The sequence below is a fragment of the Punica granatum genome, chromosome 1, assembly GCF_007655135.1.
Source record: "Punica granatum isolate Tunisia-2019 chromosome 1, ASM765513v2, whole genome shotgun sequence".
Lineage (NCBI taxonomy): Eukaryota > Viridiplantae > Streptophyta > Magnoliopsida > Myrtales > Lythraceae > Punica > Punica granatum.
The window spans coordinates 33332658-33404746 of NC_045127.1; the positions used below are offsets into that span (position 1 = coordinate 33332658).

The window sequence follows — 72089 nt, forward strand, 5'->3', positions numbered from 1 at the left end:
CTATTAGAGCCATTTAATCGCATAATGTCTATTCGATGGAATTATGCAGGAAACAAATAATGTTTTGGGGGCAAACTTTGCAAATCTTAGGAGGTATCTTCGACTTTAAGGGGCATTTCGAGATTGCCGGCCTCAACTTAGGGGTTTGGAAGAACGTGGGGACCTTGGCTGGTTTGGATAATTGAAGTCAAGACCAAGAGACTATGCCATAATTGTGTACGTAAGAGTGACATATAAAGGGGCTATCTGTGGTTGTCTTCTATGACGAGACAATAAGTCAAGGCACGAGTTCGCTGAAAAAAAAAGTAAGTCAAGACACGAGGAATCCCATAATGTGGGTAATCTGTTAACAACTTAACAATCATTTAGTGTGAGAGAAACATCATAAGTAACTTTTTCCTATTTCGTCAGCATCCTATATTTGGAAGTTCAACGGACCTTGACTAATACAATTCAAATTGGATCAACCCATTAACTGGATAAAACTAATCTAACATTAATTTGATTTATTCATAAGACTCAAACTTGAAACCATATTTATCTATATAAAATACTAACACCCGGATCAAAGTGTCGGGAAATGTCATGTAGGACGAATGAGGTTTCTCCTTCCGTAATCATTCGTCTAATCATCAATAGTCATTTCACAAGTGGCACAATATTATATGATATCAAAACGCAGGCTCAACGCGTTCATTAACCATATTAACTAATTGCACACGATAAATCTTCAACAATTTTTTTACTCGAACGTTTTTTTACTAACATACTCTGCATAGCTAAAAATATTAATTCTTTGAAACAAACCGTTGTGGTCATTTCAATTTTTTCACAGATCAAACCATATATGTTGCGCCTTCATCTTATCTTATATCTTATACTTATTATCAATTAAAGAAAAGTCTCATTTTGTAACCGCTTTTATTTTTCTATAGTTTGATTTTATTGTAAAACCCCACCTCTATTCTAGGCTGGTTCAAGTGATCCGACACTTATTTTCCTTAAATAATATCTCGAGTTCAAATATTGTAAATGAAAAAAATTTATGTTGGGAAAGTTTTACTCCTTAGATGATTAACTTGCTCAAATTGGATTAGTCGGGGCCAATTAAGTTTCCAAATACTAGGGTTCACAACGAACAAAACTCCGCTCCTACTTATTCTTCTATTTTCACGAAATAATATCCCACTCTACATGTTCTCCTATTTTTTATGAAAAAAATAATTCCTACTTATTATCCTATTTTTACAAAAATAAACCCACTCTAAACAAATATCCACAAAAATAAATGATAATTCATATAAATCTAACAAATTTTTCATAAAATTCTAAATTGAGATTAAATAATGAAATAAAAGCAATCGCACATTGTGTGCATGGGAGCTAGTATTTTGTATGTTTGTTTTGTTTATATAAATTTATGTTTGTGCAAAGATGATAAAAGCAAAACCATGTTGTTGTTGTTGTCACATGCCGCGTAAGTAGCCCAATAGATAGTATTCTCTTACATGATTTTTGGGGAATTTGAACTGGAGAGACTTTCTCAAGAATGTCATGCTTTTTAACCATCAACCAATTTAATTGAGTTATCACGAGCTAATTCTGTTCTAGCATATGTGAGATCTTATAATAATTCTTGGAAATTTCAGCTCGTTCTATAAATGATTTGATCCTTTTACAACTTAAAAGTTTATATTATTAGGTGTGAAATTCACTTTCCTTATATTCATAGGATTTTTCTTTTTATGCTTTTCCAATATTGGATAATCAATTCTCAACATGATTTTTTTTCTTTTGGATAATATGATGGGCGGCAGTGATGGCAATTTTGTTGCCCCGCGCTACGCAATGTTCGGTTCTTGGGTTCAACTGCGAACATATCAAACGAATTGAATAATCAACACAAGCACTGGCCCAATTAGCGTAGCACCAACATAGGCTTCGTGAAGTTCACAGAAGCTGTTGTCCCCTAAGCATACTTCTAACAAATGTTTTGACACAAATATATAATAGGGATTCGAACTCGAGACCTTGTGGTTACCAAATTACATCTGAATAAAATTTGAACCACTAGATCATCAAGTTCAGCGATATTCTCAACATGATTCATGACATTAAAAATCGAAGAGTACATCAAAGAGGGTGTAGCATAGTGTCGTGCACTTTCGCCCGCCGTGCGAACTCGAATTTCATCTTGTCGGGGACCGCATGTGTGCGGCCGATCGATCAGCTTGGGAGTGTCCACCTTCCCGAGGAACGCGTGACGGACACGCATGAGAATGAGTTGCCACTACCTGCTTACGACCTGAGTGTCGAGGGCCAGTGAGTTGCTGGGGTCTAGAGGTAAGGGATACACCTAGTTTGCTATGACATATGGTCTTGTGGAACCTGAAGTCTCAAATTCGGGGGTTCTGTTATGTACGGGCCTATATCTCACACGCCCTATTAATACTCTAGTCTGTCTAGGGTTTTCCATTTTTTATTCATTTACCTTTTGGTTTAAGTTGCCCATTTTGACACCATAAATTCGTAGGAGCGATCGGGTCGGTTTAAGAAGCCGAAAAAAAAGCGGATCCTTGGGTCAGGGGATCAGTCCACTGTCCTCTCATCTCGACTAACCAGACCGTGATGGCCGGTTCACCGTGTGGACCAGTTCCATGACTCGTGTGGTCCCGCTCGTCTCAAGGACCCGTGAACCGACTTGACCGGTTCTGACTCTCAAACTCCACGCTTGACGTTGGAATCGTTACACAAGTAAAATGTTCAAATAAATACCTCACAATGTACTTTCGAATAAATAAATACCAATTACAGCAAAAGGATCCTAGTTAACTCACGTTCGATCAATATTTCGCTCACGCTCTCCATGTGGTTTGAACGACCGAAACCGAAATTAAAGGACAGAGTGGTCTTCAAGATAGACGTGGGACCGGTCGAGTTCCCAGTTGATTGTCTAAACTCGTTTCACGCGTCCTAACCCGAGTCATCCTCTGCATGGATACAAAACAAGTCAAGACAGTGAGTCAAGGTGGGACCCCATATCGCACACGGGTCGCGCACGCTCGGTGTGTTAGGGCGTTGGACCCCGTGATCGACAGGAAGGGGGCGTTGGATCCCATGTGCATAGTATCCTATGGGTACGGGCTCGAACCGCATGAAAACATACAAAACAGATAAAAAGTAAGTCAAGACAGACAAATTATGTGTTATTGTCGGATTTACATGATTAACAAATTATGAACCGGTGTTGCTTGGCAGACAAGTTCCTACTCTAAACAAACAAACGGGATGATGTATTCAATGTGAATCGGCCATGGACCGCTCTGGGAGGGTATGTAGCATTCGGCAATATTTGAAGGGATCTGACAGACATGACGTCTGCAGTCAAATCTCGAATGTCTGGGTCGCTTTTAAATTGCTCTGTATTGTGACAATGCAGCTGAAACTTGGAACCTAAAGTTCTGCTTAACCTCTTCCTGATGTTTAATTAAGTCGGGTGCAGTGTTAGTCAGGTATTGTGTTTTATGACAGAAATGCCCGATCTAAATACTCGAAACTATGCTAGAATGGTAGAAACACCTAGATCGGGTAAAGAAGGCCATGCAGATGAAATCTGTGCCCACGTGGGCAGCCCTATCTTTACCCTTAACTCAAATTGTTTCAGCTCGCGCGAGTTATCGAGACGGCAATCGGTGGACCGCCAAATAAGAGCTCTAATTCCTAACCATCATGAGATTAAGACCGATTTTTAAGCCGACTTTACGTGATTAATCCGAGTTCGTGTGAGGTTTTAGTTAAAATGATAAGGAACACTTCAAACACACGAATCGTGAATATACAAAACCGGATCAATGTTTAAATTACCGATTTAAGCTCGAGCGATCGATTAAGTTGGTTTAATGTATTTCGTCGATTTTAATCCTTAGGGCCGAATAATCATGAAGTTCAATTCACGTGGGTTGATTCAAACAACTAATTTTTAAGCCGATCCTTTAAAAGTCAATGTTCGTGTTTGAGTTGGTTTAAATTATATGTCCCGATTTTAAAAATCTGAGTTAAATGATTACATCGATTCGTGCTATTTCGATCGAGGCATAATTTTACAAATTCATCACAATCATCGAATCAACCAATAAAGTAGGCCATAAATATGGCACTAAGTTCAGGGAATTATACCTTTCTCGAGCTATTGTCGAGAGGAACACGTGGGGCTTCGAGTTGTCCAAGAACCACGGCTGTAACTGGTAGTTCAAGCCCTCCACAATAGCAAGGAGAGGAGCTGCAGCAGCTTAAAAGCTCAAAGGAGCCTACAGGGGTCTCGAACAGCAACAGCGCCACAATGGCGATCGAGGGGCTAAAGAAAAGGCCCGGACGGTGCAGCAACAACAGGGTGATGGCTGCAACGGATTTGGGCTTGTAAAGTAGACTTGAACAGCAACTGCAGTAACTTGAGGGGAACCCGAGGAAGCTGAAGAACAGCGACAAAGAGCAACAACGACTGTAGTGGCTCAAGGGGGACCCAAGGAAACTGAAAAGTGACGACAGAGAGCAACCATAGCTCAGGGAGGAGCCAGGCAGGAGTTGCACCTCGGCAAGGTGTTCGTGGGGTTTCAAGAGCAAGCACTAGCAGTAGCAACAATCGACAATGATCTGGCTCACGCTGGGCGCAACTCATGGGGCTTAGAGGTTGCAATAGCTTGGGGAGCTTAATGGGGATCCGAATAGTAGCAAAATGACTCTAGCTCAAGGAGGAGTGTCAGTGGGGGTAGCAAGCTGCAAAGAGGAGCAAGGACAGCAAGTCAGTAACTCATTCAGGGGTCGAGAAAGTGGCTACAACAGTTTGACGACTTCGGGAGCAAGGGGAACGTCCAAGAAGCTGAGCCCCACAACAACCACCTCCTCTCCATACTATTCTAATAGTTGGGAGGACAAGGATGGAGAAAGGTGGCATGTAAGACATGGCTGAGTGAGAGAGTGAAGGAAGAATGATCTATAACTGGAGGAAATAGAGGCTGAATCATGATGTGTGTGTGTATGCATGTGAGTAGAGAAGGGGCCAAGAGGGTGAAGAAGCCAAGGAGACGATAGAGTTGCTGGCGAGAGGGAGACACAGGAAGAGACTTAAAGAGCGTGGGCAGTAGCCAAGAGCCGAAAAAATTTCCAGAAGATGGAAGGGTAGCCGATTGAAGTTCAGCTGCTATTCGAGGAAAAGAGAAGGGAAGGAAAGCTAGTCAACATATGAAGCATCGAGGGGGGTTGAAGCTATTGACACAGAGAAGAAGATGGTGATGTTTGACGAAGTTGGTGATAGGGGTTGCTATAGATGAAGAAGAAAAAAAGAGGAAAAAAAAACTGATGACAGTCCACTGATGAGAAGGTGATAGAGGGGAGGTGAAAGCGTAAGGAGTTGCAGGGAGTAGGAGTAGCAGAGATATGCATGGCAGTTGAAGAAGGTGGAGGCAGAAAATAGGTCTCCCTGATGAACTTGCAAGTTGCCAAAAGTAAAATGGAAATAAATGAGGAAAAGAATCGGGAAAGGGAAGCAGAAAACGGTGAAAGGGTAGGCCTCAAGTTGGCCACTTGCAGCCAACTCTCCTGACACGTTTCTTTTCTTTTTTCTTTTTTTTTTTTAATTTCTTTTATATATTTATTTATTTATTTGTAGGGAGTCATTCGGACAAAATTCAATTTCTCGTGATCCGTCAACATTCTCGAAATAAAAAACTTGAAATTGAGAAATTCAAAAAATAATCGGCTTCATGAGAATTCCATTTTGCATCGACGGAGATCGAATCTTGATAAAAAAAAATCAATATCGAACCTTTGACGCGCGTCGATCATAATATAAACAGTTATTGTCGAAATTCAATCTTTAAAATCAGATATCTAAAAAAATGTTTTAGAACTACCCTTGTGTTCGGAAAAATTCGAGGATCGACAAGAAAAATATTTTCCAATCTCGGGTATCGTCCCAAATTTTGAAAAAAAATCGAAGTTAATACACTTAAGACCTAAAATTCTTATCTTTTCAATCGGATACCTGAAAAATGATCCGGGACCACCGTTGTGTTCAAAAAAATTCAGGGATCAATATTATGCATAAAATATTTTTCAATCTCGAGTTTTGTTCCAGATTTTGAAATTAGAATTTGACGTGCGTAGGCCTAAAAACGTCACGTAGAGTATTTTTCTAAAAATATAAAATTAGAGTTATATTAATGAAATGCCCCTGAGTTCAAAAGCAATGAATGTGTTGACAGTCCTCGAGTATCGGTGGACCAAAACGGGGTGCTGACAGCTTGCCCCTCTTTGGCTGGGTGCTCGGGTAGATGATATAACCAAAGACTTTGAGAAGGACCCCGGTTTGGTCCTGGCGATTAACATGGCACTTCCACTGGCCGTTCCTTCTCCTCGTCTTCGGATATGTGGGAAGACGATCATGCAGGTGCACAGACCTATTGTTGTAGACGGGCAGTAACGGTAAAGGAATTGTAGCAGGAGAACAAGGGAAGGTGCAAAAAGCAAAAATTGAAACCCAAAAGTAGCAAAATGGGCATCAAAATTCGAAAACAGTAAATGAGTGTCGAAAATCAAAAGCAGTATACAATGGGTATGAAACCCTAAAAACAGTAAAATGGGTGTGGAATCCTGAAAACGGTAATGCAAGTGTGAAACCCTGAAAGCGGTAAAATGGATGTGAAACCCTGAAAGTGGTAAAGAGGGTGTGAAACCCTGAAACCGATAAAGCGGGTGTGAAACCCTGAAAGCGGTAAAACGGGTGTGAAACCCTAAAAGCAGTAAAGTAGGTGGGAAACCCTAGGTGTGAAACCCAAAAAGCGGTCCAGCGGGTGTGAAACCCTGAATGCAGTAAAGCGGGTGTGAAACCCTAGGTGTGAAACTCTGAAAGCGGTAAAGCGAGTCTGAAACCATGAAAGCGGTAAAGCGAGTGTGAAACCCTGAAAGCGGTAAAGCGAGTGTGAAACCCTGAAAGTAGTAAAGCGGGTGTGAAACCCTGAAAGCAATAAAGCGAGTAGGAAACCCTTTGTGTAGTAAAACAGATGTAAAACTCTGAAAGCAGTAAAACGGGTATGAAACCTTGAAAGCAGTAAAGCGGGTGTGAAACCTTGAAAGCGATCGAGTGTGTGTGTGAAACCAAGAAAGTAGTAAAGTTGGAGTGGAAGCGGGTGTGAAACCCTAAAAGCAGTAAAGCGGGTGTGAAACCCTGAAAGTAGTAAAATGGGTGTGAAACCTTAAAAGCAATATAGTAGGGGTGGATTCAACAGGAAAGTAAAGTCGGGGTCGATCGGACAGAAAAATAAAGTCCAGTCAGGGTGGATCCGACGAGAATGCAAGGTCGGGGTCGATTCGACAGAAAAGTAAAGCCCAGTCGGAGTGGATCCGACAAGAATGCAAGGTCGGGGTCGATCCGATAGAAAAGTAAAGCCCATGTCAGGATGGATCCGACGGGAATGCAAGGTTGGGGCCGATCCGATAGAAAAGTAAAGCCCAGCCGGGGTCGATCCGACAGAAAAGTAAATCCTAGTCGGGGTGGATTTGACGAGAATGCCGGGTCAATTTGATAGAAAAGTAAAGGGAATTCCAAATCGATCCAATAGGATAGGCAAAAGTGTTTCTACATAATGAATGTGCGGGAAACGCGGGCGTGTTAGGGAGCCATGCAAGGCGCGAAAAGTACTAAGAATCCACGCGAGGTGGAGGAGGAGGTGAGTTTAGCTTGATTTGGAATCGGCTTTTCCTGGAAGTGGCTGCTGGGGCCGTTGTTGGGTCTATTGGAGATTAACCATTGTTACGCTTGGCGGGGATGCCCTGGTTATTTTGGATGTGGCCGCAGGGCGGTAGTGTTGTGTGTTAAACCAGATCTCAAGACCGTGACTCGTCTTATCTCGGCGGAGAGTGAGAATCACGGATGGTTCACCCGCAAAGGTGGCTACGACTCACCGTTAGTCGCATGGATGGCAGTTGTGCTGAGCATGCATGGGGAGCAGGTCGTCCTAAGGATGCTGATTTGCCGGAGCTCGGCTTCACCATTAGGATGGTCATGCGACTTGTCGAAAGCTGATCTCGCCATTGGGTGGTTGTGTGTTTGGTCTGTTGGAGACCGGCCTCTTTGCTGGGGCAGTAGTGTAATTCCGGAGGCCGACGTCTTGTAATGAGGGACTGGAGCTCTGGGAAGGAGCGCTCACGTACCCCGTGGGACCGGAAATCATATTTCGTTGTAGTTCTTGCTGTTTGGTACTTGTGATCCTGGCATCATTAGTAAGTCATGGGGTTACTAACAATGTGTAAGCACATGAAGGTTGTAAAAATGACGTCGTTGCGACGCGCGATTTTCAGTGTCGGGTCGCCTGAGTGACCCGTGAAAAATTGTTTCGACAGTGTGAATGGGGTCCCATTTTCGAAGGCTTCGACGCGAGGCCTCTTAGGGCTCCTATTGACCATGCATGGGCATCTTGAGACAGCCTCAACGATGCCCTAGCAGCTCTATCGGTTGTTTAACGCGCCCGTCAAATTTGGACCCTTCTCATCATGGTGCCATTGGGCGGCCACATTTATAAACCGCAGCGAGATTTCTGCCTAGATTTCATCAGACCTCGGTCTAGTCATTTCCGGAGTGTTATAACTAGACTTCCAAAGATAAATGTCTGGGATTTTGGCTATATAGTAGCCGATTAAAGGGTGGTTGTAACTCATTTAGAGTTACGAAATGGACCGAGAGAAAAGAGAAAGGTTAGGGAACACGCTGCCCCAGGTTAAAATGATATACGGGTTCACGTCTGCAGCAAGATGCACCCTCCTTTCCAGTCCATTGTGTCATGTAGATTATCCCCGAACTGCTCCAGATGGCGTGTTCTATTATCCACTGTGCGCGAGGAAAGCCGATCGGGGATTGTGTTAGAGTAGACAACCTCGTGACTTCCCATGGGGATCCCCAATCTGCACGATGTGTGAGGCTTAGAATGACAGTTTGGTTATTTTCATTCTCTCATTTTGCTCTCATTTTGCTCTCATTTTGCTCTCCTTTTGCTACAGTTGCCCACCTCGAAATTCGGTCGCAGCTCTCAACCTAAAGGAGATAAGCTCTCCTTTTATCACGACCACCCACCTCGAAATTTTCGGTTGTGCCTCTCTTTTGTCCTAACTTTTGCCTAGATCGCCCCATAGAGATTTTTGACCTAGCGGGCTTGATTATTTTGTCTCTCGAGTTTGCAAGGGCAAAGGGCTTGGAGAATTTGACTTCCGTGCTGGCGTTGTTTTCCATTCTATCTCCATCGAGGAGCCGCGTTTGTCGCCCTCCCTTTTTTTTACTGGGTTTCTTGATTTTTTTTTTGTTTGGGTTAGCGCTATCAGGGTGTTTGGTGAACCTTGGTGCTACCTTGTTTTTGTTTTTGTTTTTGTTTTTTTTTATTGGCGGGATTGCCTCGCTATCCTTCTTTCTGGAGGAAGGGGGTCTATTTGTGACCCTTGCATTGGCTTGAATTTCCTCGGCTTTTGTTATCATGGTTGTTTTGATGCGCTTTGCCTCGTGGAGACTTGATGTGTTCTTGCCTCGGCCTTGTTGGTGAAACCTAGTTTTTGGAGCTTGTCTTGCATTCGAAAGTCGAATCAAGTGTTTCTTCTCCCTTGCAAACTTCACAAATAATTTTTCCCTTTTATCTACGAAAGAGAAAAAATACAAAATTGTGCCCTAGGGATTGGGTGACCGAGGTTGCCCCAGCATGAACGTTGGATAAGGATGCCTTGAGGTATGCGGATGTTGCCGATGGCGAGTGTCCTGCACAATCTTCGTCCCCGACTGTGTCTTGTCGCTCCTGTAGCGGATGCCTCTTGGAGGGTATGCGCTTTTGAAGCCAATGGGCGTATCTTGCCTCAAGGTTCAACGTCGCTTGATGATCGTTGACGGGCCTTTGCGGTGGTTAAAGCCTAATTTGCACTGGGGCGTTGTTTGATTTCAAGGGAGATGGTTGCGTCGATTCTTTGTTTGATCATCTCTATCTTCCGCTTCATAGGGGGCACCTCATCATCGAACACCCCCCTCATTGAAATATAAGGGAATGGCCCAAGAAGAGTCCTCGGGGGGACGAGAACCCTTGCATCATTTTTCGCTTGTGGCTAGCGTGTCCCTGTAAAGGATAACAAAGAAGATAATGCATTAGGCGATTATGCGGTGAGATATGCGGTAAGAAATGTAGGGTGGACCCATAAGGAAAATCTCTTTCGTCCAGCGCGCGATCTATGGGGCGTCGTGTGTGGGGGACATCCATTTTCGGGAATCTGGTCATCACCACCTTGGAGTGGTTAGCCCGCAGCTGGGGGCCACATAACTGTACTTTCCCAAATGCGGGTAGGCAGACGCAGTCGTCCTAAGGAAAACTCGAGGAGTTGGGTCCCATGAAGATAGGCGGACCGAATAAGAACCTATAGAACTAATGGGGCATCTTTGGGACCGTCCTAATGCCCTTTTGAAGGGTGTGTTCTGTCCTGGAGCCCTTTTGGGAATGCATTGAAATAAAATAAGATAAATGGAGAGTTTAGGAAAGAGTTTGTTCGTGTTGCCTCGGCGGCTAATTAGTGGCCACAACGGAGGGCAGGCTGGGCCAGTTCTTCGGTCGAAGGTGCGACCATGCCAGAAAGCTCTCGTGGTGGGTGGGCTGGGCTATTCTCTATCTATCGGAGTTGTTGCTTGTGATCTTTTATGGAGGGAAGGTTGGCCCTCGATGTTGAAATTCCAAGGAGCTAGATAAGCGGTGTTTGTTATTCCAGTTTTGGTCGCTCGAGATTCAGACTATCTTCTTATTGGGTATTTCCTGCAATGGGAAAAGGAACAACAATGAAGTAACAAGAATTGTCTGTAATTTTAATGCAATGGCGTAGGGAAGCAAACTGGCCTGGTAGGCGTCATGCGAGCACGCCGAAGAATGTGCGATGGGTGCGCTGAGGTTGCGTGCACGGGCACTATGGGATGTGCTCGCACGACACGAAGAGACGCGCTCGGTGGCGCTTTTAGGCGTGTACGGGACATACCAAGGAACGTGCTGGGACATATAGAGGGTGCGATTGGTCACGCGGGAATTAGTGTGGGTCAACTTCGCCATGGAAGGTAGGTCGCCCCTTGGGCCACGGCTTGCCTTGCTTTGAAGGAAAAATGAAGACCGCGGGTAGTCTACCTGGGAAAGGTAGCACGACCCCCTGTCATAAGGGGTGAGTGGCCTGGATGAACAGCCTCTGGTCACGGCGTGCCTTGCCGTGGAGAGGGGAAGACTGCAGGGTAGTCTACCCGCGAAGGTGCATAGACAGAAAAATAATACAGAAGAAAATGCACACGGCTTAAAGAATTGTTACATGTATATCTCTCTCAAAATAGAAAAAGACTCAAGAACCGGTAGGCCAACTCAATGGACTGTCGATGAAGCTGATTGGAGGCTAGCGTGGAGGCATAGCACGATGCATGGTTTGGTGCTACAAAGACCGTGCTACCTAAGAATGGGGGTCCCCGATTCAAGACTGTGAATTCTTTGAAACCGGGTAAGGATCTTTGGGGTTTGTATCGTCGACCCAGTCGAGCATTATACCTTTACTCGGAACCCCTATCTAACTTATGCTCTTAGTACCGGTTGTGGGATGCAACCCATAGGTACGTAAAACTAGTATGACATACAATGCAGGTGCTGAAAATAAACGCACGAGAAATAAATGAATAAAAATTAAATGAAAGCGGTAAATAAATAAACAAGCAAACAGGCAAACAAAATCGAGCATGAAACCTCTAAGTGTCCATAGTGGAGTCGCCAAGCTGTGCGAAACCGAATTTCACCTCGTCGGGGCCCGCATGTGTGCGGTTGATCGCACGATTTAGGAGTGTCCACCTTCCCAGGAAATGCGTGACGAACACGCGTGAGAAGGAGTCGCTACTACCGATTTACGACCCGAGGGTCGAGGGCCGATGAGTTGTTTGGGTCTAGGGCTACGGTATACAGCTAGTTTGCTAAGGTATATGGTCTTGCGGAACCCAAAGTCTTGAATCGGGATTCTGTTACGTGCGGACCTATATCTCGCACGCCCTACCGGTACTCTACTCATTCTAGGATTTGTCGTTTTTTATTCATTTACTGCTTGATTTAAGTTTCGCTCATCTTACCCGCTTTGACACCGTAAATTCGTAGGAGCGATCGGTTCGGTTTAAGAGGCCGAAAGAAAAGCGGATCCTTGGGTTAGGGGATCGGTCCACCATCCTCACATCTCAGGTAACCGAACCGTGATGGCCGGTTCACCGTGTGGACCAGTTCCGTGACTCATGTGGTCCCGCTCGTCTCGAGGACCATTGAACCAATTCGACCGGTTCCAACTCTCAGACTCCACGCTTGCCGGTTGGGATCGTTACATAAATAAAATGTACATATAAATACCTCACAATATACTCTCGAATAAATAAATACAAATTACAACAAAAGGATCCCGGTTAAATCACGTTCGGTCAATATTCCGCTCACGCTCAACATGTGGTTTGAACAACCAAAACTAAAATTAAAGCGACGCAGGCTCGTGAGAGTCGTAGATCGAGTTCGACCGAACCGACGAATTTCTAAGAGAACAGAGTGGTCCTCAAGAGAGTCATGGGATCGACCGAGTTCCCGAGTGATTATCTAACCTCGTTTCACATGTCCTGACCCGAGTCATCCTCCGCATGAATACTAAAAGGGTCAAGATAGTGACTCAAGGCGAGACCCCATATCACACTCAAGGGCGTTGAACCCCCTGATCGACAGTAAATGAGCGATGGACCCCATGTGCATCATATCCTATGGGTACGAACTCGAACTGTATGAAAACATATAAAATAGATAAAAAAATAGATCAAGACAGAAGAAAATAGGCAAATTGTGTGCTATCGCCGGATTTACATGATTAACAAATTATGAACCGGGGTTTCTTGGCAGACAAGTTCCTATCCTAAACAGATAAACGAGATGATGTATTCGATGTGAATCGGTCATGGACTGCCCTGGGAGGGTATGTAGTACTCGGTAATATTTGAATGAATCTAACAGACATGACGTCTGTAGTCAAATCTCGAATGTCTGGGTCGCTTTTACATTGCTCTGTATTGTGACAATGTAGCTCTTACAGATTATGACAGATGTGTGTTTTGGCCTAAAACCTGGAACTTAACGTTTTGCCTAACATCTTTCTAATGTTTAATTAAGTCGGGTGCAGTGTTGGTCAGGTATTGTATTTTATGACAAACATGCCCGATCTAAATACCCGAAACTGTGCTAGAATGATAGAAACACCCGGATCGAGTAAATAGGGCCATGCAGATGAAACATGCGCCCGCGTGGGCTGCCCTATCTTTACCCTTAACTCAAAGCGTTTCGACTACTCTAACCCAGGGACTATCGGTAAGTCATGACCAGATAACTTAGCCCTTGAGATATGAAAATTTGTTTTGTGAAAAGTGAAATCGCTCGATGTGGGCCTCTTTGGTCTGTAGCTGGTGTTGACCAATTCTCTGAATCCTTCAAGGTTATATGGGAACTCTGAGGGAGCTAGAAGATCGGTCGATCTGCTCGAAAGTGATAAGAAAAACTTCCATGTCCGACCTGAGTCCCTGATGTCAGGCAAAGCCCCAAGTGAGGACATGCGAGTCCTTCTTAGACATCTATGATACATCGGACCGCGCGTCTCAGGGGTTTGTTAAAGTACGAGTTTTGAAAAGGGCACAATTACTAGTTCATGACCTATCGACTTGGTTACCGGTTATTAACCAATTTATGCAAGTTATTAAAAAACCTAGTGAGTTAATTAGCTAAATGGAACGTCTTGATTGCCCCGTTTGCGGAATTATTAAACTAATTAGAATTTGCCGAATGCTTTGGTTTGCGGGTCTCGAGCCATCGAGACGGCCATCGGTGGACCACCCAATAAGAGCTCTAATTCCCAACCATCCTGAGATTAAGACTGATTTTTAAGCCGACTTTACGTGATTAATCCGAGTTTGTGTGAGGTGTTAATTAAAATGACAAGGAACACTTCAAACACACGAATCTTGAATATACAAAACCGGATCGATGTTTTAATTACCGATTTAAGCTCAAGTGATCGATTAAGTCAATTTAATGTATTTAGTCGATTTTAATATTTAGGGCCGAATAATCATGAAATTCAATTAATGTGGGTTGATTCTTTTATTCAAACAACAAATTTTAAAGCTGAACCTTTGAAAGTCAATGTTCCTGTTTGAGTCGGTTTAAACTATCTGTCCCGATTTTAAAAATCTGAATTCAATGATTACATCGATTCTTGCTATTTTCGATCGAGGCATAATTTTACAAATTTCATCACTCATCAAATCAACCAATAAAGTAGGCCCTAAACATGGCACTAAATTCAGGGAATTATACCTCTCTCGAGCTATTGTCGGGAAGAACACGTGGGGCTTCAAGTTGTCCATGAACCACGGCTGTAACTGGTAGTTCAAGCCCTCCACAGCAGCAAGGAAAGGGGTTGTAGCAGCTTAGAAGCTTAGAGAAGCTCGTAGGGGTCTTGAACAGCAACGGCGGCATAATGGCGACCGAGGGGCTGGAGAAAAGGCCTGGACAGTTCAGCAACAACCTAATGATGGCTGCAATGGATTTGGGCTTGTAAAGTAGACTTGAACAGTAGCTATTGTAACTCAAAGGGAACCCGAGGAAGCTGAGGAACAGGGACAAAGAGCAGCAACGGCGCCAGTCCGAAAAGTTCAGGTTACGGAGCCAATCCAAAAAGTTAGGCCCAATGAGCCTATTATCATTCAGTATGCACGAGAGAGGATTCATAGATTTCATACTTATCATGACTGCAGAAAATAACAAGATTAAATTAATGAATTTATGTATATATAACCATAATGACCATGGACTTTCAATCAAAATGGTCTCCCACTATCTTTTCGAATCCTACACTTCCAAAATAGGCAACGGGAATCCTAATCGGGAAAAATTCCTAGCGGGTGATTGAATTCTCATAGAATACTAATTCCCTCAGGTACCTGCCACCATTGAAAACAAGCATTCTACAAGTAAACAACTCCTTGTTCAGTACATCTCTATGTACGGCTCAATCAATTCGGCTCCTAGTACTCTGGACCTCAGGTGGCTACCGTTATTAGTCCATCATACATAGTTAAGTCTAACCCACCAAACCCTAGATATCAGCTACCTCAGGTGCCTGCCGTTATTGGCAACTGACAATCTAAAACATCACATGTTTTAACATTCATGCAAAAAGATCTCTTATTCTGTCTCGTGCCCCCGTGTGTCCACGACCAACAACGAAACAAATTAAAACTCTCTGGAGAATGCTTTGGTGGAGAGCCATGACTGAGGTTCGCAACCTCATGCCATTCTCGACTTAATATTTTAATTTGGAAGATTTTCTTTAAGGTGACCTAATTACTATTCGGTTTCACTTTGCATATTATCCGTATTCACACATCACATGCATAAATATGTACTCGGAATCGATAAAAACATGATCATGGACTTACTATTAGCCTAATCCTAGAGCCACAAGAATTAAGCAAAATTTTCTAAAGTCCATAATCACACACCATGCTCGAAATTTATATAAGGAAACTAATAGCATAAAAGGAAATAAATTTCATGTCAATTTTGTAACTCTTTACAAAATATCCAAATATCACATATTAGGAAATTTCCAATTTTGAAAAATATACAATATATCATATATCTAGTGTATTTTCAAAATTCCTTTTTGATATCAAATATCAAATTTCTAATCTCATTAGAATAGGATATCAAATATCCAATTTCCATAAAATCAAATTTTACGAAAACAATTTTGGTAATTAATTGTTCCGGAAATCTAATTTCCAAAATATCGAAAATTGCTCGTTATACTATTGTTACGGACTCGGAACGAACCGCCACACCTCAGCCCTTACAGCCATGACTAGCATGCAGCCCGGCCACAAACTGCCACGGACAGCCTAGTCCGTGACTAGGCAGTCCAGCGGCAACCTGGGGCAGCATTCAGCGGCTAGCAGCGGCTGAAAAACAGCCCAGTCCAATAGCGAACAGCGGCTAGTCTGTTCTGTCCAGCGGCCACTGATCCGTCCATATCATTCCAATTCTATCTGAAGACTTTCTTCATTCCCAAAAACAATTAGAAGTGGACAGCAGCATCCTCCATGCAATTTTTTTTTTACCATCCAGTGGCCCCCGTGCATCGAACAATTTGCCGAAAAATAGCCAACACCAAATTTCTATAAATTCTGCTTGAGGATTGTCCTTAACTACTGAGCAGTGGCTGTGCTTAGCCGAGACAATCAATCCAATTGTATTGTCTAGGCCAATCACGAGAAATAATTTCTCGTGCCCAATTCGATATCGATTTATCAAACACTTCAATAAATCACAATCTATCACCAAAACTTGGCACAAAACATGTATCTAATCGTATAGAAGGGAGGCTCTGATACCACTGTTGGAAAACCGAGCACGTGCGCAGCGGAAAGTTTAATTACGGTAAAAATCAAATTTTTATCACGTGCTCGTTTAATCAAAAACTTCAAGATCACATCTTGACATAAGAATCACCTTCTAAACGAATAGATAACATCACACAATGAATCCATAAGAAAAGTTACGAACTTTTCACTAACCTTATTGATTCGAGTCGATCAAATTAGCCGTCCAAGTGTCCGGCCTCTAGCTCGTCCACACGAGCACGTCTCCACTGAGATTAGACTCCTCTCGACCCGTACACTCCGATCTAGGTCACCGATCTCGAACGGAATCGTCACGGAATGAAAGGATCTCTTCAAGGACGCCAAGAACAACACCGAAACGCCGAATCGGATCCGAGAAGAACTCCGATCAGCCTTGGGAGTTCACGGCAACAACTGTTCAGCCGTCTCTCCTCTTTCCTCTCTTTCTAATATTAGGGTTTTCGATTAATAAACATCTTGGGTTAACCGTAAGAACATATCTATATATATTCTTACCCTGGGGACTAAAATGCAATTATTAATTAATCCGAATTAATTAATAAATCACAAATGAGTCCTCACAATTTAAATCATCCAATGACTTACCCTTATAGTTAGAAAGAAAGATTAAATAAGTCCTTGACACGAGTTTCCATCAATAGACGATCTATTTTCAGAAACTCTTCAAATAAGGAAACTATCGTATTTCCTTAATTAGATTTATCCTTGATATTGAACTCGGTTTCAGGATGTGCTAGCACCCTTGCAACCACATTGCAAACCTCGTTCGATAATTAATTTCTAATTAACTTCCTTAATTAGAATTAATTCTTTTCTCGGTTTAGACACGCTCAATGTGTGTGACTAACTAGGTTCATCATCAAATGGCAATGGGATTATAGTATCAACTCATTTGATACTACCAGAAACTCTTTCTGTAACCAAAAGCATAATTCCCAAAATGCCATTGGTTCCCAAAGTTCACGAGTGACACCTAGCAGCATATCGTGACAATCCAAATGATGACGAATGTATAATTGGAACATTCTGATGAACCTCTGATCGTATATACCATGCACTGAATCCTTTCACTACAAGATCCCGATCTAGCTAGAGTTACGGTAAATGCCAAACTCTATAGCCGATCATATGGACTCTCTAATTTCATTCTTAGATCCGTAGCACTTGAACAAAAACTCCTTTCTATTCAAGTCTATCTACCCCGGCCGAGGATTTCTCAATCCAGAATAAAACTCATATCCATAGGACATTTTCCTTGTTTACTCAGATTAGTGAATCCCGTCTTGATCAGACACCTAACTCCAAGTATAACTAACTAGGACCACTATCTGCCGAATACTCACGCTAAGTACAAATACATTAGCAGTATCAAATCCTAATTACCTATACTTGAGATAGCGTTCCATCTCAGGTCTAAGGACTATATGCACTAATACGATCCAGACAACATTCATTGACATTAGTAAATTACCGTATGAATGTTATCTGCACGTCACATTCGACTACTTATCATATAAGTATCCACATGTCAGTCATGATAACAGTTATCAAATAGTATGAGACTCACTACTCCATCTTCATTAGTATCTGTATACTAATCATGGAAACAGATAGAGGTGACGATCTATCTGGAGAAATAATGTCCAGTTAAGTCTCCTACGATCGTGAACAGTTTAAAGATATTCTTACCGAATTACTTCGTCACTCATATTCGTAACTCTTAAGAATGAAGCATTCAAAATATCTTAAGGACTTTATTCTAATAAACTTAGACAATATATGAATAATAGAATAAACTTTATTGCCATAAAAGGAATTATTCAAATACATAAATCAAGCTCTAGGGCATATCACTAACAATCTCCCACTTGCACTAGAGCCACTCAGTACAGTATCTAAGACCCATCTTCTCAAGATGTTTCTCTAGTTGCTGCTGCGTCATGGCCTTCGTGAGTGGATCAGCGACATTATCTGCTGAAGCTACTTTCTGCACAGCTACATCGCCTCTCCCGATAACCTCCCTGATAATATGATATCTCCTCTCAATGTGTTTGGACTTCTGATGTGACCTCGGTTCCTTTGCCTGAGCAATTGCTCCAGTATTATCACAGTACAGCTCTACTGGTGACGATATGGAGTGAACAATACCGAGTTCAGTCACAAACTTCCGAATCCAAACTGCCTTCTTCGCTGCATCAGATGCAGCAATATACTCAGCCTCTGTAGTGGAATCTGCAGTCGTCTCTTGCTTAGAACTCTTCCAGCTAACTGCACCTCCATTACAGGTGAATATATAACCAGAGATAGACTTTCTATCATCCACATCTGATTGAAAATCAGAATCTGTAAACCCGTCTAGTCTCAACTCACCTCCTCCATATACCAGAACCATATCCTTAGTTCTTCTCAAGTACTTAAGGATGTTCGTGACAGCAGTCCAATGATCAAGTCCTGGGTTGGATTGATACCTGCTAGTCATACTAACAGCATACGCAATATCCGGCCTTGTACACAGTATAGCATACATCAGGCTACCTATAGCCGAAGCATAAGGCACCTGTGCCATCTTCTCTCTCTCCTCAGGAGTCTTGGGAGACATCGCTTTAGAGAGATGGATACCGTGTCTCACAGGGAGCAATCCACTTCTGGAATCTTGCATGTTGAACCTCTTCAACACCTTACCAGATATAGAGCTTGGGATAGACCTATCAATCTTTTCGGTCTATCTCTATAGATCCGAATACCTAGAATATAGGTTGCTTCTCCCAAATCCTTCATGGAGAAAGTATTAGACAACCAGACCTTTACAGAAGTGAGCATACCAATATCATTACCTATCAGCAGAATGTCATCCACGTATAATACAAGAAAGGCAATCATGCTCCCACTAGCCTTCTTATACACACATGGTTCATCTTCGTTTTTGATGAAGCCAAAGGACTTTACGGCCTCATCAAAACGTCGATTCCAGCTCCTCGAAGCCTGCTTAAGACCATAAATGGATCTCTTAAGCTTGCACACCTTGGACTTATCCTTGGATTCAAAACCCTTGGGTTGGTCCATGAATATGTCTTCCTCAATGTATCCGTTGAGGAAGGCGGTCTTGACATCCATTTGCCAAACCTCATAATCATAGTGCGCAGCAACTGCTAGCATTATTCTGATAGACTTCAGCATGGCTACAGGCGAGAAAGTCTCCTCATAGTCGACTCCCTGCTTCTGGCGATAACCCTTCGCCACTAGCCTAGCTTTATAGGTCTCTACCTTTCCATCAGCACCAATCTTCCTCTTGAAAATCCATTTGTTCCCTATAGGTACTATACCTTCAGGAGGGTCAACAAGATCCCAGACTTGGTTTTTTGCTCATGGAGTCCATCTCGGACTTCATGGCCTCTAGCCATTTAGAAGAATCTATATCTGATATAGCTTCCTCATAAGTGGTAGGATCATCCCTATGATCATTATCTCCATGAACGAACAACTCTTGTACGTTCTCATGGAGATTAAGGTATCTCGCGGGAGTATGAGTTACCCTACCAGACCTTCGAGGTTCTGTGATATTCTAAATCTGAATAGGTGTCTCAACTGGTTTATCAATGTCCATCGAAATGGGCATCTGATCGGTTTGTGGTACTGATGACGCCACTATCTGCCTTCCCATGCCACCTTCCTGGACAAACTGTTTCTCCAAAAATATCGCATCTCTACTAATAACAACCCTTTACTCAGTAAGGAAATAAAAATAGTATCCAAGGCTGTCACTTGGATAACCAACAAACCTGCCTTTCTCGGATCGGGTTTCCAACTTATCGGTCTTCTGCTTCTTAATGAATGCAGGACAACCCCAAATCTTAACGTGCTTAAGACTAGGTGTCCTACCATTCCATATCTCATATGGAGTGGTAGAGACCGACTTGTTTGGAATTCTATTAAGCAAGTAACACGCGGTTTGCAACGCATATCCCCACATCGAAATGGGGAGATCTGTATAGGTCATCATCGACCGAACCATGTCCAACAAGGTACGGTTCCTCCTTTCAGAAACTCCATTCAATTGTGGTGTTCCTGGTGGAGTGAATTGAGAAACAATACCGTGTTCCTTCAGGAAATCACCAAACTCAGTACTCATGTACTCTCCTCCTCGATCTGATCGAAGAGTCTTGATGCTCTTCCCTTTCTGTTTTTCTACTTCAGCTTTGAATTCCTTGAACTTTTCAAAGGATTCGTGTTTATACTTCATAAGATAAACATACCCAAAACGAGAATAATCATCGGTAAAGGTGATGAAGTAGGAATATCCACCCCTAGCCACTTCGCTAAATGGACCACACACATCACTATGTATGAGTTCCAAAACTTCCTTAGCCCTCTCCATTTGTCCCACAAATGGAGTCCTAGTCATCTTGCCTTTAAGACAAGACTCGCAAGTTGAATTGGGTTCAGAACCCAATGGAACTATAAGTCCCATCTTCTCCAACTTACTTATCCTATCATCTGCAACATGCCCTAGTCTAAGGTGCCAAAGTTGCTTTAGACTTGGAATAGATTCGGATACGGTGTTGATCTCAATCGTGTTCGGAATCGTTTCATTTCTAGCTCTAAGATAATAAAGGCCATCGTGTAAATAACCAACGCCAATAACTTTATTACCATAATAAATGTTGCAAACATCATGTCTGAAATCAAACAAGTATCCACTCCTAGTCAAACTAGAAACAGAAATAATGTTCCGATAGGCGTTTGGTAAAACTAAAACACGATCTATAAATAAAACATGTCCATCCAGATGTAATGAAGTCGACCCCATAGCTTTGGCCGCAACACTTGCTCCATTGCCGATCTTTAAGCAGACTTCATTCCTTCCAAGGACCCTACTGCTTGCTAGCCCCTGCATAGAGGTACAAACGTGTGAGCTTGCACCAGTATCAAGAACCCAAGCTGTAGATGAGCTATATGAACCATTGGAACTAACATAACAAGAGATAGACATACCTTCTAAAGGTTTCTTTCCCTTATTTGCCTTCAATGAGGCGAGGTACTGCTGACAGTTCCTCTTCCAATGTCCATCCTTGCCGCAGTGGAAACAAGTTCCCTTATCCGCAACAACCTTTGCCTTGCCCTTATTCTTGGACACCCCTGCTGACTGCTGAGGAACAGAGCCTTTCTTGGACTTCTTATTCTTCTTCCCAGTCTTACTGGAAGAAGTACCAGCCACAAGAATGATTTCCTTATCCTTCCTTTTGTTGTTCATAGCATTCTGTGCAGTGACCAACATGTTCAGCAGCTCAGACAACGAACATGATAACTTGTTCATGTGAAAGTTCACAATGAACCCTGAGAAAGAATCTGGGAGAGAGTGAAGAACTAAATCCACATGGAGTTCTTTGTCCATCTGAAACTCAAGCTTCTCAAGCTGTTGAATCAGCCTGATCATCTTCTGCACATGAGCTGCGACTTCAGTTCCCTCCTGCATTCTCGCACGGAACAATTCCTTCGATATCTCATATCGTGCGGTCCTGCTATTCTCCCCATATAGCTCCCTGAGATTCTTCAAGATCTCACGAGAACTCTTCATGTTCTCATGCTGCTTCTGCAACTCATTGCTCATGGAAGCAAGCATATAGCAGCGGACCTTCGTGTCATCAACAGACCACTGATCATATGCGTCCTGCTGATCACTCGTAGCATTCCCGCCAGGGAGTTCAATCTCTTGAGTCTCCAGGATATATCCCAGAGCCTCCATGTTTAGGACAATGTTCAGGTTACGGAGCCAGTCCGAAAAGTTAGGCCCAGTGAGCCTATTATCATTCAGTATGCACGAGAGAGGATTCATAGATTTCATACTTATCATGACTGCAGAAAATAACAAGATTAAATTAATGAATTTATGTATATATAACCATAATGACCATGGACTTTCAATCAAAATGGTCTCCCACTATCTTTTCGAATCCTACACTTCCAAAATTGGCAACGGGAATCCTAATCGGGAAAAATTCCTAGCGGGTGATTGAATTCTCATAGAATACTAATTCCCTCAGGTACCTGCCATTATGAAAACAAGCATTCTACAAGTGAACAACTCCTTGTTCAGTGCATCTCTCTGTACGGCTCAATCAATTCGGCTCCTAGTACTCTGGACCTCAGGTGGCTACCGTTATTAGTCCATCATACATAGTTAAGTCTAACCCACCAAACCCTAGATATCAGCTACCTCAGGTGCCTGCCGTTATTGGCAACTGACAATCTAAAACATCACATGTTTTAACATTCATGCAAAAAGATCTCTTATTCTGTCTCGTGCCCCCGTGTGTCCACGACCAACAACGAAACAAATTAAAACTCTCTGGAGAATGCTTTGGTGGAGAGCCATGACTGAGGTTCGCAATCTCATGCCATTCTCGACTTAATATTTTAATTTGGAAGATTTTCTTTAAGGTGACCTAATTACTATTCGGTTTCACTTTGCATATTATCCGTATTCACACATCACATGCATAAATATGTACTCGGAATCGATAAAAACATGATCATGGACTTACTATTAGCCTAATCCTAGAGCCACAAGAATTAAGCAAAATTTTTTAAAGTCCATAATCACACACCATGCTCGAAATTTATAAAAGGAAACTAATAGCATAAAAGGAAATAAATTTCATGCCAATTTTATAACTCTTTACAAAATATCCAAATATCACATATTAGGAAATTTCCAATTTTGAAAAATATACAATATATCATATATCTAGTGTATTTTCAAAATTCCTTTTTGATATCAAATATCAAATTTCTAATCTCATTAGAATAGGATATCAAATATCCAATTTCCATAAAATCAAATTTTACGAAAACAATTTTGGTAATTAATTGTTCCGGAAATCTAATTTCCAAAATATCGAAAATTGCTCGTTATACTATTGTTACGGACTCGGAACGAACCGCCACACCTCAGCCCTTACAGCCATGACTAGCATGCAGCCCGGCCACAAACTGCCACGGACAGCCTAGTCCGTGACTAGGCAGTCCAGCGGCAACCTGGGGCAGCATTCAGCGGCTAGCAGCGGCTGAAAAACAGCCTAGTCCAATAGCGAACAGCGGCTAGTCTGTTCTGTCCAGCGGCCACTGATCCGTCCATATCATTCCAATTCTATCTGAAGACTTTCTTCATTCCCAAAAACAATTAGAAGTGGACAGCAGCATCCTCCATGCAATTTTTTTTTTACCATCCAGTGGCCCCCGTGCATCGAACAATTTGCCGAAAAATAGCCAACACCAAATTTCTATAAATTCTGCTTGAGGACTGTCCTTAACTACTGAGCAGTGGCTGTGCTTAGCCGAGACAATCAATCCAATTGTATTGTCTAGGGCCAATCACGAGAAATAATTTCTCGTGCCCAATTCGATATCGATTTATCAAACACTTCAATAAATCACAATCTATCACCAAAACTATGCACAAAACATGTATCTAATCGTATAGAAGGGAGGCTCTGATACCACTGTTGGAAAACTGAGCACGTGCGCAGCGGAAAGTTTAATTACGGTAAAAATCAAATTTTTATCACGTGCTCGTTTAATCAAAAACTTCAAGATCACATCTTGACATAAGAATCACCTTCTAAACGAATAGATAACATCACACAATGAATCCATAAGAAAAGTTACGAACTTTTCACTAACCTTATTGATTCGAGTCGATCAAATTAGCCGTCCAAGTGTCCGGCCTCTAGCTCGTCCACACGAGCACGTCTCCACCGAGATTAGACTCCTCTCGACCCGTACACTCCGATCTAGGTCACCGATCTCGAACGGAATCGTCACGGAATGAAAGGATCTCTTCAAGGACGCCAAGGACAACACCGCAACGCCGAATCGGATCCGAGAAGAACTCCAATCAGCCTTGGGAGTTCACGGCAACAACTGTTCAGCCGTTTCTCCTCTTTCCTCTCTTTCTAATATTAGGGTTTTCGATTAATAAACATCTTGGGTTAACCGTAAGAACATATCTATATATATTCTTACCCTGGGGACTAAAATGCAATTATTAATTAATCCGAATTAATTAATAAATCACAAATGAGTCCTCACAATTGAAATCATCCAATGACTTACCCTTATAGTTAGAAAGAAAGATTAAATAAGTCCTTGACACGAGTTTCCATCAATAGACGATCTATTTACAGAAACTCTTCAAATAAGGAAACTATCGTATTTCCTTAATTAGATTTATCCTTGATATTGAACTCGGTTTCAGGATGTGCTAGCACCCTTGCAACCACATTGCAAACCTCGTTCGATAATTAATTTCTAATTAACTTCCTTAATTAGAATTAATTCTTTTCTCGGTTTAGACACGCTCAATGTGTGTGACTAACTAGGTTCATCATCAAATGGCAATGGGATTATAGTATCAACTCATTTGATACTACCAGAAACTCTTTCTGTAACCAAAAGCATAATTCCCAAAATGCCATTGGTTCCCAAAGTTCACGAGTGACACCTAGCAGCATATCGTGACAATCCAAATGATGACGAATGTATAATTGGAACATTCTGATGAACCTCTGATCGTATATACCATGCACTGAATCCTTTCACTACAAGATCCCGATCTAGCTAGAGCTACGGTAAATGCCAAACTCTATAGCCGATCATATGGACTCTCTAATTTCATTCTTAGATCCGTATCACTTGAACAAAAACTCCTTTCTATTCAAGTCTATCTACCCTGGCCGAGGATTTCTCAATCCAGAATAAAACTCATATCCATAGGACATTTTCCCTGTTTACTCAGGTTAGTGAATCCCATCTTGATCTGACACCTAACTCCAAGTATAACTAACTAGGACCATTATCTGCCGAATACTCACGCTAAGCACAAATACATTAGCAGTAGCAAATCCTAATTACCTATACTTGAGATAGCGTTCCATCTCAAGTCTAAGGACTATATGCACTAATACGATCCAGACAACATTCATTGACATTAGTAAATTACCGTATGAATGTTATCTGCACGTCACGTTCGACTACTTATCATATAAGTATCCACATATCAGTCATGATAACAGTTATCAAATAGTATGAGACTCACTACTCCATCTTCATTAGTATCTGTATACTAATCATGGAAACAGATAGAGGTGACGATCTATCTGGAGAAATAATGTCCAGTTAAGTCTCCTACGATCGTGAACAGTTTAAAGATATTCTTACCGAATTATTTCGTCACTCATATTCGTAACTCTTAAGAATGAAGTATTCAAAATATCTTAAGGACTTTATTCTAATAAACGTAGACAATATACGAATAATAGAATAAACTTTATTGCCATAAAAGGAATTATTCAAATACATTAATCAAGTTCTAGGGCATATCACTAACAGTAGTGGCTTGAGGGGGACCCGAGGAAACTGAGAAGCGATGATAGAGAGCAACCATAGCTTAGGGAGGAGCCAGACAGGAGTTGCACCTTAGCAAGGTGTCCATGGGGTTTCAAGAGCAAGCACCAGCAGCAACAACAATCGACAATGATCTGGATCACGCTGGGCGCTACTCATGGGGCTTGGAGGTTGCAGTAGCTCGGGGAGCTCAGTGGGGATCCGAACGGCAGCAAAGCTACTCTAGCTTGAGGAGGAGTGTCAGTGGGGGTAGCAAGCCGCAATGAGGAGCATGAACAGGAAGTCAATAACTTATTCAGGGTTGGGAAAGTGGCAACAAGAGCTCAACGACTTCAGGAGCAAGGGGAACGTCCAAGAAACTGAGCCCCACAACAATCATCTCCTCTCCATACTATTATGATAGTTGAGAGGACAAGGATGGAGAAACGTGGCATGCAAGCCATAGTTGAGTGAGAGAGTGAGGGAAGAATGAGCAATAGCTGGAGGAAACAAAGGCTGAATGGTGATGTGTGTGTGTATGGATGTGTGTAGAGAGGGGGCTGAGAGGGTGAAGAACCGAAGGAGACGAGGGAGTTGCTGGCCTGGTCTATCTTTTCTGTGTGTAAGGGAGATCGAGACAAGGCCAGCGAGAGGAAGAGACAAGGAAAGAGTTGAGGAGGGTGGCTAGCAGCCGGGAGCCGAAAAAATTTCCAGAAGATGGCAGGGTAGCCGATTGAAGTTCAGCTATTGTCCGAAGAAAAGAGAAGGGAAGGAAAGCTGGTCAACAGATGAAGGATCGGGGGGGAGGGGTTGTCGAAGCTGTCAACACAGAGAAGAAAATGGTGATGTTCGATGGAGTTAGTGATGGGGATGGTTGCCGCAGATGAAGAAGAAAACGAGAAAAAAAAAACTGATGACAGTCCACTGATGGGAAGGTGATAGAGGGGAGGTGAAGGTGTAAGGAGTTGCAGGGAGTAGGAGTAGCAGAGATATGCATGGCAGTTGAAGAAGGTGGAGGCAGAGCATGGGTCTCTCTGATGAACTTGCAGGTTGCGGAAAGTAAAATGGAAAAAAATGAGGAAAGAGAATCGGGAAAGAGGAGGAGAAAACGGTGAAAGGATGGGCCCCAAGTTGGCCACTTGTGGCCAACTCTCCTGACACGTTTCTTTGCTTTTTTTAAAAAAATTATTTCTTTTATTTATTTATTTATTCGTTTGGGCGTCGTTCGGGCAAAATTCAATTTCTCGATATCTGTCGACATTATCCAAATAAAAAACTTGAAATTGAGAAATTCAAAAGATAATCTGCTTCATGAAAATTTCAATTTGCATTCGTCGGAGATCGAATCTCGATAAAAAATCGGTATTGAATCTTTGACGCGCGTCAATCGTACTATGCACTGTTATTGTCGAAATTTAATCTTTAAAATCGGATATCTTAAAAATGTTTCGGGACCACCCTTGTGTTTAGAAAAATTCGAGAATCGATATTGTATAGAAAAATATTTTTCAATCTCCAGTATTGTCCAGAATTTTGAAAAAAATCGAAGTTAATGCACATAGGACCTAAAATTCTTGTATTTTCAATCGGATACCCGAAAAATGATCCGGGACCACCATTGTGTTAAAAAAAATTCAATGGTCAATATTATGTAGAAAAATATTTTTCAATCTCGAGTTTTGTTCTCAATTTTGAAATTCGAATTTTCGGAAATATTTTTCTGAAAATATAAAATTACAGTCAAATTAAGGAAATGCCCCTGAGTTCAAAAGCAGTGAATGTGTCGATGGTCCTCAAGTGCCGGTGGACCAAAACGGGTTACTGACACCTAATAATTAAGAGGTTTCAAGTTCGATATTTATTGTGAGACTATCCGTACTCTTTTATTTGATATTAAAATTTCAATTTATTTGTACTGAGCCCATTTGGGCCTCCCCTGATCTGGAAAAGAAAAAGTCGAAAGGTATTAGGTTCTTGCTTTAGACTTATTAAAATCATTGTTACGATGTGGATTATAAACAAATAAATGGGTAAATTACTTATAAAATTTACGTACTTTTCAAGTTGCTTCAGATTTTGCACGTATTTTAAAAATTTCCTATAAAATTGCAATGTTTCAAAATTGATCGAGATTTAGCATGCTATGACAATTTGTCAATTCACCGCCATAAAATGCTTACGTAGCCACAAAATTTTAGTCTGGTTGGCCGTTAATTTTGACAGCCATATAAGCATTTTAAGTTAGTGAATTGACGGACTGTCACCACGTGCTGGAGTTGGATCAATTTTAAGAGTGCGTTTGGATTTAGAGTTGAGTTGAGTTGAGTTTTGGTTTTAATTGATTTGTAATAATTGTATTGTTGAATTATGAAAAAAAGTGTGAAAAAATAATGAATAGTTGATAGAAAGTAATAATTAAGTAATGATTGTATTGTTGAATTATGAAAAAGTAATGAATAGTTGAGAGAATTTAATATTAAAAATTGAATTGAATGATTAAAAAAATTAAAAATTAAAAATAAATAATGATTGTGTTGTTGAATTAAAGATAAATGGAATCGAGTTAAGTTGAGTTGAAATTTTTTTAAAAAACAAGCACACCCTAAAACATTGTGATTTTACATAAAAATTTTAAGTAAGTGATTTTATAAGTAATTACTTTAAATAAATAGAACAGAGACCATAAATTTTCCAATAAGAAAAACCAAGTCTCGAATAACAGGACAAAAAAATTCTGAAATAAAGTAAATAAAGAACATTCTGTTATAACAGAAGATGTTATTACTCTATTGTATAAGTAGTTTATGTATTCACTTCATAGACGAGTAAACTGATCGCCAAACTACAAAGAAGGGCATAAATTCATGCACAAGCTATCAAAGCTGTTATTGATCATGACCAGGGGCAAGCCGATGTCTAAGTAGGATCGTTTTTATTCATCACAAAGATATCTAGAGATATTTGTTTCGGGTATAAAACTTTGTGACGTAATTACAAGGTGATAGAAGGGAAGTTAATTTACAATAGTCAAATTAGTAATTACACATAGAATTATGCGTGTACTTTCAGTTATTGGACAACTACAAGTTAATGCAAGAAAATTCGGCAACTCCCGAGCATGCACTCTCATGAAATCACTCCAGTTAATAACTTAAGCTTTCATAGTGGTGTGAAAAACAAAGATTACATAAAGCACTAGATAATACAAATATAGTCAAATTCGATGATGAAGACATAGATTGTTGGCATGCCGTGCAACACATTAATGTCAAACACTCATAAAAGAAATAATAATAGTATGAGTGTAGTGGGAGGGTGGATCTAAATGCATGCGCATTGAAAATAAGTTCTACTTGTTAGTTTGTCACTCTAGTCTCGTCTTCGTTTCAATGGTGGGCCGGTCGTTAATGTAGTTAAAAGGAATAGGTCGACTAACGTCTGATGAAATTTCTATAGTTTGATATAGTGAGATCCACGCCTATTAAATTCTAGAAGAAATACCGATTTATGAAAGGAGAGAATTCACGATTGGCCTGGAGAACATTATTCCTTAGTGTCCCGACTCCACTCAAATTTAGATTACTTAGGATCTAATTGAGCTTTCAAATATCAGGTGGTGCAAATTTAAAAAGTGAGGGGAAAAAAAAACACTGCGTTTGATCGATCGAATTTAAGGTGCATAAAGATTTCTGAAAACACGTCTTGTGTTGCGTTGTGTCTTGAACGTGAAGAGTCGGATTGAACATGTTTATTTATTAGGCAAAAATTTCTTTCTCGACACTGGATAAAAGAAGAAGAGAGAAAAGGGAGGAGAGTAGGAAGCCTCTGAGGTTGTCAGAGACCTCAATTTATGCAATGGTGGCTAGCGGGACCACCGCATATTATTATTGTAAAATTTCGTTGGGCTTATAAGTGATTGAATTCATTTCCTATTTATCAGTTTAAACTGATAAATTGTGAAACTCAATTTAATATAGGCTCATAGAACCCAATCTTTGAGGTTGTCGGAAACCTCAATCTATGCAATGGTGGCTAGCGGGAACACCACATATTATTATTGTAAAATTTCAGTGGATCTATACGCGACTAGACTCATCTTCAACTGATAAGTTGTGGAACCTAATCTCTTATAAACTTAGGTATACTATTTAATTATTCCGTATGTGACCATTTTTAACTCTCAGTACCCGTACTCACATGACAACGTATAGTCCATCACGTGCTACGTATCCTTAAACACCCACCCTTAAACACATGCCTTCAACAGATGACTACAAGCCGAACATCCTCTTTCATTGGTTGGGCAAGGGGAACAAATTAAACTGACCACGAGTTCCACACTTGAAACGATTAACATGAGACGTACTCTTAGTTGTATCGAAACTGGACTAGACCATACTCAGACCAACACGGGCACACTTTGGCTACCCCACAAATAGACATTCAACTTGGCTTGGTGCAAGTTCACAAGAGTGCACGGAAGCATATGATCCGCTCTGAATTATTATCTCGTTCTATTTGTTGAGAACATAACCAAACGAAATGAGAAATGATATTATTAAAATCACCAGATTACTACCTCGCCAAGGCGGCGAGGGCGACTTTGAGCCACGACTCCCCTGTTTCCCTCTGGGCGTTTTTCGTTGTTTTTCAGTTCATTGGGTTTTTGTTCTAATTTATAAATTTTTCGTTTGATTTTTAAAACCTTAAAATACTAGTAAGGGCACTTTTCGTCATTGTGAATGCATATTCCAATGGTATCTTTGTACGTACAACAAAACATGTTTGGGACATAAAAATCCAATAGTGAATTTCGTACAACTCACGTCCTAATCCATGCAAATTGTACCCTTCATCGACTTGGAATGAAAATAGGCATAAACTAACTGAGTTGGTAGTTCGTCCCGATGAATGTAAGTTTTATTTGCATATTATTTCCTCAACTATTAGCATACTGGTTAACCTAACATTACTTCTTGAATTTTAGAGCGCAATTTCACTATCGAGTCGTAAGTCTATTGTGATTATGGAGGGATGGAATTATGTGGTTTATGAAAGGATTTTTTTTTTTGGTAAAGTCGGGGGCATGGTCCCAATTACAATGAAACAGGAATAAGGCGGGGCATGGTGGCCCCTACAATGTCGCCTAACAGCAGCTGAAACACCCCATTAGGAACTGAGTGAATAATATTCGTGCCGAGCGGGTACTCCACAGCCATATTTGCAAGCTTGTCCGCACAAGAGTTGCCCTCTCGATAAGTGTGTTGCATCCGGACCTCCCAATCTCGACTACAAAGGTCAAGAATCCGACCTCGGAGAGTCTATAGCCAAGAAGCAGCAGGGCCGTCCCCTGAAATGATCCGTAGGACCGCTAATGAGTCCACTTCGAGAGCTAACTTTTGGCATCCCACCTTCCAAGCCATCTCCGTCCCCGTGAGTACCCCCCAAAGCTCCGCCATGGTGACTATAGCGATGCCAATGTTTTGGGAAAATCCCACGATCCACCTACCATCTGCATCACGGAGGAGGCCACTAGCTTCGGCTGCCCCGGGATTGCCTCTTGAAGAACCGTCCGTGTTAAGCTTGAAGAAGTCCTCAGGGGGCCGAATCCAACTGATGTTGACCCAGCGTTTGGAGGTGGTACCTATCACCTTTTCCACTAAAGCCCAGCCTTCTCGAAAAGACCGAGCAGTCTGTAAGATGGTCCGACACGCCAAGGTGGGACAGTTGAAATCCGACTCGAATAACTCGTTGTTCCTCCACGACCACAGCAGCCAGCAACTAGTAGCAAAAGTAGTTGACCAGTGTTGATAATACGGGTAGGACAAATTTTGCCAAAGCCAATCCAATAGGTCCAAAGTGAAGAATTCTGGTTGAGCATCGATCGGAACAAGCCTCGACCAAATTTGCTTCGCCAGAACACAATCTCGCGAGACATGTAAGGTAGATTCAGCTCCACTCTCGCAATGGGGGCAGCTAGGGGTGTCACACAAGCTCTTTCGGTAACGCGCCTCGTTCGTGAGCAAGCTCTCCCCGGCAAAGCGCCAAAGGAAGAATCGGATACGCTGTGGACCCTCCCATCTCCAAATATTCTTCCATAGCTTGGAGTAGTGATCAGTCCCCGAGCCCACAGTTAATAGCTTGTATGCTGATGCTACCGTGTAGTTCCTAGACGGCGCCAATCGCCAAAATGGAACGTCATCTCTGTGGACACTCGAAGCCGAGGCCACCACACTAGCAATGCGCAGCAGTGATGAATTGTTCAGCCAGGAAGCAATCCGCTCACAATTCCATCTCTCCGATTCAGTGACATAGCTATGAAATGATTTTTTAATTCTCCATAACCTATGTTTGGATGAGTTTCATTAAAAAGTAGGGTGGAATGATATGAAAATTTAGAAAAGATCTTGACCCTTAATTGCCTTTTAAAATGTTATATCAATGATTGATCTTGTCATCCCTCCATAACAATCCAAATTGATGGAATTAAAATATAAATGTTATGAAAGGTTATGATGAGATTAGTTATCCCTCCATAATCTTTTCCCTCTTAAAAATTTTAAAAGTCATACATGGATTATTATCATCTCTGTATAACCCATTCCTTCGTAATCCTCTATAACCATGTCGCCAGATCCTGACATAAAGTATGCGCTTGGACCGGCACTGGAGCTCTGCAAAACTGGCTACATTTATTAGGTCTTTCTTTCCATTGGAGCTCTGAAAATGTTTAATAAATTGAGGAATTGGTCTTCCGACTGACTATTTCAAGGGAAATTAATTGCTCCAACTTGCCACTATAAAGAAAATAATGGTTATGTTTTTCAGAATAAGTATGATATTGCCAGTTACAAGGGGATTTATAGGCATGTACAATGAAATAAAAATCCTAATATCTAATAAAGGGGTTTAAATAGTCGTACTAGGTATCTACCTCGAGCCTCTTAGTTAACAGGCGATGGCGTATTCCACGCTACTCCCTTTTGGGATAAAAGATAAAATTATGGGAGATACTACTCTCGTAATTCTGAAAGATCAGGGATTAAAGGTAATTCTCTCTCCCAATAAATGTGCTTACCTAGGCTCAAACTTATGCTCTCTCCTTTACAGGGAGAGAACTGCATACCACTCAACCAATACTTTATTAAAGTTGTTGAAATTGGAGACACAATAGCATTTCTCTTCAAGCATATTTTCAGGGGAAGTGTTTTATTTTTTAGTTTTTTATTTAACAAAGAAAATGGCAGTTTTAGGCCTCAATCTTTAGAGTATTGTTTATTTTTGTTCTAAACCTTCTTTTTTTGTTAATGATCTATAAAAGCACGACTTTCACTTATTTTCTAATTCTAACACGGCGTCTCAAAAATTGCACAGAAAATCACCAACTATTTATCTTATTTTGTGTCTAGTATATTGTCATTTTGTGGTCCTTTGATTCCGATCATTAGGCCTCCCTAGAGGCCACCAACCTCTCAATTAGGGTGATCAATGACAACAAAGGTCACCGGCAACCCCAATTTGGGGGTGGCCAGCGGGGAGGCCCCAACACCGGGCACCTCCCCTCTTCCTCCCTAAGTTTTCGTCCTTAAGGCTTCTTTTTTTATTTTTGTTATTTTCTAAAAATTTTCAAAATAATTTTTATTTTTAGAAAAATTTGGGACCCAGTCGGTCAATCACCGTGAGTCACGTGGCATCGTCAACAACTTCGGTTAAAACTAATGGAAATATTGATGTCGCATGCTAACATTGCTATCAAATTGATAGTTTGTGATTTTTGTGCAAAGAAAAAAATTCGATCTAAAATTGTTAAATTGTGAAAATATGAGTTTTTTTTTTTGTTATTAACCCTTATATGAAATCTTATGGCATATATATTAGGATTACGGATTATCAGATAACACCAACAATGAACATGTACGATAAACTACAAAATGAAGGTGTCATAAAGACCATTATCATATGCAAAAAGTTACAAAAAATGCTTAATATAATCCAAAATTTGGACAATGTACAATAAAAGACTAATTTGTCAAATAAGTTTAGATAAAACCAAATAATCACACGTCAATACCCAATATATAAATAGCATGGAGGCAAAGAATGATAACCTTATTTTACGTGTCTTCTTATGATAAGTCCCCTTACAAATATAAATGAAACTTGGTGTTTTTAACCATTACCCGAACTAATGTCCTATATATCTGAACTGCGTGACAAGAAATTTTTATTGTGTATATACACTATAACGACCCGTAGAAAAGCAATCTTAGAAACAAAAATGTCCTTAAATTTCGGTAAGCGGATGGACAAATCCCTTAAATTTCAGTAAGCCATAAAATACAAAATATTAATATATATTTGATTTTATTCATTTTTTAATATAAGCCATGCTTTCAGAAAAGAGGCACATAAAAAATTGTGACATGTAAAAGAATTCGATTTGAATATACTGATAATTGAGTGCTAAGATGAAACTCTGAACTCAAAACTTTTTCTCTTGATAAAGTTTATCTTTCTTGTGTCTCAAGAAAGAGGAAAAAATAAAGTTTTGAAATCAAAGAAATAGTTCTTTTTAACATGCTTCATTGGTTGACATGTAACAAAAGGAGAGTTTCCCATTGGAATTCCTTTAGCTTTAACCAGTGAAATTAACTCGCACATTGAAGCGAATTAGTTTAGAAATGAACTAGAATTTGAGTTCACAATTTTTTTTTTTGGTAACAAGGAAGGCACATGAGCCAGTATAATGAAATAAAAATTTAAATATTTAATAAAGGGACACAAACAGTCCCACATGAGTATCAAACTGGAAGCCTCTTCGTTACCAGTAGAGGGCATGTGCTACTACGTTATATCTTTTTTAATATTTGAGTTCACAATTAAATTGCAATGATCAACTCGGGTTTTGTCCACATCAAATAGCAGTGCTCTATCAACTAGGGTATTGTCCACATCAACTTGTATCAGCAATTACTAAGACGACTAAACTAGCTACAAGCCCTCTTTTCTTTTTTTCTATATATATGTATATATCGAGGGGTTTGGATCAGTGTTATCAGAACCGGACCGGATAATGAACCGGAAGGGGTACGGGTTCATGGGTTTATGGGTCCAACAGAGGGTTCGATTGGTCGGACCGCACGTTTATTTAAAATAAAATAAATATTCATATTATTAAAAAAATTATGATAATTAAGATAAAAGTATGATGATTTTAAAGAAATATAACAATAGTATAAGAAAGTATCTATATTTAATATTTCTTACTTCAAAATAAATATTTTATTTTAATAAGTACTTAAAAGTATAGTTAAAAGAACAAAAAAGTGGTGGTGGCTTGGTTGGTAGTATTCTAGTATGAGAAGCAAGAGGTCATGAATTCAAATCCTTACATGACCAACCAATTTTTACATTAAATAGGAAACCCATAAAACTCATAGAACCGGCCAGTTCAATGGAATTTTACTTTAAACCGGCCGGTTCAATGGATCTAACGGTTCAAAGCTGCAATTTCAGTTTTCAGGGGAACCGGACCGGACATGGTGCCGATTCCCGGTCCGACCGATCGAACCGGCCGGTCCGATCCGGTTCTGATAACAATGGTTTGGATTTTATCCGGGTAATCTCCGGCATGTGAGCATCTCATGAGACAAGTCAGTTAAGCTATAGGGTCCGTTTGGTACGCGGAAATAAAATGGATTGGAATGGATTGCTCATATCTTCATTGTACCTCATTTTCCTATTAATGTTTTTTATATAAGTTGGAAAAGACATTCCTTCATTATCATCTTTTTTCTTCATTTTGTTGGAATGAACATTCCCTCAGTTAAGAAAGAGAATGGTTATTCCCTCATTTCATGCTATATATTGTGAGCATATATGTTCTTTTAATTTATGTATCTAAGAATATATAACATAATATCTTGGTAAATAAGTCTAATATTATAATAATATTCGTTCATTTTGTGATGGTCATTAAAAAAATCACATTTTTTTACTAAATACTATTCCATTTCCCTATATAGAATTCATTCATTTCCATTTCATTCCATTCTCGCGTATCAAACGGAACCTAGAAGAAAGTCATGTCATTCGATTACCAAGTTAACTTTTATCAAATTAGCTAGAACTCTTTGTACCTAGTCTGGTTACTTAAAAGGAAAAAAGAATCATTGTGCTCATTTTATTTAAATATGATGAGTATAGTTGACTCGGGGATGCATAAACTTAGTCGAGAGCCAGCAAAACTTGCATGGAAAAGTAAGCATTTCTTTCTGTTTAAGGCATGTTAAGTTTTGACTGTCTCATGACGATAATCAATAAAATTCATGCCTCTGACAATAGAATATACTTGCTTATCAAAAAAATTGATAAATTTCACCCAAAGAAATGATAAAAAAAAAATATCAGCATACACGTAGTGGTGGATCTAGAAATTCAATTCAAGGGAGCGAAGTTCAAGTGGAGATAAAGAAATAGTAAAATCATAAAGTTAAGGGGTGAAATAGGATGAAATAATGTGAAAAATAATAAACTCAATAAAATATAATAGAAATTCTATAGCTTTATCGAGTGAAAGTGTGGAACACTCTTGCGCACCCCTTAAATCCATCCCTACATATGCACGTACATGCATGTATTATAAACTAATGACCACTGCACATTACTACAAAAATGTCTAGTAATGATTAGAGATAGTTCATATCGATAGTACGTACACAGGACGATCACCACTAGGGAACAGTATATTCCCGTATCAATCAAACTTAAAACCCTAAGCTTTCTTATAGTAGTATCCACCCAATAAACGACCAAAATTGACTTGATCAGTTGTACTTTTTCATGTCAAATATTGTGCTCTTTTGTATGTTATCCAGAAACTGATCCTCTTGTTCCTTCTTCGGCAGTCCGAATATTTTCAGACTCTATTAACTTCTGTATGGCTGCCTCAAATGATAATATGCTAATGCTGTTATTATTGTCAAGCAGTTACTTAGCATGGAATTAGTACTCGGCCGCCTCAATCCCATTTATAGAAAATATTGCGATCGAAAGTACATTCTAAGTTGGCCTAAAAAGAAAGAACAGAAAGGATTCCCATGTCAGGAAGACAGAAAAGGTCGAGACTGGGTCCTGATCCCCTCGTACGTCATGTTCAGAAGAATTGTGTACATTACATTAATTTTTAAGTTCAATTAAGGCTATATATGCATTGATATATGTTTATACATGTATTAACTTTTCACGTCGTCCTTGCGCTCTTTGCCATCACAGTTCATCGGTGAGTTAATCTGCCAGTTTAGTTCAGTAACTGCTCATCATATGCATGTGTTATGATTAATCAATACTACAGCATAAAGATATTAACCAATAATTATCGAATGGACACCCAACATAGCAATAACGTCAAATATCCAATAGGGTGCCCCATCGGAGGCGGCTCTTTATTGTATCAACCCTTAAGAAGAGGGACAATCTTCTTTTCCCCTAACAGAATTTATGTATTTTTTTCCGTTTACGAGGGAGATTCATGGTCTAATACTAGGAAATGAAAAGTCTTATGAAAAAGTACGGGTAATCTCATAACGAAAATCGAGTCTGGAAGATCTTAGTTATCAGTCGAGAATAATGCCACTGCATTAAAACTCATTTTTTCCAATTTAAGGTCAATTAATTTCAATATATTACCTGTAGTACGACTGTACGAGGATAGTCTCAAGATACACCCTATATTTTAATTTGTTTTAAAATACTACCTAGAGATATTCTTTTTTTTTTCCCCTAAACTAAAGGGGTTGGAGGCGACTGATGCAACAACTACCATAGAATGTAACTATATGGGTCCGAACTCGACCGAAGAATGTCCAATTTGAGCCATAGCTACCACAGGACTAGAGGGTTTGAGCTCGTTACCGCGATCTCAACGAAGTATCAGAGAAACATCACCCATTCACAAGTCCATAATCAAGGTACTACTACAAGCGGGTTCGACAACTGCTAACACCTTTAATGTTTGGATGGGAAGAATTCCATTGGCAACTAGGTTATGTTAAAATTAGAGAACCTACCCTAAATTGATGGCAGAATTATCTCGAGGTATTTGGATTTTTTTTTTTTTAGTATTGCCCCATTTGCTAAATAAATTATTTCTTCTTAGATCGATATCCCTTTCTAGAGGAAGTTTATTGATGGTAATCAAAAGTACATATTCATGGTCTTACGAGATCAAGGAGACCGATGACTCTGCTGCTAACAGTATGTGACATTCGGCAGCATCAAAGAGATACCAAAGAGATTGATGTTGTTTCAGTCTTCCACAAAGAAATAGGATTGAGATGTGAAGGAGAGATGAATAAAACATAATAAAATAGATGCATCACCTTACCGAACTCTATTTTTAATGTTTGATTCAAGGTTTGCCCCTGATCAAGCACGTCAATTGCGCATGAACCTCTTCCAATCGGAATGCTGACGGTGTTAGCAGCTTGGAGCATATTGAGAGGGTTTAACTACTTCTGGGGAGTATTTTGAGACATTAAGCTATAGGGTGTATTCTAAAAAGGTCCTCCAACTACAGGGTATATATTGAAGTTAATCCTCTAATTTATTTATTTATTTATTTATGTTTTTGTTGGTTACAAGGGAGATCTATTAACCCAATATAATAAAACTAGAAATTTCAATAGCTAATAAAAAACACAAGTAATCTCATTGAGTATCGAACTTGAAATCTATCAGTTACTAAGCGAAAGTATGTGCCACAGTGTTACATCTTTTTTTTTTTTGTTAAATCACTGAATATTCTGAACTTACTTATTAAGACTATTCTCGTTGAAAACCTCTCAAGCCTCGCTACGACATGTTTTAAGTAAGTTTTAAATTTCTAAATTGTGAGAAGATATTGTGTGTAAGGGATTTACAACGTGACGCTGTATCACCAGACAAATAAAATAAAGATAAATTATTTTTGTCAACAATAATTTGCAGTAAAATATGCGCATTTAGAGCTGAATTTGCCTGCACATAGCTCGGCTGGTTAGTTTCTCGGGATGTCTGTATTTCCGGTGGGTGGTTGAAGGAGTCATGAAGCTTTCAATGCTCACAGCCTCACACTCCCTCCCCTGTTCTTAGGGGTCACTTTTTTCAACGATATCTCCTATGAGTTCATACCCAATAAATAAATAAACCATTTATTGTAATCTATCTATATATTAAACTAATTCAGATGAGGCAACATGGTCAATCTCTCAATAAGTCCAACAATTCTCCCTCATTTTTTCCTTCCCCCGTTTCTGGCTCTCTGTTTGTCACCTATAAATTTGGGTGTCTGCCTTCCGTCCTCTTAATCCCAAAAACCTCATTAAGAGGGATGGAGAGAGAGATGGCAGAGATCTCAGGAAGAAACGGAGGAGTGGCCTTGGATGTGAAAGCAGCTGATGCTTCCGCCAAGGCCGCCATGGATGAGCAAGAAACCGGGGCATGCTGCTTTGTCCTGCCGACTTTCGTTCAGAAGGTGATCTAATGACTAATCGATCACACCTCAATGTCGTTTTCCAGTTCTTGTTCCATTTCCATAAGACAGATGAAGTTCACTTCTTGTTACAGATGATAGCGGAGGTGTGCGGGACCTACTTCCTGATATTCGCGGGGTGCGGTTCGGTTGTGGTGAACAGGAACGAGAAGGTCGTGACTGAGCCTGGGATCGCCATCACCTGGGGGCTCGCCGTCTTGGTCCTCGTCTACTCCGTCGGTCACATCTCCGGTGCCCATTTCAACCCCGCCGTCACCATTGCCTTTGCCACCTGCAAGAGGTTCCCTTGGAAACATGTATAATTCCTTCCTCTCTTTGATCTTTCTTCCAACTGCATAACCACGGGATCTCTAAGCAGATGACAGATTGCGTTGTGACTGGATGGCCTTTTACGTGCAGTGAGAGTCTAAAACTAATTGGAAGCTTTTTAAGATTAGAGTTAACACAATGTTTGAACTGGATTAGTCTTAGCCAATAAATTGTGGGTACCTCGTATTTAATGGAGAAAAAAAAAGAAAAAGAAAAACTCGATGCTTCAATAGATGGTGATGGGTTACCCAAAATAGGGGTGGCATATCATCCAGTGCTCGATAACTTGATACCTCACATCCGATAGCTTTTAGAAAGAGCGCACCCTAATAAAATTGCAACTGTCTTATAAGATCTTTGATGAGGGGTCACTCGCTCCTCAGCCAGTTGTTTGATACTGCTAATCATTGACATAATACGTACTATAGGTTCCGGCCTATGTAGCAGCACAAATGCTAGGGTCGCTGCTGGCGAGCGGGACCCTGCGATTGCTATTCACTGGGAGGCATGACCAGTTTGCTGGCACCTTGCCTACCGGTTCCGACATGCAGGCATTCGTGATCGAGTTCATCATTACATTCTACCTCATGTTCGTCATTTCGGGCGTCGCTACCGACAACAGAGCTGTAAGTGCCACCGATTATCCTCACCCAGCAACAAACTACAAACCAATTATTCACAACATCATCCAATCCAATACTGAGAAATAATAGTGAGAACAACGATATCGCATATAGCCAAGGGGTTTATTTAATTTATTCCAAGGGATACTGTGAGAATACGACATTTAATGATATAGTTTTCCTCATGAAAAAGATTATAATGTCATTTTTCATTTGTTGATTTGTGAAGATAGGAGAACTTGCTGGTCTTGCCATTGGCGCAACGATTCTGCTCAATGTCATGTTTACCGCGTAAGACTTCTCTGTACTCTTCTGTCATTATTATTGTTTTGTATTTATTTACAGGACAAACATATATATGTGTGTGTATATATATATATAAAATATTGCCTATCAATTTTCTTACAATTAAACGACAAATCCGCAAATCCGTCTTTACATAATGACATACGCAATCTGCTAGATACACAAAATTGGACAAACTAAGGACACGTAATTATATTTTGTTTTGTACCCTTGACGTATTATATTACTTTGGAGATTTAACTCTCAAGAAAGGAAGAGATCGAACACTTCTCAAAACAAGACAATTGTGAACTAAAATTACTAACTTGCCATCTCTTATGGGATCTAGGCCCGTGACGGGAGCATCAATGAACCCAGCAAGAAGCCTGGGGCCTGCGATCGTGTCGGGCAATTACACGGGGATATGGATCTACCTCCCGGCCCCAACGCTCGGAGCCATTGCGGGAGCATGGGTTTATAATTCCATCAGGCTCTCAGACAAGCCGGCACGCGAGATCACCAAGTCCACCTCCTTCCTCAGGAATGCCTCCCATAATCGTAACGGCTCCACCTGATTCCGATTATTCGATACCAGATAATCTCTATTTCCTCAGGCGATGGCTGTGCAACTCAATGTACCGACGGATATATATATTTTTGGATAAGCATACCGATAGATACTTATATATAATGTAATGGAAATACGTTATCTTATTAATTTTGGATCTAGTAGTCCCATAATAGATCATTAATGCCATAAGAGGGGTTCAAACCCCATAATTATTGCACCGTTTTAGCTCGTGCGATTGCTACCATACTTATTCTGAAAAGACATGATAGATTTGAGTGACTGCCTCAAAGTAAAAAAAAAAATAGTTACACATGATCTCGCCTAAAATTAAAATATTACAAATTCGATTCCTGTCATTGTGACTTCAGAAAGAAAAGGTTAGAGCCACTCTTCTCCCTTACAAAGTATCATATGCATTAAATGTACTGTATATATCGACAAATGGAGAAACACCAAGACAGAGTAGCATCATATAAGTAGTGGAGTACTAAGCAATCTCCTATCAGTCATTGTACGGCATTGATGAATGCAAAAAATATATATGATAATTTCCCAAGAAAACAGAGGTCACGATCAAGGTCACTTTTCTTTTTTATGAAAAAAATAGTCGAGGTCTCGTTAATCCTTTCTTGACAAACACAAGAGTATTGCAAAGGCATGAAAGCTTCTCCATCCAGAAGCCATACCTTTTCTTTTTGTCATTTGTAGCATGTTGAGGCTCCAGGGACGGAATGTTCTTCAGCATCCTCTCCCAACAGAGCATATTATGTGCAAGAATTCTAGCAAGAGCACCTACATTAGCAATAAATTACAAGAAGAAGATGTAAATCCCCCCAACACGTCAGAAATATTTTAGACCGGTATTTCCAAGAATATGAGATGCTCATAACTTTGATAAGCAATCTTATTTAGATAAAGAAAAGGCTCAAAAGATATGAAACCATTGTAATAGTAAAACCGCCTACAGTCAAGGTCACCTGCATAAACCAGCCTAAATGGTTCTCCACAATCCATGATTCTTGCAAACATCCACCATGCTCTACTCACTTTATAATGTTATAATCAAATTTAAGAACAAAACACCCACCATAGGAAAGGTTTATCTCGGAATCCATAATCAGCATTTCCGCTAAGTCAAACTCTCGTCGCGATATAAGAATTGTTTCTGACAATATCAGCTTAAAAGTGAAAGCTCTTCATATATAGTATCTTACATTGGCATTGCATTCTATATGTCCTCAGTTTAATCAAGATCCCGTATCTAAGCTTTTAAAACATCATTGCCATCTTCATCAAAACAAACCTACACTACAAATAGAACTTCCATGACAATGCTTCTGGCAGAAAAATATTGAAGTAATTAGCAAGCTCAGTATTGCTGCATAGTGGAATACATTGCAATAAGAGAGAGAATCAAGAAGGCACCAACCAGCCGCATTTGTGTGTGTGGATATTGCTTACAACTCAGGACCTCTAACATCTTTACACCCAATCATCGCACTAGGTAATCATTTCAAGTAGCATTGTTCCCCGACAATCCATTCCTCCATTTTGTTCTAGGAAGAATAACTGGTCGGCAACAAATAAGAGCAAACAACAACTGCACTGTAAAAAACAACATCACCGTCCAAACAAAGACGGTTTTCCTCCAAGACCAAAGGAGCCTTTTCAGTAAAGAAAGTTCAGACTCTAGGATAAGCTTTGCGTCATAGATTTCTGGGATTCCTGCTCTGGGACGGAATTCTGCTCGTTGCTCTACCAGCACCCTTAAGCAGGAGGTAGGCACGTTGCCTTCAACAAAGCCCTGGAACTTTACCTTAATGGTCTGCGACTCTGATATGTATCCAGCAATTAGAGGAGCAATCTTGAGCATCGTCAACATAAGGCGTATAGGCTCGCTTTTGAAGAGTAACATGCACGGACGGCTTGAACTTGCAAGTGTTTCACCAGTGGAAGACAGGAAATCTACTCTGATCTTCAAAACATAAAATTGGCATTTCAGTCAGATGTCCTTCGCTGAAAGTACGTTTCCAAGTCCACAAAACTACAGTAACTTCCTACAATACTAGCATAAAGAACACTCCGCTGTCAAAGGTATCTCACTTTTACTGATAAGGCACATACCTGAAAGATCCCAAGATTTTTGTTATACTCCGACTCAGGCAATGCCAAGGTTACGGTGGCCTCAAGCTTGTTATTAGGCAGAATGAATCGCAGTTGCTGACTGCCACTAATTTGAGCCAATTCCTTATACTCCGCCCCACAATCGATGCCGGCACAAGAAACCAATGGCACATAAGCAACAGGATGGTGTTTGGTGTAATCAAAATTCAACTTGTCCTCTATCCGTAATGGCTCCTTGACCAAATACCTCATTATAAATCCACTAATCAGAGTTGCAGTGACCAGTAAGCCGAACAAAATGGAGCATACATAAATTGCCCAAAATAGTCCCCACCCAAATCTCAACATAAGCTTCCACACTGAGTCGTGCTCCTTCAGCCATTGATACAGGAAGGGGCTCGCACACTCCCATATCAGGTTCCACAAATTTAACAGCTTTCCAATTATATAATTTCGGCCTCGCCTCATAGTCGAAAAGGGATCCATGATGAACATAACAAATGTGTATAAACAGCAGAAAGGGAAAGTTACCATGCTAACTATGAGATTAATTTGAAACCCTATGGCTTTAATCATAAGCTCAACCAGAGAGATAAGCATACTCGACGACAGAGCTTCAGCGTCGCCAGGCGCCCTCATCGAGTCGAACGACTCACCGACCGGCTCACCGTCCGCCTCAGTAATCACAGAGCCTCCATTCGTCTGCACATCCGGAGTGCCGGCTCGGACTGAGCTGGCAGATTCGAGCGTATCAAGGACTAGCTCGCTATTAGCAGTTTTCGTCATTGAAGATTCATTCTTCTCATCGCCGCTCGGGGTGGCGGCAGCTCGGGCCGAGCCGGGTCGGTCCAGATCTGAGCTTAGCCTAGTGAGGTGACCCTCATTGTGCTTCGAATCACGAGATCGCCTCCGCCTCCGCAGAGTTGCAGAGGGAGCTGGAGACCGCTGCTCCGGCTGGTCGAAATCGACGCAATCGTAGAAAGGGAAGTCGTCGCTGGCGTCATAGAACGGACCGCCTTCTTCGCTGTTAGGCTTCGAGGAGTCCATTGTCGGAAATCAAGGCGAGATTGGGAGAAATTTCCCGATTAGGGTTTTACATTTTCCGATAGGAGAGAAGAAAACAGCGGCAGGAGCAGACGATGAGCCGATGAGAACCTTTCCCCGCCCCTCAGGGAGGTGGGCAGTCGCCTGACTGCCACCTGTGGCCACTGAATCTTCATTTCAACCCCTAATGTTTTTGTTAATTTAAAATAAGGACCCATATTGTGATTCTGTATGGTCTCAGTTCCTAAACTATTTATATTGTGACGTTGTCGCTTTTTTATAGAATATGTCCTCGGAGTGGCAGCCTTGACATTTCGAATGGAAAAATATATTTTTGGTCTGACGGTTTTAAGTAGTGGTGTGCGCGATCTAGGTACCTTTTTTTTCACGATACCCGGACTCTACCCTGTAGGGGGATAGGTTTCAAGATTTTCTAACCGAACCTTACCATGTTGGAACTTGGAACCAGAATCTTCCTGAAACTTGAATTATACTACAGGTTCCGAGTACGCTGTTGGAATCTATAATTTTTTTTCTCTTCAAGCACAATAAATGAAATAAATAACTAAAATCGAAAAGATCTCATTCACAATCACGACAAATAAATGTTGACATAGATTAATCGGATCACATCCATTTATAGAACTAAAGGATTACGTAGCTCTCCTTAGGATTATATAATAGACAAAGTAAATACGCAACTAAAAAATTATGTAGCTATTTAAAAAAAAGATGATATAACTCTTCTTAGTAGACAAAGCAAATAAGCTCCCATTAGAATTCTGTAACTACTACATCACACATAAACAATTATTATAAAATATTCTGTTAGAAAAAATATAGGTCACAATTACCAGTTTTGTGGGTATCATATGTATTGGAATCGGAATCGGAACCTATTTTCACCGGTTATTTAAATTACTACTCAGATCCTACCATATTTTCAATTGGAGTTACTCGGATTCTACTCTAACGGGTAGGTTTCGACCGGTTCCGGGTATTCCCGGTATCCATGCACACCCCTAGTTTTGAGCACTTTTTTCCTCAACTATTTTTGTCAATCTTGTCCTTAAGTTATTTTTTCTCATCACTTTGGCTTGAATGTCAAATTTTTCATCTATAAATGGACATTGACATAAGCTTTAATTTTGATTTAATATTTTTCTTAAAACACAATTTTTGAATTTTTTTGAAATATGGTATGTGACTCGAGCTTAAGGAAGAGGTGAAGAGCTGAAGAGAAAAGGAGCAGTCAGAACGTTGGCTGGTGGCGACCATTACATCTCTGAGGTCACCGACGTCCTCAACAGTTCTGCTTTGGTATTGATTTTGCTTTTCTATAACACCTCTTCAGCACGATCCACTCTATATTATATCTATATATTATGTAATGTAAACTCCTCCCATCAAAACTCATGAGAACTCTCAATTTGATTGATGAGGAGTTTCCATTTGTGACCTAATGACCAATCCTTCGCATTCTTTGTACATTAACATATACCTAGATTTTTTCATATTTTCATAAGTAATTCTTTTTCAAATTTTCACAATGTATTTATCTATTAGATATTTTAGAGGAGATTATTTTTTTCAAATTTTATATTATTATAATATTTATAAACACAAAATATTAACATAAAATAAAAACCGTAAAAATGAAAAAATTTGTGAGACGTTCAAGTTAGATAACTAGTTTATTTGTATTTGTTTCTCAATTTTTGTGAACTCTTTTTCCCCAAGGAAGAGAAAAGCTTCCATTTTATAGGGTAAAAATATCAGATGCCTAAATAATTTTCAAAATTAAAACATTTAAACAAAGTAAATTCTTTTTACATATTTTATATCCATTTTAACTCAAAAGAACCTTCTAAATATTTTCCAATATTTACAACATAATATATTGTTTGTATAACTTTCTTTTTCGAATAAATTTTTTTGTCAATATTTGTGAACTCTTTTTCTCCCAAAGGAAGAGAAAACTTCCATTAATAGGATATAAAAAATCAATTGCTTATTTTCAAAATTAGAAAGGAACTCAAGAGGACCTTCTAATATTTTCCCAATATCTACAACACAATATATAATATACCATATATGTATATATTTATAGACGTACATGCTCAAGGATTAATTGGAAGATCTAATTACAATGAATAAATTTCACCTCTCTGAAGGTACTTGTAGATCTCATATAAATTTATGTCCACATTAAATTATGAAACCTGATTAAATTGTTCTAGAGCAATTTTGAATTCTCAAACCAGATCCCACTTCGAAACATATAGAAGGATATTACTATCGACAAAGAAACCCTAAATGGAATGCGATTGAATATTTTACGGTGAATCAGGATACATGAATATGGAAACAAAAGAAAGACCCAAATCAAATTCAATTATCTAACCAACATGGTTTGGTTCAAGCAATTTAGCGTTTATTTCACTTAAGCAAGATTTCGGGTTCGAGTCTTTGTGATTGCAGAAAATTCACAATGGGAGAGTTTTACCCCTAGTGGGCCGACCAGGCTCGACTGGATTAATCGTGGCCCAATTATACTTCCAGATAGCATGATTCACACCGAAAATTCAATAATCTAATTAATGTCAATCAAATGGATCAACCATTGATCACTCTAGAAGGTTATCCTCACCGTTGTCGGCCACATTACTGTATTTCCAATATGGAGACCATTAACACTTTAATCCTCGAATTATTCAATAGCCACCACTTGAGCACCTAAAATTTCAAAATTAGGAATTTGATCCTCCAATTTCAATTACGTCTAACAGTTAGGTCCTCACGTCAAATTATTGAAACGAAAATCTGTCATGGAAGGCGAGTTGGCAGAAACAACGTCAAATTTGTGCCACGTCATCATCGAAACGACGTCGTTTTGCTTCCCAAACACCCAAAAACGAAAATGACGCCGTGCAACCTTAGCCTGCAGACTCAAGAACGCAAAACGATGCCGTGCATTCCATTTGGCCATGCAAAAATGACAGCGTTTGCTAGCTTCCCTAGGCAACATCAAAACAACATCGGCTTGGCAACCTGAGACTGAAGAACGAAAACGACGCTGGCTTCTTTGCCTCAGTCAGTGTTCTTCCTGCCGATCGAATAGTCGAATCCCAAATTCCCAAATCCATTTGAAACCCTAATCCCCAAATTGCCAAATTCCTCCAATCCAATCGAAAACCCTAAGCCCCAAATTCTGTAAATCCTCCAATCGAATCCCAAAATCGTCCAATCAAATCGAACTATGAACCCTAATCCCCAAATTCCCATTCCGAAAATCGTCCAATCGAATTGTAAACCCTAATCCCCAAATTCCTAAAATCCTCTAATCAAACTGTAAACCCTAATTACCAAATTCCCACTAGATTCCCAAAATCGTCCAGCTGATTGCAATCCCAATTTCGAGCACCATGAGTTTCAACCCTCAGTCATAGTGGAGCTGTGATAATCATCGTCGCTTGCGAGAGGATTCAACCGTGTACCCCAAGAGCAGGAGAACGAGCAGTTCGAGCATGTCCAATGATGAAGATGGGTTCTGTGATTGCAGGCGAAGAAAGAGTAGTTGGAGCAGTAAGAGGGATGGAGACATCTACTGTCACTGCGGCGAAAAGCTCTAAGGATGACATCCAACACGAAATGCAATCCTGGAAGGGCGTTTTATAGGTGCCTACAATAGAGGAACAAAAGTCTAAGCTGTAGTTATTTTCAATGGGAAGATGAAATTGGCTTGTCAAACTCCTCTCCTGATCAGAGGTTGATCAGTCAGCTTAGGAGGAGGAATGTCACGAACGAGCAATAGTTGAAAAGGTTACGGATTTTGTGTTTGATTTTGGCTTTTTTGGTTACTGTTTTGGCATTGAAATTATGGAAGTAAGCTGGCTGTGGTATATTTGGTGTGGCTTGGAGTGCAGTGGTCTGTTATGTTGTGATGGAAGTGGCCTTTGGGAAGTGGCCTATGTAGTTGATCAATCTGTTGGAGTTGATCATTGTGTTGGTAGTTTATCTATTTGTTGGACTGCCGGTGTTGGTGGTATGGGTAAATGGTGCTTAGGAGTTAGTTTTTGCTGGATGCTCTGCTGCATTGTATAAATTGAATGTAACTGATTTCTAGCAATATATGATGAAGAACCGCTGTTGTTATCAGTTGTTTCATCTTCTTCCTGTTATGCCATTTATATCTTACTTTGCAACTTAGCAATTCTTGCACTAATGGTAATTGAGCACTGGGCACTATTCTGTGTGATCACTAACACCAAGCACTGAGCAGTAACAACAAGCAGTGAGTACTAACACCAAGCATCAGGACCTAACACCAAGCACTGACTACTAACACCATGTGAGCACAAAGCATCGACTGAGTACAAAATACCAACTGAGCATAGAACATCGACTGAGCATAGGACATCAACTGAGCACAGAACACAGACTGAGTACTAACACCAAGCACTAACACCAACTGTGCAGTAAGACCAATTGAGGCATTTATATCACTATGCAAATGAGAAAGTTTTGAACATTTATTATTGAACATTTATATCATTGTGTAACTTAATAACACCATTTATATTACTGACCAACTGAACAGTAATCTGACAATGGATCAACGGGGCAACTGAGAAAGTTTTGAACATTCTTGAGAATAATTGTTGCATATATTAGCTTCTATTACAAAGTAAGAATACAAATGGTCAGATAAACATTTCAAGACCACAAAATATGGCAACAACTGGTCAGAAAATGACCATCTGACCACTACAAATTGCCTATTTGGTCACCTATAAAAAATGTACTTGATTTCACCATGTATATACCATTAGCATTAACTATACCAAAAAGACCAACTTAACCATGTCATCAACTATACGATAATACCAAAAGAGGACTAAATATCAGTTCGTATACACTTCAATATGTACTATCATTAAATATACCAAAAAAATGCTTCCCTTAATGATTAATGTATTGTTGCTTTAGTTGTTGATGCTATTTCTTCTTCTGAACCTACGTGGAGCATGATTCTTGAGTGGCCAAATTTTTGCTTGAGCTGGATGACGACCTCTGAGTTTATTTGTTTGCCAAACTCCTAGTCATCCTTGGAAGAATTGTTGGTGGAGGAGGAGACTCTACTGCATGACCACTAATCACTAACCTTGGAGCAGGAGCATGTACTGGTACTGAGGTAGGTATAGTTCTTGGCATTGGAGCAAGAACATGACTGAGCACCGAGGCATGAAATTGAGGTGATGGTGCTGTTGGTGTTAGAGGCCTGCGTGGGGGTGGCCTCACAACTTTCTCATTGTTTCTCTGCAAGTTTAGGCTAGGTGTGGGGATGAAAACTGGTATGCTCTCACCTGGTTGGCCTGGCTACATCCAAGTAATGCAGCTTGGAGTTGGTCTTGTAACCTGGATGCTCTGCATGGTAAAATCAGTTGTGAAAAATCATTAAATAAGCACTACAAATGCATAGAAAAAAGAGAATGACAAAAAAAAAGAAGATAAATACCTCTTGTGTTTGCACTGTTGACTCTGAAGTGGGTGCATTCTCGCCATATTATGTTCCAGCCACAGATTTACCTTGGGCAATAACATGCAAATTCATAAAAATTGATAAATAATGTTGCTATATATAAGTGTTAAGTAAGTATATATACCTTGTCCTTTCCAGTTGCTTTTGTTATTTTCCGCTTCTTCTCTCTAACTGTAGTCCCAGTACATCTAGTCTTGTTATGGCCTGTGTTTCTACACTTCGAGCATGTGGTAGCCTTGTACTTCCTCTTGGCCTTAAATGGATTGGGTGCTACATCTTTCTTCTTATCCCTTTTCTTTTTGGGCCTTCCACCACCCCTCATGTACTATGGTGGCAAGATTGGATCTAGACCACTCTTATTCCATTGAGTTTGTCCCATCACTAGATGAATGAAAGGTGTGTAAATGGCTTGCCAGGTTTCTTTGGAGAAGTAGGCATGGACAAACATTTCAGGCTGCATCCTATTGTGACATATGCAAGCTACTGCATGACAGCAGGGAATGCCACTTAGATCCCACTCCTTGCAAGAACAACTCTTCTCATTCAAGTCTACTACAAATTTCTCACTTGGCCTGTAGATGTGCAGCACTTGGAACATTGAGCCACCAGGATCCCCCACCCACATTGGATGCCACTTGTTGGCATGTTTCTTAGCATCCTCGAGTTTGGTCTGAGCTGCTAGAGTGATTGGACCATGGTAACTTTCAATTTTTTTTCTTAGAATTATTCATCTTCACAGTCAATTATTCTTTGATATCTTCCAACATTGTAATGATTGGTTTGCCTCTAATCTTCAAGTAAATCCAAGCTCCTTCATTTAACTCCTTGATCTTCTGTAAATGTGCATTGAACTCATTCATAGTCTTCGAAAAAGCACAGTCCCACAATAACCTTCTGAGCTCTTCATTTCTCCATTGGCTCCAAAGATTTGCTTACAAGTGCTTCATACAGAACCTATGTCTAGTTCCTGGGCATACTTCTTGAACTGCTGGCAGTAAACCCTGCAGATATATAAAATGGTTAAATGTGAAAGACATAAAGGCATATTAATAATAACATAAATTACAGATAGAAATCACATTTTGCATATCAGATATCACTTCCCAACCATGCTCATTAGGGTATCCCATATCCTCAAATAGCCTTGTAAGAAACCACTTCCATGTTTCCTTAGTCTCCATCTCAACAACTGCGTATGCAATGGCATAGAAAGCCTGGTTCGAATCTTGAATCACTACTAGTAATAGAGTACCTCCATAATATCCCTTCAAGAAATAACCATCAAGACCTATGAGAGGTCTACAACCCCTTAATACTCCTCTTTTGGTTGCTTTAAAACATATGTAAATTTTTTCAAATCTATGAGGCAAACTCTGATCCACCCTCTCGACACTTAACCTTGCAGTTGACCTAGGATTGCTCCTTCTTATCTCTTGACAGTAATCCCAAAATGCAGTAAATTGTTCCTTCTCAAACCCTTCAACAATGTCTCTGGTTATTTCCAAAGATCTGTACAACCTTATCTCTACCAATTGAACCTGATAATTATAAGCCATGAATTTGGTTGCATATTTTGCGGTAATATTTGGATAACTCATGACATCCACTACCTTCTTTCCCACCCATTTTCTGTCTGCTAGAGGATTCTTCAAGACCCTACTGCAAGTGTGAGTGGGATATAAAGTCTTGATCTGGTAACCCCCTACATGCTCAGCCCATGAATAGAAAATTTTCCACTCATAATGTTCCACGACACAAGCGGCACTGTATCTAATCTTGTCATTCTTCTTAAACTTCACAACCCTCCCAAGATATATATTATAGTCCTTCATAGCCTCTTTAAACAATTTAAGAGTGGGAAAGACCATTTCTAACTCCAGGTGAACCTCACGAAATTGTGCTTGGGCAAAATCTGTAGGCATCATCCAATTGTTTTCGTCATCACTCCCTCTTAATACCTAATACTCCTCATTGATGTGTCTTTGATAATCAAACTCATGTATTACAATATCATCATGTTCAGCCCTCACAACTATTTCTGACACTTCATTCTCTGAGAAAATGTTAATATCAACATTAGCTCTCCATTTTGACTTTCTCTGTCTTGAAGACTCGGCTACATCACTTGTAATTTTATCTACAAAATCAAATGCTTCTGCGAGAAATTCCCCATCATCATCCTCATTCTCTTCATACTCATTTGATCCAGGTTCGTATGTTTCATCCTCAGTCCCATCAGAACCAGTCTCAACTCCATCCGACCGATCATTCTCCTCTGACATTGTCTGACATTTACAAAAAACAACAAATAAGAGATAGAATAAATAAACAAAACAGTAGCATCAACCCCAACACACAAGCATGGTCCATAAATAAAAAAAAAGTTAACTCATTTATGCTTATCCACCTACCAACCGACATATAAATGCCAAAACAATAAACAAAACCGAACAAATACCAACATCTGTGGTCCACAACCACTAGTCAACAATAGGAACAACATTTTGGATTTTCTATCGCAGAAAAAGAGCAAACTTCATGCCATTGTAACCTTCACTAACTTGGATAAATGCGAAATCGTCCTCGATTTCACCTTTACTCTATTGAATCAAGTGGGTTAGGCAGAAAAAGAAACTTTTTCAACTCAACTTTGCAATTAGGTTAGACTGATAATTCTGGGGGTGATTTTCACGCCTTTCAACCCCTTCACTAACAGAGGCAGTAGACGACGTCGTTTTTGCATGGAACCGAAGGATGCCACGATGTCGTTTTCATTTTTCAATAGGTAGGTTGCCAAACGAAGACGGTTTTGCATGTCTAAAGTCTGATTGCCCGACAGCGTTTTTGGTTTCACGATTCGATTCGATTGGACGATTTTGGGATTCGATTGGAGGATTTACAGAATTTGGGGCTTAGGATTTTCGGTTGGATTGGAGGAAATTGTGAATCTATGGGAATAAGGTTGATTGAATTTAGGAAATTGCCGAAAATTAAGGTTTCGCTCTCGAAAGGAAGAACACTGACAGAGGCAGAGAAGACAATTGCAGGTTGCCAAGTTGACGTCGTTTCTAAGTCCATCAGGGCAATTGCCAAACGCTGCTATTTTTGCGTGGCCGGAAGGACTGAAACGACGTCGTTGTGAATCTTTGGCTTGCAGGGCAAGGTTGCACAGCGTCGTTTTCATTTTTGGGTGTCCAGGAAGCAAAATAACGTCGTTTCGGTGATGACGTGGCACAAATTTGACGCCATTTCTGCCAACTCGCCTTCCACATCAGATTTTCGTTCAAGGACTTGACGTCAGGACCAAAGTGTTAGACGTAATTGAAATTGAGGGATCAAATTCCTGATTTCGAAAATTTCGGTACTTAAGTGGTGGCTATTGAATAATTCGAGGACTAAAGTGTTAGTGGTCTCTTCCAGTATGTCTCTTAGTAATGCTTCGCCCTAAGAAAGAGAGAATTGGCGAGTTTGTTATGTCTTGTTTGACTAATGATTTTTTTTCTAATTCTACTTCACTTATCTTCAATTCAACAACACAATTATTACTTTTTCTATTTTCTTCAATTTTTGTTTCATCTTAGCTACCATTCAATTCAATTTTCAATACTAAATTCTCTCAACTATTCATTATTTTTTCCACAATTCAACAACACAATTATTATTTTCTCTCGACTATTCATTACTTTTTCTTACTTTTTTTTTCATAATTCAACAACACAATTATTATAACTCCAAATAAATATAATTACTTATAATAGAAATTGAGTGGAGCGGAGTAGCGTTAAAAAAATTTTCGTTTGCCAAACAAGGCCTTAATGTTTGGCACGTTGTAGTTTTGCGCTATGTAGACTCCAAGGACTGTGCCGGCGATGATGCTAGTTAGACCCATCACTTGTGGTCAATGTTGTTAATAATATGGTTGCAGAGAAGACAAATATAAAGGAAGAAAAAGAAAAGGAAGTGGGATTCGAGTTGAAGGGGTGTGATCAGAGAAAAGAACAATGGGAGTACTTAGAGGGAAGGATGTGCAAAGCACTGATTTTTCTACAAAGAAATCTGTTTGATTTTATAATCATGTTTTTAAAATTTAACTCTAACTGAAACTCTATTCACTGCACAACAAAAATCAACAACACAATTATTACTTTTATCTTTTTCTTCAATTTTTTAACCATTCAATTTAATTTTTAATATTAAATTCTTTCAATTATCCATTACTTTTTCCACAATTCAACAGCATAATCATTACTTTTTTTCAACTATTCATTACTTTTTCACAATTTTTCTCATAATTCAATAACACAATCATTACAGCTCAATTAAAATCAAAACTCAACTTTACTTAACTCTAAAACCAAACGCACCATTAATCATGGAAGTGCAATGGTCCCTTCTCCAACGGTCAACCCTTTGATTTCTTGGCCAAAGGGTCAATTCATCTCTTTAATCTCAAGCAATTTCATGAATTTCCTATGAGAGCTAATCCTGTATTTGGATGAAACGATTGAAGGAACAAGAAAAAGGACTCATGAAATCAAGAAATTGTTTACTTAAACTGGAGATAAAGGGGAAAAAAAACTTTTCCTATTAGAGTGATGGAATAATATGTTTCACCAAAGTAAATCGAGTTTTTTTTTTGCTTGATTTAGATATAAGAGTAAAATTATCGTTAAGAAGAAACTAGCTGCAGATTAGCGGTTTGTGCGATTAGTAAGGAAATCAGTTAAATTATAATTCATTGAATATTTATCGAGGAATATTATAATTTACAAGAAAACCTATACACAATAGGTGACATAATTTGTAAAAGATAAATGAACAAAAAAATTAAAGAATTTAGAGAGGTGAGAATTATCCAAATTGAGTTCTCATGTTGCGGCCACTCCAAATTTTATTTGATAGCTTATAACTAATCAATCGATTGATTAAAACAAAAAAACTCAGTATAGAATTTATTACATTTTATTTTGAGAGTTTATTCCTTGATGTACATACATATATATATATATGTATGCAATATAATGTCTTTAAGTTAAAATTAAAGAAAGTAATTTTGAATATATTTCATTTGCATATTGTTTCATGAATCTTATATCAAAATATAACTAATTTTTTGCACTTAAAAAAGACTAAAATTTTGTCTAAAACAGAGTTACATATTTTTCAACATCCAACTTCTGGGTAGCAAATGGTATTATTTTAAAAAAGCTACTTACTCACATATAAAATTTGATACTTCGTTTTTAAGTTTTATTATTAGATTGAATTTTCTTATACTATTTTTTCTTTATAGATCCCTTATAAGGGAAGGTTTTTATGTTTTTCTCTATATGATTGAGGAGTAAACAGCTTATACAATTAAAGTAATGTATAATACTTATATACTAGTCTTTTATCATGTGCGTTGTACAGGTTCATTATTGTATACCTATTATTATTTTTAGGGGAATTTACTTAAAATAACCCATGGTTTACCAATTTTGTCAAATCTATCATATGTTTTTTTTGTCAAATCTATCACATGGTTCACTTTTTGTATCAAATTTATCCGGGTTATCTTTTCTGTCGATATCTAACGGCCGTGCTGACGTGGTGCCCACATGGCAAGTGTGGCCCACTATCCCTCCACGTGCCACGTCAGCACGACCGTTAAATGTTGACGGAAAAGATAACGTCGGGATAGATTTGATGCAAAAAGTAAACCATGAGATAGATTTGACAAAAAAAAAGCATATGATAGATTTGACAAAACGGATAAGCCATGTGCCATTTTAGGTAAAAACCCTTATTTTTATGAGATTTACTCACATTTTTAACAAAATACTTCTTAATAATAAAAATAATGAGTAATTTGAATTTAAAACGATAATTCTCAATAATATTGCACTAAATATAAAAAAATCCAATAATAATGTTGCAACTAGTATCTTATCCAATATGACTCATATATCTATTTAATCATATTAATATATTACAATGATTTATCATGGATAATCCATTCACACATTTGCTAATTTCCAATTTTATTTTTGCTCTAAAAATATTGTTTTGTGGGCTTTTAATTTTCAAATGTTAGTTATATATAGATTTTTTATTTTTATGAAGAATAATTTCATGAAATTAATAACTGTATTTTCAATCGGCATCATTAAATTAGTTTGCCTGCAATAATTTTTTTCTTTTAAATTTAATAATAAATTAATCTTTTAGCGTGCTATCTATTGCAATTCACCGTATTGTTATCACAAAGTTATATAATTTATTTAGGTCCTTGAAAAAATAATTTCTTTGAAGTCATTCAGTTGATTACTTATTATGTTGATAATTTGAATAATATTAATTAAAATTTATTATATTTATGAGATTATGCATTGTCATTTATATAAATCAATTTTTAGTTATTCGTATCATATATATTTATATCTAAGTATAATATTATCTATAGAATAGATTTCTAAACTTATTAGCACTTACTAATAATTTTCTAAATTACATTTGCTCGAAAAGGCTTGCTCTTGTATACATTCAATAGGCTTGCTTTTAGGACTCAATTTTTTTACTTTTATAGAAATAGATATAGATATAGATATAGATATAGATATAGATATAGATAGATAATATGAAATATTTATATAAATTATAACGATACATATATTTATTTGTATTATAAGAAGCCAATAATCAATATATTTATGCATAGATAAATACGTTAATTAATACAAAAATATTTCAAATAATAATTTTATAATAATATAAGGTTTTTGGTATTTTTAAGTTTATTTAAGGGCAAATTACAAAAAAAAAAACCCAAGTTTTGTAAAATGTCACAGTTTTGTCCTAAATTTTGTTTTGTAATAAAAAAAACCATAAGTTTTCTAAAATGTCTCAAAAATGACCTCCGTTATAACTTCCGTCAATTTTTGCATACGTGTGACCTACGTGGACTGTTAAAGGGACCCACTAGCCTACGTGTGACCTACGTGGACTGTTAAAGGGACCCACCATCAGTAGCAAAAATTGACGGAAGTTATAACGGAGGTCATTTTTGAGACATTTTAGAAAACTTATGGTTTTTTTTGTTACAAAACAAAATTTAGGACAAAATTGAGACATTTTACAAAATTTGAGTTTTTTTTTTTGTAATTTACCCTTTATTTAATAATAACATGGGAACTGTAAATGCTTTTAAAATTTCTAAATGTCCTATTACTTTTTTAAGGATGCCCTTTTACTTTTTTTAAGTCACTCTCTTATAACTTTAGCAGGATTACTAATGATGAGGCCTATCAATTTACCATAAAATGCATTAATGGGCCTAATGATGCATCTTTTCTTGATTTTTCATGATAAGAGGCTCACATTGAACCAATTTAATCAATATATATATAAAGTTGTACATACACAAAAAAAGAAAAATAGGGTTAGGCAAGTAAATATCAAGAGTTTACTTCTTCTAAACCTCCCTGGCACTGTGAGTGCCACCGATAGATTCATTTGTTCCTCGTGTGCTAAAACAGCAATATATGTTCAGAGCAACTGAGGAAACATATCCCCAGTTCGAGGCCTCGAAGGAAGCACTGAAACTGTCACATGTTCAGAGTAGCACTATTCCCCTGTTCAAACATTTGAAATGAGCAGGCTAGCCATGAATTTAGCTAACAATTCCTTTGAACATTTTCCAAATTCCACAACATCATTTGTCGTCTTCTCGAAATCGAAATAGGTTGACAGCAGAATCAATTGCCCAATGATGCCGAGAAACTTACAGGAAAAGTCACATCACATTTTCTATGAAACCGTCCACTAATTCGATAGCCTCAAGAGTTTAGAAAGCAATTGCAGAAAACAACATTGGCCAAAATTACAAATCATAAGCCATCACAGGGTTTCCAAGACAATTAATTGGGAATTGGGGGTTCCACCTTGTCGTGCCCGGAGGAGGTAGAGTGTGGCAGCTAAGGTTGTTGGAGGAAGAATGGGCCAACAAAATTAATTGGTTCCAACAAAATTAATTGATCAACCTGCTACTTCTTCTTCTTTTTTTGGTAAAGTAAGAGTAATCATTAAAACTTTATTAGTCGTACGTAAAGCGTTTACAGAATGTGGGGTCGAAAGCCCCGTAATATCCTCAAAAAGAAGTTGTCTAATGGAAGGAGGTGGACATGAAAAGGAAACGAGTAGATCAGGGAGCTCCGCACCGAGGTTGGCGAGTTGATCAGCACATTTGTTGGCTTCTCTATATGTATGCTTGGGAATGATGGTGTCAAAGTGTCGACATAGGTTCCTGCAGTCATTGATCAAATTTGTTAGCATCAAGTTGGCGGAGTTCCCCTAAACCCAGCTAATGACTAGCTTAGCATCAAGCTCTACTACCAAGCTGCCAATACCACATTCCTTTGCTGAAATTAACCCTTGTTTGAGGACTTTAAGTTCTGTTGTAGGACTCGTAGTACGGCCAAGAAACATCCTAAAGCCCGTAACCCATCTGCCTAACGAATCCCGAATGAGTCCTTCGGCACCCGCTAATCCTGGATTGCCTTTAGAACATCCATCAGAGTTAAGCTTGTAGAAGCCGGGGGGGGGGGGGGGGGGGGGCTCCCAACTGACTTGTATGATCGAGTTTGGCTTAGTGAGGGAGTTCATTCGTGTCGCATAGAATTCTGCTGCAACTTGAATGGTGAACTCAACCAGGTTGTCATGTAGAGGTTTTGCAGAGAAGACCAAGGAATTCCTATTCTTCCAGAGATACCATATAGCGAATGTAAAGAGGATACCCCATGGAATGTGGAGGTGCGAAGCATGTGAAGAAGCAATGTTATAGCAAAACCAATCTTTGACAGAGGTATTAAAAGTGCCCAATTTTGATTGGGGAATCTGCAGCTAGGACCAAAAGGAACGAGCCCTAGAGCAACTTCGAAGGAGATGATCAACTGTATCTGGTTTTGAAGGGCAATAAGGGTAGTAAGGTGAGATAGCTAAACCACGGTAAGCAATGAGAGAGGCAGTAGGAAGCCTCTCCTTGTGGCATAACCAGGTAAAGTGTAGAATACGAGGAAGGGTAGGGCATTTCCATAACCAATCCCAAGTGTCATCCGAAGGCTCAGGATGATCATAATGAAGTAGGTAAGCAGATTTGGATCATAATGAACTTGCCATCCTTCGAGGGGCCCCAGATAATGGAATATGGAGTATCGCGGCTGAGACTCATTGGGGATTCTCGAATGGATTGCGGTAAATCAAAGGGTAAAGAGGTGAAGTTCCATTCACCGTTTGGCATCATGACAGAGTTTACAAGTCTACTATCTTCATGGGCAAGAAGAGGCCCGTAGATGATATTCCTGAGCGATTTCCCATCCACCCAATAGTCTAACCAGAACCGAACTGAAGCTCCGTTACCAATCCGCCATTTTGCGCCCTTCTCCCACACTTTCATACCCACTCGGAGGCCTTTCTAGTTACTGGAGCCCTTGGCAAGTCGTGATGGGTTGTAAGTATTAAACTGATGTAGCAACAGACGAGCCCAGGGCTTCCTTGAAGATGTGACTCTAGAGACAAGATTCCCAAGTAAGGCTTTGTTGCGAAGGTCCATACTCGGGATGCCTAACCCGCCCATGTTTTTTTGGCATAGTTGCAATCTCCTAAGAAACAAGGTGAATCTTTTTCTTTTCCGCCATAGAACCCCATAGGAAGTTTCCATTGATTCGATCAAGACTAGAGAGAGTGGACTGAGGCAGGCAGGTGCATTGCATGAAATAAGATGGTATGGCAGCACGAGTTGTGTTGATGAGGAGAGCTTTACATGCCATGGACAACATGCTAGCTTTCCAGCCCGCAAGCTTCGATCGCACCTTTTCTACAACAAAATTGAAGTCTTTTTCTTTGCGAGGCGACTGAACAATTGGAAATCCCAGATATTTCCCAAGGTCATTTGTTTCTTGAATGTGAAAAGCAGAACAAGTTTGCTGCCTTTGTGCTGTGGGGGTGTTTTTGGAGAACATCAACCTGTTGAGTTATGGAGCCTGAAGTACTGTGATTCCAGATTGAGAGCAACGATCCAACTGTTAGAGGGACCCCTTAGCAGAACGGGGTTGCAGAACGAATGAACATAATCTTGAATGAACGTGCTAGGTGCATGCGATTGAAGTATGGGTTACCGAAGACATTTTGGGCAGATGCAGTTAACACTACTGCTTTCTTAATTAATAGAGGACCATCAGTTCCTTTGGATAACGGCATACCAGAGGAGGCTTAGAGTGGTAAAGAGGTAAACCTGTCATTTCTTAAAGTATTTGGTTGTGTTTCGTATGTTCATGTTGATGCTACTGCCAAAAGTAAACTGGATGCAAAATTTGTGAAATGTACTTTTATTGGATATGGCAGTGATGAATTTGGTTATAGATTTTGGGATGATCAGAATCGGAAAATAATTTCAAGTCGAGATGACATATTTAATGAGCATGTTTTGTAAAAAGATAGGTCGGATGCACCAGACATTGATAGTGCAGGTACTCAGGTTAAAAGCCCTCAGTTTGTTGAATTGGATATTTCAAACTCATGTGTTAGCAAAATTCAGAATGACCAGGAGGTTGTTGAGGCAGAACCAAGTACGCCAGTAGTTCCGTTGAGGAGATCAGAAAGACAACATCACGCACCAGAAAGATACTCGCCCTCTTTACATTATCTTTTGTTGGCTGATAGTGGTGAGCCAGAATGTTATGCTGAGGCTATACAGAGTAAGCACTCGAGCAAGTGGGAGCTTGTAATGGAAGATGAAATGAATTCTTTAATGTCCAATAGCACTTGGGAACTAGTTGAGCTTCCAAAGGGTAAGAAAGCATTGCATAACAAGTGGGTTTACAGAATTAAAAAAGAGGCAGATGGAAGCAAGCGTTACAAGGCAAAGTTGGTTGTGAAGGGTTTTCAGCAGAAACAAGGTATTGATTATACAGATATATTCTCTCCTATTGTGAAGCTAACTACTATTAGATTAATTTTGAGCATAGTTGCTGCAGAGAATTTATTCCTTGAGCAGATGGATGTAAAAACAACCTTTCTTCATGGTGGTCTTAACGAAGACATATATATGAAGCAACCAAAAGGATACTTGTCTGAAGGTAGCAGTGAGCTTGTGTGTAAGCTACAAAAAAGTTTGTATGGTTTGAAATAAGCCCCGAGACAGTGGTATATGAAGTTTGATGGGTTCATGCATGAGATCGAGTTTTTCAGATACAATGTTGATCATTGTTGCTACTTCAAGAGGTTTGACAATAGCTTTATTATTTTGCTATTATATGTTGATGATATGTTGATAGCAGGCTCTTGTGCTCAAGAGGTTTATAAGTTGAAGAAGCAATTGTCCAAACAGTTTGATATGAAGGATCTTGGAGAGGCTAAACAGATCCTAGGTATGAGGATTAATCGAGATAAAGTGGTAGGAAAGCTGTTCCTTTCACAAGCTGAATACATTGAAAAAGTTTTGAAAAGATTCCGTATGGATAAAGCAAAGCCAGTAAGTACTCCTATGGGTAGCCATTTTAAGCTATCAAAAAGGGATTCACCTAAAAGTGATTCAGAGCGTACTCATATGGAGAAAACTCCCTATGCTTCAGTAGTTGGAAGTATTATGTATGCTATGGTGTGTACTAGACTAGCTATTACACATGTAGTGGGAGTTGTGAGCAGATATATGAGTAATCCGGGTAAGTAGCATTGGGAAGCAGTAAAGTGGATCTTTAGATACTTGCGAGGTACCACAGAGAGGGCTCTATGTTTCGAAGGCAAGAACATGGTTTTGAATGGTTATGTTGATGCTGATTTGGCAGGTGATCTTGATAAAAGGAAGAGTACTACTGGGTACGTGTTTACTTTTAGTGGTACATCGGTTTCTTGGGCTTCTAAGTTGCAGAAGACAATGGCTTTGTCTACTACAGAAGCGGAGTATATAGCAGTGACAGAGGCTAGTAAAGAAATGATATGGCTGCAGAATTTCTTATGTGAACTGAGAAAAGAGCAGAAGAACAGTATTCTTTACAGCGATAGTCAAAGCGTTATTTTCTTAGCTAAGAATCCAGCTTTTCATTCGAGAACAAAGCATATTGAGTTGAAGTATCATTACATTTGACATCTCTTGGAAAATAAGGCTTTGCAACTAATGAAGATTCGTGGAAGTGAGAATCCTACTGACATGTTAACTAAGGCTGTGACCTTAGAGAAGTTGAAGCTATGCATGGCTTCAACTAGCCTTGGAGCTTGAGGAGTTCGAGGATTGGCGCCGCCGTCATTTATGGGTTATTTGTTGATTGTGAAGATGAAGAGATAATTACATTCGTGTTCAGTCTCCAAGTGGGAGATTGTTGAGTTATGGAGCCCATGTTTTGTTTTGTTTTTCAGTTCGGCCCATTGGTGATGTAATTAGGGTGACTCCATTTATAAGTAGCAGCTTATATCTCTTGTAAACCTAACTAAAAAAAAAAGTAGTAGAATACCTGGCTTGGCGGTGCCCCCAGACGTAGTCAGAATTTCTTCTCTGACAAACTGGGTAATCAATTTCGTGTGTTATTTTTGCTTTTCGTTCATATTTTCTTCTACTATCGTATATTTTCCGCAACACTACCTAGACTTCTCCAAGTTGATCTTCATTCTAGACTCCCTACAAAACAATCGAAGAACGGATCTAACATCTTCTATGGTGTCGAAAGAAGTAGTTCCCATAAGTAGGATATCATCAGCAAAAAGTAAATGCGTCAGCTGGAAGCAGCTACGGGTTGGTTTCACTCCCTTCCAGACTTGAAGGTCAACCTTGTCTTCGATGATATGTACCAAGTACTCCATACAAAGGATGAAGATGTAAGGAGATATTGGGTCTCCTTGTCTGATGCCACGGGAAGGAGTAAAAGTGTTGAGGCAGCTCCCATTAAAAATGATGGAGGTGGAGGTAGAGGATACACAAGCTATAATCCAATTAATCCAAGTAGTTGGGAAATCAAAATGATGTAGAAATTTGCGGATAAAACCCCATTCCAAACGATCAAAGGCTTTCTCGAGATCTAGCTTGAGGACACAGTTACCCAGCATCCCCTTGCGTTTACGAAAGTAGTGTATAACCTCTCGGAGGAGGATCACATTGTCCGATGATCGTCGACCAGGGATGAAACTACACTGAAAGGGGAATATGAGATCAGGAAGATGTAGGCGCAGCCTTCTCACCAGAATTTTCGAGATGATTTTATATGTGGTGTTACAAAGGCTGATAGGTCTAAATTGGGATATGGTTTCAGGCGAGTGGGTCTTTGGAATAAAAGAGATGAGTGTACTGTTGAGTCCTTCCGGCAGTGTGGAGGAGTCGAAGAACTGAAGAATAACCTTTTGATCTGAAGAATCAATGATATCCCAGCATTTATGGTAAAAACAGGCATGGAGTCCATCGGGGCCAGGTGACTTATAAGGCTTGATGCAAAACAGAGCATCGGTGATTTCCTCCAGTGAAATCGGCCGGATGAGTGACGTAACTCGCGAGGGGTCCAAGGCTCTTCTCCAAGTCGGTAAGGAAGGAATGGTCCAAAAGCTTGAGATTTGCTCCGAGCAGAATAGTTGTTCGAAGTGAGTTTGAATTAGCAATGAGAGCAAGGCATGGTCAGAAATCCACTCGCCAACAAAGTTGCAGAGGGTCGAAATTTTGTTTCGACGACGATGGATAATGGTAGACATATGGAAAAATTTCGTGTTTCTATCACCCTCAGTGATCCAATTAGTTCTTGCTTTAATGGCCCACAGCTCATCCTCCTGCATAAGAATCTTAGAATATTCATGTCGGAGTTCTTTTTCTAGCTCAACTAGAAATTAGTAAGGGCGATGAGCTAGAGAACGTTGAATGCCAGCCAGACGGGCTAAGCATGACTGTTTCCTTCGGAAAACATTCCCAAAGATATTTTTGTTCCAGAGTTGGATATTGGATTTAAAGAGTGAAACTGCAAGGGCATGATCAAAGTTTCCCTGTTCCCACGATTGATGTACCAGCCCCTTAAAATCATTGTGGGATAGCCACATGGTTTCGAAGCGGAATGGTCTATTCTGTCTAGGTATGTTATTGGGGTTAAGTTGGAGCAAAAGAGGACAATGGTCTAACTGTGTACGGGGGAGGTGATGGACCAACGAATTCGGAAAAAGTAGGTGCCACGTTGAGTTTGCCATCGCCCTATCGAGGCGCTCCATGATGAGGCTGAAGGATGAGCGAAGGTTGGACCAGGTAAATTTTGGTCCCGTAAAGCCCAGATCAGTGAGTGAACATGTGTTGAGCATGTTATTAAAAGCTGAGACCCTAGGCCTATTTACACAATGGCCTCCGAACTTTTTAGCACCACTAATAACTATACGGACCCGAATGTGGACTCTCGTCGGGACCTGCATGCGCGCGACCTAAAATCGCGTGGCTTGGGAGTGTCCACCTTCCCGGGAATGCATGACGGACACGCATGAGAAGGAGTCGCCACTTATTATTTTATGACCCGGAGGTCGAGGGCGGATAAGTTACCAGGGTCTAGGGGTATGGAACACCTAGTTTTGCTAAGGCATTGGTCGAGTGGAACCGGAAAGTCTGAGTTCGGGAGTTCATGTTACATGTGGGCCTATATCCCGCACGCCCTTTCGGTACTCTAGTTTGCTAAGCTTGCATGTTTTATTATTTACCACATGAATTAAGTTACGCTCAGTTCGCACGTTTTGGCACCGGAAATTCGGTGAACTAAACTATATCGGTAGAGAAGCCGAGAGAGAAGTAAACCCGTGTGTCGGGGATTTGGTTCACAATCTTGCGTTACAGTTCATCGAACCAAGGAGGTTGAATCCCTGCGTGGACCAAAACCGCGAGTTCAGGGATTTACTTTCCTTTGGGCAAGCATTAGACCGATTCGATTAGTTCAACTCTCGGACCGTTCACTTACCAATTGGAATTCTTACATAATGAATATACAAAATAAAATCCTTACAATGCTCTCGAAAACAATAAATACAAATTACAAAAGGGTCGAATTCCAATAGATTCGCGTTTGGTTATTATTCCGCTCTAACTCACTGTGAGTTTAGGGAAAAGACTGAAGAACTGAAATTCGGTGTACGCTTTCATTGAATAGAGCGTTGGACCTTGTGAGTGATGATTAGGGCGTCGGACCCTGTGATCGATGATTAGGGCGTTGAACCCTAATATTATTCGGCCTAGGGATCAGGCTCGACCTGCATGGTAAACAAGTGCAGAAAGATAACACGCAACATATTAATAACAGACAAGGTGCTTGTTATTGTCAAGTGTACGTGTTTTAACAATTTATTGATCCGGGGTATTTTGCATGCAAATCCTACCCTAGACAAACAAGCACGTGCCAATGTTTTAGCATTTGGCTTTGGTTGGAAAACCTAACATATTGAGTGTCCGTAGTCAGGTTTCGTGTGCGTGGATTGCTTTTACAGTGATTCGGTGTTGTGACACTGAAGTTACACTGAATTAATCCAACTTGTATTTTGACTCTAGATTTAGAACCTAGAGTTCCACCTAACCATTTCTAGCGTTTGGTTAGATCGAATGAAGAGATTAGTCAGGTGATCATGTTTTGATACAAAATGCCCGACTAGCACCCTAACTATGCTAGGACGGCGCCAAATCATAAAATGATGTTCTTGCCTTTGATTTGAAATTTATTTTTAGAAAATGGAAACAACACATTACAGATTTGAAAGTATGAGGGTTTTGAAAAGGGCATTAACACCATTTTGTAATTCGTCGACACGAGTTACAAATTAATGTTCAGTTCGTGCAAAGTTGCTTAAATTGAATGAATTAACCGTGTAAGCGTCCCGATTAACCCGTTCGTGAAATTAATGTTTAAGGTTATTGCCGAATGCATTATTATGAAAACGATTCGCGCATCGGTGACCAAGACGGGTCAAGAAAGACCGAGGATGATTCGGTCAAGAAAGACCAAACACATATTTGAGTCCTAATAGGCCCGAAAGGGTCTCCGAATTGTGAATCTATGCATATTGCTTAAAAGAGACGTTTCAATGCGATGTTTGTGATGTTATTGAAATTGCGAATTGCACGAAATTCGAGAACGGACCGAAAACGGGGAGAGGAAGCCTCATTCAACCCGTATGAGTCCATGTGACTCTCGGCCACTTCTCCTTGGAGAAAGCCGAGAGGTCCCATGGCCCAAATAGGGTTCCACGAGGTTTTCCCGTCTCGTTTCAAATCATTTCTCGCATGCTCAAGCAACAAACACTATAAATGACACAATTAAACGAAAGTCGGTATTGCAATGATTTAAATAACACATTCAAACATGAAAACATGCACAAATATATTATTTAAGGAATCGATAAAACAATACTGACTTCACGCACGTGGGAAAATACGATGAAACTTGGGAATCGAACTTGGATCTGGTCAAAAAGATCGTTCCTTGTTCGAAAGGAGCAAGAGAGCATTCGGTTACCTCCCTTGGAGGGAAACCCATGAGCTCTTCGTCTTTTCCGGGTCGGGATGTTCTTCTCGACTACGATCCAAGTGTTCCCTGACATGCTAGCATATAAATCAAAGATAAATATGCATGATATAATATGGAAAGTGCATAAAAATGTAAATTTGCAAGCAAAACATGCTTAATACACCTCATAACTCCATAAACAAGCAAGACATGTAAAGAGACATAACTTCTCTAAGTGGAGAATGTTATACCTTGCCTCGGGATACGAGAAAAGAGTCGGGGAAGTGTTTGAGAGTCGGATGACTCAGTGGAGTCCCCAGATGAACGTTCGGGTATGCTTGGATGGGTGTTTGGAGGCTGGAACGTGCGGCAATGGATGCTGGAGGGCATGAGGCGTGCGGGAGGACGTCAGGCGGGCGGCTAGGCACGCAGGCGGGCGCGCGGGACGGGCGCACAGGGATGAACTTCAAAGCTTAAAATACACCTGAAACCATAACTTAAAGAGCTCAAATAAAAAAACCAAGTTCACTACTAAACTCCAAGGGTCCAAAATATATATTGCATGGAGTTTGAGAATTTCAAGCTTAAGCCGGGATGATGAACATCGGTTTCTAACTTAAGAACCTAAGGCTTTTCTTGAGAAATCTTTTCGATTTTTCTCTTGGTTTTGCAGTGTTGAAGCTTGCTGGTTCTTGGCTATGGAGTTGAGAGGATTTCTAGAGGGATAAAGCTTAAAGAGAGTGTGCAAGAAGAGAAGTCCTTAACTTAATCACTTTTGGGCAATTTATAGGCAAAACTAATGATACAATTTGTGAAAGCAAGTGCCCTTAACCTCCATGCTTAGCAAATTTCGGCCACTTAATGAAGATGAGGATGAATGTGAGCCAAGTATCCTTCATGTGGAAGAGCCAATGAGCATTAATGAGCATTGATAAAGCTTGAGTGTTGTCTTCAATTTCCTTAGATATTTTGGGCTAGGTGAGTGCAAGAGAGCAAGAGGAAGTGGACGAATGACTAGGGAAGAGTTGCCCTTGGGCAATTCATGGGTCCCACGCCCGAAGAGGAGAAATCGGGAAAAAGCTCAGGCCTCGATTGATCGCGCATTCGAAACTCATGGTTCGAATTGAACGTCGAATTATCGATATACGCGAGAAAACAGATTTAATGAGCCCAAGATTGGCATTTTTCGTGGAAAATTGCCAAATGTCTATATGAGGCTCGGAAGCCGGTGTTCCTCATTTTAAGCATTCAGAGTGAGGGTACCCACTTCTGACAACATATCTTGTATCTGCATCTCACGTCGATCATTTTGACATAAATTGTCAAATAACGTGGGCATTTGACCCTTAAGCCGGTAATGCAAATATGGAGCTAGAGATGTCCTAGGAGGCCGAAACTGAATTTCTCAAATTACTTTCTGAGTTGCTTGGGCGATCTGGAGATCACTGTGATCTCTGTTTGTCGAGATTGGACCTCTAAGGATATGAAAAACGCATCTGAGACCCTTAAAGTACTGCTCGGGAGGTTTAGATGAGTTGTGTGATTCATGCCGATGATTCCACATTGAGCCTTGAGAAGGCTAGCACTGTGTAAGGTAGGCATCCGACGTCAAGTTTCCCCAAAGTGGACATCCAAATATGAATTTCCATTGAAAATAGCCTTTTGTGCTCCTCGGAGGTTACTCGGGAAACCGAAAAGGGTTTTGCTGCCTGTTTTGCCCGATTACGAATGTCCGCTAGTGTTTTCAAGACAATGCAGTATGAACTTCATTTGCCATAATTCCGTCAGACCAGCCTCTGGTTGTGCATTTCCAAAGAGGGATATGCCCGTTTTGTCACTCAGAAGTCATTTGAAGTGTCTGTGTATCTTCCAAGAGACAATCTGAAGCACTGCTCGTGCTCTGTACGCTTGTGGGGCATGGCCGCATCTGACATTTGAAATTAACTTTCCTCTGAGAAACCTCTGAGAAACCGACAATTTTGGACTTCCATTGAAAAGTTATCTGTATGCAGAAAGTTGTTATGTATAAAGCAGATGATTTGCGAAATGCGTTTGATGGCACTTTTCATCTGTTTAGCACTGATGTGGATTTTTGGAGTCTAATATTAGCTATCTTATGATGGTCAAGCGAACCGGCGAAAAATAACGCTGTCGGCGTTGTATTCTGAAAACATCGGTTTGGATGTTGTTGAGCTCTCTAGTCACTCTGTTGTCTTTTGGTGACCAATGAAATTCTTATGTTGCATGTACATGACATTTGCTTGTTTTTGCTGACTTGACGATAAATAGTGATTTCTTGCTCTGTCGAGCCTTCTTTTGTATTCATGCTCAAGTCGTGGCCTAAATTGCTGCTGATACTATTGTTTCGATTGATGAGCCAAAATGGGGTGCTGACAATAACTTCATTAAAGTCTCCAATGGCTACCCAGGGAAAGGTAACAGACTCTGAAACTTTGCATAAGTTATCCCATAAGATTTCTCGTTCCCTACGTCTAGGACTTGCATAGATAGCAGAAAGGAACCAAGAAGCAGTGTAAGAATGTCACACCTAGACCAAAGCATAGACCTCTTGATCTATAGAGCTTGAGATATCAAGTTGAACTTGATCTATTTTCCACATAATCCAAATTCTGCCAAAGAGCCCTCTGGTTTCTGTACAGTAGAAGCCATCGAAGGGGAAAGTGTTGGCTATCCATGTTGCACGATCACCCGAAAGGCGGGTCTCAGGTAAGATAATAATATCTGGGCGGTGGTTGTCGATGAGGTCTCTCAGACAGCGCCAGAAGTTTGTGTTGCGAGCTCCCTTATAGTTCCATGCCAACACATTCATGTGGTAGAGATTTGGGTGGGTCATATTTGAGGTTTGATCACTGGTTGCATTCATTGGCATGAAAGGGAAGTTGTGTCGAGGCTCAGTTACGGGCATAAGCTGAATGGAAGTTTCCACCTCCTCTTTGTCCATTGGCCAAGTGGTAACTGAGATTAGTAGCGAGTGTACGATGCGACTTGTCATTATCATCAGTAAGTTCGTCTCTGAGCTGGTTGTGGTGGTCATGACCGGGACATTGAGAAGCCTCCTGAGTGTTGGGATTAGCTGAGTTTGAGTTTGCACCCTGGTTGTTTGGTGCATTGAGAGTGCATTCCTTTGGTGGCGGTAGCATACCAAATCCGACAATATTTCCGTTGCTAAGGTTCTCCTCCAGAGCCGAGGTGTATCTTGCCGGTGGAAGCATGGAGAGGGTGCAGTCACCTGCAGTAGGTAGTCCACGGTGTTGGATTGGCGACCTGCTTCGACATCTCGTGGAGTCATCTGACGTATTCCCATCTAGGTGTCTCCCAGAGCAAGGTCCTGAGGTCTCCTTTCTCGATTTGCTTGTCCTGGAACTAACCCGATCAATTCTTCGTCCACTCTCAGTTGCCAGTCTAATACATTCATCGTCCATTCTTGCATCGGATTAAGCAGTAGAAGATCCCAGTAGCTTTTAGGAGTGGATGAGGTCTTGGTGTTTGGCGGTGAGGAGCTCCTCTTGCTTGCACGGTAGGTGGATCTTCTTGTCGCCATAAGCAGGAATGGTGGTGACTAGGCATTTGTTAGTCTTAGTAAGAGTTTTTTGGAACAGGGGGGTGGAGCTACTGTATGGGAGGAGAACGCGACTTGTACCTCCACTAATCCAACATTCGTACATTGCATGGGCTTAAGGTAGTTGTTGGATATTTTCTCGACAGGTGTGCCAAACCTGGCAGGGCGGGCTAGCAGGTCATGGGTGTCAGACAGAATGGATATTCCTTTTTTCGAATGTTTAACCTCTCCCTGAATGACAGGTGTTGAAATCAGAATAGTGTTTTTGTCTTTACCCCTGTTGTTATCGTACCCAATTGGATGACGTGGCAGTTTGTGTCGGGTCTATAAGGGGCCACCTGCCGTGGCAGGGTCGCCGGCTAAGGTCGGAAGCTTCCCGGCCAAATTCTGGGAAATACTTTGTTCTTGGCCCCTTGAAGCAGGAGCTCGGTAGGGCTATGTTCCTGTGGTGGTAGCGGTTTCAAGGTTCTTGGAAGTGGACTGCGCAAGCTGATTTTTTAATGCTGGTGTAGAAGCGCTCTTTTTCCGGTTCTGGACTATGAGCCAGGGTCCATATGAAGAGTCTGATACTCTACCAAGAGGGTCATTGACAATAGATGGGGCGTCCATCGCAGCCGTTGGTGGGGAGGTTGGGGTAGGAGGCTGGAGGTCTGGACATTTAGATGTACGAACCAGAATGTGGACTCTCGTCGGGGCCCACATAGGCGCTTTTGGATAGTGCGACTTGGGAGTGTCCACCTTCCCGTGGGGACTCGTGATGGACACGCGTGAGAAGGAGTCGCCACTTATCATTTAACGACCCGAAGGTCGAGGGCGGATAAGTTACCCGGGGTCTAGGGGTATGGAACACCTAGTTGTTGTTAAGGTATTGATCTATACGAAACCGGAAAGTCCGAAATCGGGGGCTCAAGTTACATGCGGGCCTATATCCCGCACACCCTTTCGGTACTCTGGTTTGCTAGACTTGCATATTTTATTATTTACTGCGTTGATTAAGTTGCGCTCGGCTCGCACGTTTTGACACCGTAAATTCGATAAATCGAACGATGTCTGTTGAGAAGCCGAGAAAGAAGTAAACCTGTATGTCGGGGAGTTGGTTCACAATCTTGCGTTACAGTTCATCGAACCATGGAGGTTGAATCCCTACGTGAACCAGAACCGCGAGATCTTAGATTTACTTTCCTTTGGGCAAGCATTGGACCGACTCGAATGATTCGACTCTCGGACTGTTCGCTTACCAACTGGAATTCTTACAGAATGAATGTACAAAATAAAAGTCCTTACAATGCTCTCGAAAACAATAAATACAAAATTACAAATGGCCGAATTCTAGTCGACTCACGTTCGGTTACTATTCCGCTCTGACACGCCGTGAGTTCAAGGAAACACCGAAAAACTGAAATTCAAGCGCTCTCAGTGAATGGGGCGTTAGACCCCGTGACTGAAGGTTAGGGCGTTGAACCCTAAGTGCAATGCGTCCTATGGGTCGGGCTCGACTCGCATGGACAAGCAATAGCAGAAAAGTAATAAACAACATACATATTGTTTGGATAAGACAATTCTAATGTGAAATTTGTGGCTTTATTGAAATTGTAACTTACACGAAATCCGAGAACGAACTCAAAATGGGGGGAGAAAGCCTCGTGCAACCCGTATGAGTCTAAGAGACTCTCGGCCATTTCTCCATGGAGAAAACCGAGAGGCCTCATGGCCCACATCGGGTTCCACGAGTTTTCCCCATCTCGTTTCGAATCATTTCTCGCATGCTCAAACGACAAACACGATAAATGACACGATTAAACTAAAGTCGATATTGCCATGGTTTGAATAACGCATTTGAACATGCAAACGTGCACAAACATATTATTTAAGGAATCGATAAAACAATACCGACTTCATGCACGTAAGAAAACACGAGAAAACTCGGGAATCGAACTTGGATTGGGCTAAGAAGGCCGATCTTAACCCGAGGAAAGCAAGCCATGCCTCGGTCACCTCTTCTTGAGGCAAACCCGAGAGCTCTTTTGCTTGTTTCGGGTCGGGATGGTCTTCCGAGTGACGATCCAAACATCTCCCGGCATGCTAACATGTTATAT

At 40.2% G+C, this 72089-nt stretch overlaps 4 protein-coding genes across 4 annotated transcripts; 1 reads left to right on the forward strand and 3 right to left on the reverse strand.

Moving 5' to 3' along the window:
* Window positions 1–18401: 18401 nt before the first annotated feature.
* Window positions 18402–19094, reverse strand: LOC116205387 (secreted RxLR effector protein 161-like). Its single transcript, XM_031537987.1, has one exon. It carries the CDS (start codon window positions 19092–19094, stop codon window positions 18402–18404), a length of 693 nt encoding a protein of 230 aa, XP_031393847.1.
* Window positions 19095–39130: 20036 nt separating this feature from the next.
* Window positions 39131–41446, forward strand: LOC116212461 (aquaporin NIP1-1-like). The gene is made up of 5 exons (XM_031547090.1): window positions 39131–39422; window positions 39515–39736; window positions 40178–40375; window positions 40602–40663; window positions 41007–41446. Exons 1-5 carry the CDS (start codon window positions 39135–39137, stop codon window positions 41230–41232), a joined length of 996 nt encoding a protein of 331 aa, XP_031402950.1. The 5' UTR covers window positions 39131–39134; the 3' UTR covers window positions 41233–41446.
* Window positions 41447–42402: 956 nt separating this feature from the next.
* On the reverse strand, window positions 42403–44541 carry LOC116212453 (seipin-2-like). The gene is made up of 2 exons (XM_031547078.1): window positions 43353–44541; window positions 42403–43203 (listed from the first exon to the last, which is right to left on the reverse strand). The coding sequence occupies exons 1-2, from the start codon at window positions 44397–44399 to the stop codon at window positions 42742–42744; spliced, it is 1509 nt and encodes a 502-aa protein (XP_031402938.1). The 5' UTR covers window positions 44400–44541; the 3' UTR covers window positions 42403–42741.
* Window positions 44542–50263: 5722 nt separating this feature from the next.
* On the reverse strand, window positions 50264–52220 carry LOC116205408. Its single transcript, XM_031538021.1, has 5 exons — window positions 51945–52220; window positions 51321–51896; window positions 51039–51203; window positions 50875–50939; window positions 50264–50639 (listed from the first exon to the last, which is right to left on the reverse strand). The coding sequence occupies exons 1-5, from the start codon at window positions 52218–52220 to the stop codon at window positions 50264–50266; spliced, it is 1458 nt and encodes a 485-aa protein (XP_031393881.1).
* Window positions 52221–72089: the final 19869 nt, after the last annotated feature.

Excerpts from the sequence above, each read along its gene's own strand:
- LOC116212461 (XM_031547090.1), top strand. The coding sequence starts at position 39,135 with ATGAGGCAACATGGTCAATCTCTCAATAAGTCCAACAATTCTCCCTCA. Across the intron at positions 40,376-40,601 it reads TCGCTACCGACAACAGAGCT|ATAGGAGAACTTGCTGGTCT; the intron begins GTAAGTGCCACC and ends TGATTTGTGAAG. Across the intron at positions 40,664-41,006 it reads CTCAATGTCATGTTTACCGC|GCCCGTGACGGGAGCATCAA; the intron begins GTAAGACTTCTC and ends TATGGGATCTAG.
- LOC116212453 (XM_031547078.1), bottom strand. The coding sequence starts at position 44,399 with ATGGACTCCTCGAAGCCTAACAGCGAAGAAGGCGGTCCGTTCTATGAC. Across the intron at positions 43,204-43,352 it reads AAAATCTTGGGATCTTTCAG|ATCAGAGTAGATTTCCTGTC; the intron begins GTATGTGCCTTA and ends TATGTTTTGAAG.
- LOC116205408 (XM_031538021.1), bottom strand. The coding sequence starts at position 52,220 with ATGTCAGAGGAGAATGATCGGTCGGATGGAGTTGAGACTGGTTCTGAT. Across the intron at positions 51,897-51,944 it reads GGGCTGAACATGATGATATT|GTATTAAGAGGGAGTGATGA; the intron begins GTAATACATGAG and ends GAGGAGTATTAG. Across the intron at positions 51,204-51,320 it reads CAAGGTTAAGTGTCGAGAGG|GGATATTATGGAGGTACTCT; the intron begins GTGGATCAGAGT and ends TATTTCTTGAAG.
- LOC116205387 (XM_031537987.1), bottom strand. The coding sequence starts at position 19,094 with ATGGCACAGGTGCCTTATGCTTCGGCTATAGGTAGCCTGATGTATGCT.